The following is a 60,948-nucleotide window of genomic DNA, read 5'->3' as shown; positions in this document are numbered from 1 at the left end:
TCCCAGCACTGGGATTGAATTTACCATCACACAGATCCTCCCCACCCCCTATTTTAATGTGATTCTGAGGATCAAATTCAGACACTTACGCCTGTAAAGCAAACCCTTTACTAACTGAGGTATCTCTCCAGATCCTATTTTCTGTCATCAATCGCAGAGTGGCTGAATGTTCGGGGGATGGCCTTTTGCCTTCTGTTGAGCTCTTTGTGACTTCCAAAGGCTTCACCGGACAGCACCCCACCCTCTGTTGCGGTCCCGGCAGAGCTGCCCTTGAGTTTCCCTTGCTGAGGCTGGTGTGGCAAGCTGCCCCTCCTCAGTCCCATTCATGTCGTCCAGCTTCACTTGACCCTTCTACCCAGGGCATCACTTTCTTCTTCGTCTGACATCAAGACACTTTAGGTGTCAAGTCTACCACTGCATGAGGAATGACTGTAGAACTGAACTGTCACATAGCATCGGGACAGTCACGGCAAACATTTTGCTTTCTCCCTAGTGACTCTTCAGATTCCTCCAGAGAACATTTTTGGAATTGCTCAAGTCCTCAGAACCCATCAAAAATTCTGCTTGTGCAAACATGGCATATTTTAGAGCACATTAAGGCTTTTTAAATGTTCTAAAGGGATTTGATTTCCTGGACATTTCCCACTGTATGATCACATGGCAGGCAGGGTCCTTTGGCTTGCTGATTCTATGGGTAAAAATGTCTTGAATCTCAAGAGTAGTAGAATTGGGGTGGTTGGGCTAGTACTGGGAAACTTCAAGAAGTCTTGTGGGTCTGGGGGGGGGGCAAGTGGGAACAAACTGGAAATAAAGCATCAATAGGAAGAATTGAGGGTTTACAGAGTTGTTTTCATATGTAAATCTACAGGGCTATAATTCTTGTTTTTAAATTTTATTTAGTTTTATTTTATGAGTATAGGTATTTTGTCTTTTTGTTTGGACATTTCATGTGCACAGTGCCCATGGATTCGAGAAGAAGGGTAAGATCCCTTGAAACTGGAGTTACAGATGCTTGTTAGCTACCACATGCGTGCTGGGAATTGAACTCAGGTCCTTTAGAAGAGCAGCTAGTACTCTTAACTTCTGTGCTGTCTCTCCAGTCCCAGGACTGGATACATACTTCTTACATTTATGGATATTGCCTGCTAACAAGTAGAACAAAGTGGACGGAGAATGTGATATCTGATGCCCTGAAAAAGAACTAAGAGAAGGCAGAGGCAGTTTTTGTATTTTTTTAAGTTTCTGAAGTTGAGCTTGTGTGCTGGTGGCCTTCAGTCCAGTTTCAAAGGAAAACAAGAATAGTGAGAAGGGAATACTGCTGCCTGTGGTCAGTAGACCAAAAATTACCTTGGCATTTTATAAGCAGCAGCAATAATAGTAATGAGAAAATAGCATACATTGAATCTTGCCATGTTTTCTTAAGTGCTTTCTGTATATTTTCTGAAGTCATAGCAGAGACCATTCAGCCGGGTGGAAATATTCCCCTCTAACAGACACATAGATGCTGCTGAGCATGCCCAGAAGGCTTTCTTGGTTCTTCCAGGGTCGACACATTCAAGGAAACAGTCCTGCTCTCTACCAGGCCGAGATTACAAATTGACTTTGCATACTGGCTTTAAGGACCATTCTTTGATCCCCTTCCCCAGCCTCCCCCTCTGCCTATCTTGTCTGGTATCTTTTCTCGTCTTAGGAATATCCTCCCATTTTGGAGGCTCTTGCGTTTAAGCACTCAGCCTTTTGCTTCTCCTGTGAGCATTCCCTTTAGCTTTTCCATCCCTCATGGGGGAGATTTGGTTTAATTTCTCCATCAGTAGTGTTCAGACACTTGCATTTTAACAAGCTCCTGTGACTCCTGCACAGGTGATCCACAGCCTGCTCTGTCATGGGAAATATATAGACAGTGTCCTCCTGTGCTTGTTAGAACAGCTAAGGATACTTCTTTCAGAGGCACCTGCAGAAAAGTGAATTGAGACGTGAGACTTCTTATGTCATGATCACATGCAGTGGGTATTTCGAGTCAGGTCCTCACGCAACCCAGGTTGGCCTGAACTTGCTACCCACATTCCTGAACTGTAGGCATGCATCACTATGCCAAGTCTGATGTGGTGCTGAGAACTGAGTCCAGGGTTTCATGCATGCTGGACAAGCACTACCAACTGAGCTACATCCCCAGGTACAGTGGGTATTTTGAAAATCAAACAAAATGGTATTTCTCAACTTACTTGTCCTGTATGTTGACATACTGTTGAGTCAAACGTCTCGTAGACACGTCCCCAAACCTTATTCTCTGAATTGCAGTTCAGAGAATAAGTTGCCACCTCTGACGATCTGAAAGGGGTGGTTGCAGCACTAGTTAGAGTAACAGCTCTGTATTAGAAAAGTGTGCTTGATCTTTTAGGAGAAAGCTGTCCATGGGAATGGTGGGTGTGTTAGCAGCATGGGAGCATTGTTCATCACTCTACAGCAGCCCTGAACCCAGGAAACCCCAGACTAATCTGATGGTGCTCTTGTAGAGCTCTGTGGCAGAGCTGTTGGGCCAGATATCTTCATGTTCACTGCAAAGATTTAATAGCACACCAGGACTGTGGATTCTAGAGTGACACTAATACTGCCAAAGATTCTGAAACTTTAACATCCTCCAGGGACATGTGCAGTGTTGGGAAAGAGGGGAAGAGGGCTAGAAGAGGATCAGCACATGCAAGTGGAGGAAAAGCGGAGGCTGCCTTCAGGTCTTTGCCTTTCTAGCTCTTAGGAATCTGGGAAAGCAGAGGTTTGCCACAGTTGACTGAGTTTTCCTTATATAGTCCTTACGAATTACTGGGACTTTTCTTCAGATTTTAACCAGGTTTTTATGTTAGTTTAAGCTTGAGTTTTTCTGGATTTCCCTTAGTAAGGATGGAAAAGGAAAATAAATTTGTATACACACATATATACACTGCCCCCTAAAGCAATAGCTTCCTTTCAAGTTATCAAAAAAAATATTCTTTCCTGTGTTCAAAGCACAGAGGAGAGTAAGTTCACAACAGATTTAAACATTGGCCTTCTCTCCCTTCTCCTTCCATTTCCCATCAGGCTGTCTCCCATCTTCACAGTTCCATGTACTGAGCATTTGGACCCATCATATTTACATTTGACACCCAGGATGTAGGATCATACCTGGTGGCCTCTGCCCTTCCCACTCCTTTAGATAGGAGTCAAGTGGAGGGACATAGTCATTCCACAAAGATTAGGTAAGTATTTCTGATCTAAATCCAATCTGGAAAATGCAGGATACAATGAGAGGTCACTGTGGAGAGTCAGGAAGGCACCTCTAGGTAGCTGGGACCAGAGGATGAGGAAGAATCCTCTGGGTGGAGCTGGGTAGGGACAGAGCAACCCATAGGGATGTTCATGAGCAACAGGCACAAAAATTCTAGTGTAGGGAAAGACAGTGTAGCTGAGCAGCTACAAGAAGGCGGGAATGCAGCAGTATGAAGAAAAATGAGACTATGGGATTATACAGGATTCTATAAGTCAAGGCCAAGTTCGTGAACCCAATTTTGAAAGCATCAAGAATCCACTGAAGTGTTTATGTAGTTGCTGGTGGTCTTTACTGCCCATCCTAAAAGTTAAAATCAGTACAAGGGAGGTAGGAATTGGATCAGGAAAGCCATTCAGGAGGCTAGAAGAACAGTCTAGAACTGAGATCGTGGTGGTTTGAAGGGACAAGGGTGGTGAAGTTACAGAGTAACGATGGATGGAGAAGCATTGCGGAGGTGCGGGTGTGTCAGTAACATCACGTCGGGAAATGAGGCATACCGCCAATGCCGACGTTTCTGTGAGCCTCAGACGTGCTCTCTCCTGAGGTGCAGAGGCTGGACTGAAGGGAAGGGGGACAATGGCTGGCTTGGCTGTGTGCTTGTCAGGTTGAAGATGCCCCAGAGTCATCCAAGTCCAGCCATCAAGAAGGCAGGCTACTGGTGGGACTAGCTCTTAGAGGCCAGGACTACCCCCGAGAGAGATGGTTTTGGAATCTCACCATTTCCTAATACACATTTTTCTTAACTCTAAGCATCCCTGGTGTAACAAATGTTACCACCTCAGCTGCTATGCAGGTCTCTTGAGAGGGCCAGACCCACTAAGGGGGTGAATAACCGTGTCTGGAATCTGTTGGGGTACTAGTCTTCTCTCGTGTCTTCTGCTATTCACTTGTGATTCTTGGGTCCAGAGGTCTTGGGCCACAGGCAGTCATCACAGGTGCTGTGGAATAGGCTTGTCACAAGCTGGTGTGCAGATGGGAATAGCATATCCAAAGGTCAGTGTTGGAGAATGATCACAGGCTTCAGAACTCCCTGGAGATCAGGGAAGCCAGCCCCGAGGAAGGAGACCAAAGACGTCAGAGAACAGTGAAAAACGGAGTTGAATATTAAGTGAGACAGCTAAGAAAATCAACAGGAGCTAGCCAGGGAAGTGTTGAGGCTAGGCCGTAAACACATGGGGCACAGAGAAGATTAGCAGGGCAGGCCTTGTGGGCTCCCCAGGGAGGAGAAACTCCTAACGGTTGGGACACTAATGGTACAAAATGACAAGAAGGCACAGCAGAAACTGTCAGCTGCAGCTGACCTGTTTAGGAATAGTGTAACTGCATGGGCCTCCCACCTCACACAGGTACAGAGCGGAGGAGGAAATGAGGGCTTCCTTTGCACACTGGGAAGACCGGTGGGCTCCCCCACCCACGTCTTGTTTCTATTGTCCTCTTTCCTAGTCCAGTCCTCAGCTCTCAGTCACTCTTCTCCTGTGTCTCATGACTTGACATCCGGGAAGAATTAAGCCAACGTCAGATAAGACTGAGAAGTGTGTCACGGTGCAGAGGGAGATGTGCAGGTGAGACAGACGTGACAGTTTCCGGTTTGCTCCTTGGCTGACACTGGGCCAGGTTCTGCCACCTCTCCTTTCTTCAGAAACTTCTTGTTTACTGGAGAATGAGAGCATGTAAGACTCCAGGGGAGAGGAGCGTCTACAGAGCCATAAATAAGGGTGGAGGACAGTTCACATGACTCAGTACAGAAGTGCATTTAGTCTTTGTGTTTTTACATCATCAAATCACCAGTCCTGGTTAGAGTTGCAAATCTGCCTTTTGCTGGCCACCCTGTTAGGTGGATCACCCTGTCTTCTGATCCTCAGTCAGTGATGACCCTTGTTCCCCTTCACTATGACTTTAAAATGAGGTCAAGCAACAGATATAAACTCTTTGTAAAGAAATTAACCATTGCTATTATTCTTGACCCAAATCTGTTGTGCTTTGCAGCAAGGTGCACGCACACATGTCCCGGCCCTGGGATTCACACCTGTTGGGCAGCACCAGCCACTGAGCTCCACCCTGTCCCTGACTGGGACAGGAAGCACAGCAGGTGCATATTGGGACAACCCTAGGTCAAAGAACTGAACTCCCAGAAGACAGTGTGAGGGGATTAACTAATAGAAGAATCTGGTATTTCACTGGAACTATGAACTTTTTTACTAAATCAGAAACTACTACTGATACTGTTTCTTAATTTAAGCTAGGCTTAGAAAATATTTGGCAAAGTGAGCAAACACCAACAAGATATGATCCTCCTTGTTAGCCCAATGGGGAGAAAGTGCTATGTTGGTTCTTTAAAATAAGGACTCAGTTCAACACCTAGGCCCACTCTCCAAAAGCTATTCCATCAAGATCCAGGAAGAGCTGAGCAATGGTGGCACACACCTTTAATCCCAGCACTCAGGAGGCAGAGGCAGGCTCTGAGAGTTTGAGGCCAGCCTGATTTACGGAGCTAATTCCAGGCTACACAAACCTTGTCTCCAAAAACCAAAAATCACACCCCCCCCCCAAAAAAAAATAAATAAAAAGAAGCAGGAATAGTCTTTTCAGGGCCATTTCTTTTTACAGAATCCTGTTGTTTGGGCAACCAGCTGTCATTTCTGGGGTACTCTTGGGTCTAGATACTACAGCAGTTCAACTGAGGAATGAAAGAGGACTGTTGGTCCTAACATTTCAAACCTAGAATTTTTCTTTGAAAAACACCCCCTAATGGGCACTAAAAGGTATGAAGAAGACATGAACAAAAGGTTCCCAGTGACAGACTGTACAGCAAGGAATGCGTGTGAGACCCACAGTTCTGTCCATGGAAGAGCAGTCCATAAACTATGTACTCTGTCACATGGAATACTCCACAGCTATTAAAATCAAGGTAGACAGCATGGGTGCCTAAGCATGACCCGAACAAGGATGACACTGATAGACATGGTAATAATACAGAAGGTGGAAAGCTCTGGAAGCCTCAATCCTAAAGCTACAGGAATGCAGAGGGGGAGAAATAGTCTTCCTCAGGGAAGAGCACACCAACTGATTGTCCAATACCAAACGGTCAGTCCATATTTGTGTGTGTGTGTGCATGTGCATGCGTGTGTGTGTGTGTGTGTGTGTGTGTGTGTGTGTGTGTGTGTGTGTGTAACAACTAGAGAAATAGGCGTCATGAACTTGAAAGAGAGTAGGCAGAAGGAGGTACCTGGGAAGGTTTGAAGTTAGGAAAGGAAGGGAAAATGTAACATTATAATTCCTCAAAATTGAAAAAACCAAGGTAGAGACATGGGCTTCATTGGGAACCCATGTGTTTATCTTATGCTATTTAGCAATAAAAGCAAATTGTAAGACAGCATGTAGACAATGAATTTACCTTTAGAGAATATTTTGACATTAATATTTTATATTTTAATATGCAAATGGTTGGCAGAATATACATCAAATTAACTAGTTATCCTGTGACACAGATTTTGGGCCAGTGTTACAGCTGTTATTATATGTCTGTCAGAGTTGAACTTTATATTGCCTCATATTATGTGTGTTATCAAAAAGAGCAATAAATATACTAAGCAATGTGCAGGGAGGTAAGGAATATAATGCATAAGTATGGCCTCCGCCCTCATAAAGGTCAAAGTCTGATGGAGCAGAAAACTGTATCAGTCAATAATACTGCCGTGCAAGCCCTCAATAACAGAGCTGTGTACAAGGGGCACTGGTATTGTGGGGAGTAGTGACCGGAAGGTACTATAGAAGGGTGTTATAATTACTTTCCTGTTGCTGTGATAAACACTGACTAAATACACTTGGGGAGGAGAGGGTTTATTTGGCTAACATTTCCAGATCATAGTCTGTCACTGAGGGAAGTCAGGACAGGAACTCAATGCAGGATCTGAAGCATAGACCCCAAGGAATGTTGTTCTCAGGGTCATGTTCAGCTACCTTTCTTACATGTCCAGGCCCACCTGTCTAGGCCTGTCCAGTATGGTACTGTCCACAGGGGGCTGAGCTTCAATAGCAATCAAGAAAACGCCCCTACAGACATGTCTACAGGGTAGTCTATGGAGACGATCCTTCAGCTGAGGCTTCCTCTTCCCAGGTGTGTCTAGTTGACAAGATTAGCCATCGTGGAAGGGATCCTCATCTTGGTCTGGAAGGACAGTCACAGTGGCTTTGGCAAGGCAGCTAGGTTAAGAGGTGCCAAGGCGGCTGGGCGGTGGTGGCACACGCCTTTAATCCCAGCACTCGGGAGGCAGAGCCAGGCGAATCTCTGTGAGTTCGAGGCCAGCCTGGGCTACCAAGCGAGTCCCAGGAAAGGTGCAAAGCTACACAGAGAAACCCTGTCTCGAAAAACCAAAAAAAAAAAAAAAAAAAAAAAAAAGAGGTGCCAAGGCAAGATTCAGAACATTGTCATTGTAGCTCAGAAATCAGTTCAGTCGCGGGGTCATTCTGACTCACAAAATGTCACAGGAGGCCAGTCAATACAGGGGACATTGGAAGACAGATGATCTAAGGGAGGCACAGAAGGTCAGCGGAAGTCAAATGCTGTTGCTTATCCCTCCTCTTGAACTTGGTATTAAATCAAAGATGCTTCATGGTGATCCAAAGACCAGTTCCAGACGATTCTAATTAGCCCCCAAGCTTCCTGCTTCATAGGATTCTAAATCTTGACTTTATGATCCTGAGGCAAGACATTCATGTCGTCAGAGGAATTATTTATCAAGAGATGAAATCACTGAGATACTTTGATTGATAGCAGGGTGAAGGGACAGAGCTTCACTTTTCTTGTTGACAAGAAGAACTTTGTGTTTGTACAGTGCTCTGACCATTGTTCACACCAAGGAAGACTTCAGTGGACTCATGGTGACCTGTCTCCATCCTTTCTGATCCTCTAAGTTGGGTTCTGGGCTGCATCTCCCTGTATGCTTGCATTTAGACTGACTTCCTAATTTGGATAGGTAGTTAGGGAGCACAGCTTAAGGTAGAGAAAGTCCAGGGTGAGTCTTCTGACTCCAATTTCATTCTCATGCTGACCAGACAGAGAGGAGGGGAGGAAGGGGAGGGAGAATGACAGGGGATAAAGATGGAGAGGAGAGGACTGGAGAAGAGAAACTGATGGCAGCTCATTGGGAAAGATGAAAGGGCTAGGCAAGGGCTGGTTGCCTACAAGGAGCTGTACTTGCTCAGAGACTTCCATCCATCCATGTGGACTGGGAGGCAATTTCAAAGGATAGTTTTCACAGACAAGCTCCACTTATGGCCTCTGGGCTCTCCTTGAAACTGGAGAACTTACTTCTCCCCCTGTTTCCTACTCTGCAGGGCTCCTTTAAGGCCCTTTGGAGCAAAGGATACCGTTTTTACCCCAGGTGTGTTGCCCTTAACATACATGTAGAAAAGACACAAGTCCTAGCTGTATTGCTTGAGGACAGAGCACACTTGTCTACTTAGTGCCAGCATCAAGACACAGAATGAATGCTACCAGGGCCCCCGAAACCTGCCCTCACTTACCTACTATCCCACTTCTAATGCTACCCATAGTTCAGTTCTACTTGTTTTTAAATATTTATTTAAAAAATTAGGACCTTATTTTATGTATATGAGTGTTTTGCTTGTAAGTGTAAATGTGTACTGCACACATACTTGTTGACCAAAGAGGCCAGAAGAGGGGATCTGAATTCCTGGAGGTGGTGTTACAGGTGGCTGTGGACCAACCATGCAGGCCCTAGGACACCTGAACCCAGACCCTCTGCGATAGGAACAAGTAAGTGCTCTTGTTGATCCATTTCTCCAACCCAAGGAATTTATTTACTTTTATGTGTATGATTGTCTGCATATAAGTATATTGCCATATGCATGTTTGACACCCAGAGAACCCAGAAGAGGGATCAGATCTTCTGGAACTGGAGTTACAGGTAGTTTTGAGCCACCATGTATATGCTGGAAACAGAACCTGGGTCTTTACAAGAGCAGCAAGTGTTCTTAACTGCTGAGACACCTCTCTAGCCCTTAGGTGTAAAATACAGAAACATACCTTGTATATGTCTGACTTCTTTGCTTCAACATATTTATGAGATTAATTTGCAGGCTGAACATTTTTTTTGTCCTTACAATTTTATTTAGGACTACAAAGTTTAAATTTTATGATGGGAGCAGTAATAAATCACTAAATATTCTCATTATACCTAGTAAACGTTCTAAACTTCTACAACAAAGGAAATAACTGAGACACATTTGGTATTTTGTTTCTTTTGTGGGGAGGGTTTATTTCAGTTTACAGCCATCATCCAGGGATGTTGGGACAAGGACCTGAAGGAAGGAACTGATGCTCAGGCCTTGGAGGAGTCCTGTAAGAACATTCTTCTTACTACTGTCCAGCATTTTAATGAATATTCGTCCTACTGTTTATGAGCATTTTGATTATTCAGATTTTAGCATGTTACAAATAAGCCACTATGAGCATTTTTTTTGTGCAAGTACATTTGTGCATATACTCTGACCATACTTTCAGAAATGAGATTTCTGGGTTATAGTGGACAAATATTTCAATTTTAGCAGCACAGTGGGGTGGATTTCAATGTGGTTGTACTAATTTAGAGTCCATCCATGGCAGTGTTGAAAGCATCTCTGTTCTAAGTCCTCACAGGTGTTTGAAATGGCCACCTTCATCTTCTCCATGCTGGCAGAGGCTCTGTGGTTCCTGTTTGTGGCATCGTGGTAATCTGGTATTTCCCTGATGACACACGAAGTCGTACCCCTTGTGGAGTAGCCAGTGGGGACCCTCTTCAAGCCCTGATCCAGTCACCTGCCGTGCTTTGATTGTGTCAATTGTCTTTGTTTATTGACTACAGGTTCTTTGTATATTTTGGATGAGTCAATTGTTTTTTGTTTTCTTTTGAAAAAAATCTTTAAATCTTTTCATGAATAATTTTTGAAACAATTTAATGTAGTTCAATTTATCAAATTTTTCCTTTGTGGCTAGTGCACTTTGTGGACATTTGTGAAACTTCTGTGTACACTTAAAACATTCTCCTAGGTCCTCCTGCATTCAGACCTTCAGTCTGTCTAAAACGGATGTTTGGGATTAGTATGTGGTCAAGGTCAAGACTGTTGCTTTCTCCTCATAGAGCTGCAATTGAATTGTCACTGTACTGAGAAGCCCATCCCTTCCCCACAGTACTGCATGTACAGTCTGCTTACCTGTAACACAATTGCCTCTTCCTGGGCTGACATTTCTGGATTATCTCCCACGTCATTGTTTAATCATTTTATAACCCTGCAGACTTCAAAGTTGTCTTTGTTATTTTAACTATTAAGAGAGGTGTGTTGGCATCTTGAACGTGAGTTCTACTTCCATCAGTTGTGCCTTTGATCTGTTAGTTTGCTTTATATATTCTGAAGCTTTGCATGCTGGGTCCATAACATTGAGGTGGCATCTGCTCAGTAGGCGCTTCGGTGTGTAAAGCGGCCTGCCACCTGTCCTCGGCTCCGTGTTTGTGTCCTTGTCTCCTCAAGCTGCCATTGTTGCATCTTATATTGAACTTGCTCTTTCACTGGCTTGCCAATCTGAGTTTTAATGCAAGTATCAACATGATCAAGTGTAAAACCATCTCAGTATTTTCCAGGAGCCTCATCTATCCCTCCCTTTCTTGTGGATTTGTTTTTAGCATTCTACTTATTCACTTTGTTAACTTATTAGCCAAAGATCTTTGTTTCAGTTAATATTTTTAGTGTTTTTCTTTTAGATTTACAAATTTATGTAGAAACTCACAAAGCATATTTCCTTTTCTCTTTGTCTACTATGATCATTCCTTTTACTTCTAAATGTTGCAGACACATTGTGTTTTTGTACTGTTAAAAAGTGAGATGTTGCTCTTCTCTTTCCTCTGCCGCTGTGCGCTGTACACCTGACTTGGCTCCTCGCCGTGTCTTCTCATGACTTGGAGAAGCAAGCAATTCCTGGCCAAGAAACAAAAGCAAAATCTTCCAATTCCTCAATGGACTTGAATGAAAACTGGTAATAAAATCAGCACAACTCTAAGAGAAGACCCTGGAGGAGAATGAAGCTGGGCTTGTAAGGATTCACATAATGGCAAGACCGAGAGTTAAGTCTGAAACATGGTCATCGATTAGTCCTGCCAGATGGAGTTCAACATTTTCAGCCTGGAAACTGAAAAAAAAAAAAAAAAGAAAAGAAAAGAAAAAAAAAGAAATATCTTTAAAATACCTCTTAAAAGGAAATTATTTTATATTTGTATAGATATTATTTTACAGTTTTTAAAATGTCATGTTTACCTGCTTTGAGGAAAGCAGAGTGCTTTCTGTAATGTAGGTGGGGTCTATTTCTGCAGCTCTTCAGTCCTTTGAGTTAATGCTAAATTCTCATGTCAACATTGGTTTCCTAATTTCTTGGGAATAGCTTGTGGGAGCCCACTTTTTCCCTTCAGGGTACTCTTGAGGAAGGAGAAGTGAGAAATATTTAGATAGAAGGACAGAGGGAAGAGAAACAGAAACACAGGATAGCCTCGGGAGGGCCTGGAACATTATCCACTGGCCCCTTCTAGCACATCTAAAGGGCTATTTATAGGAATGCCAAGGGGTGGAGCAAAGACCACCCCCTAGCTCAGCCAAGTGTAGACCCTTCCAATCACCTAGTAACCATACACATGGTCAAGCAATCCTCTAATGCAGCTCTGCTGGGTAAAGCAAGGTCAGATCTTGCTAGGAAACCTTTGTGGGCCTCCACAATAGCTCACACACCTGGAGTCCACCTCATATGCTCCTCTTTGTCAAGACTTTCTATAACTTTTCTTGAACTGTTGATGAAATCATGCAGGTTATATTTTTCCTCTACAGCCATTATTTTGCCTTTATTTTCTGGCCCCTGCCCCCTCAGTGGAGGGGCTAGCACCCAGACATGGGCACATGTTAAGTAAGTGCTCGGCCACTGAGCAATTCCTAGCCCTTTGCCTTCATTTTTCAATAGAGTGTGAGTCCAGCTCAGCAGGTATTTATTTATTCACTAATCTCACTCTTGAGTGTCATTTTGCTTTTATTGCTTTTGACCTTGTAATCATTTCACCTCGTTTATCTGTAGGTCCCGTCTCCCCCAGACCCACCGTCTTCAGTACATTCTTATAACTGCCTTTCGACAATTTTATTGTACATCACTATGAAGTTTTCTTCATGGTCATATTACTTGGGATTTATCAAGCTTGTGAGATCTGTAGGTTTATAGTTTATTTTTAAATCAAATTCAGAAAAAATTTTGGCTATTATTCTTCAAAGATGTTTTCTGCTTTATCCCTGTTCCTTCTTTCTGAGGTTCTAGTTACACAAATGGCAGACTGCTGCTGGCTTTTCTGCCACTGGTCACAGGGACTCCGGTACCTTTAAACATTCCATTTTTTTCTTCCCTTTATGTGTTTCTGTTTAGGGAGGTTTTTTTTTATCATTGAATCTTTCAGTACTTTGATCCTTTCCAAGTGATATCAAACATATGATTAAAAGATGGTGGTTAATTTGATGTGTCAGTCTGGCTGGGATATGCTATCCAGACATTTGGCCAAACATCATTCTATTGGACTGTTTATTCATTCCTCTGTTTTGTGAGTGGGGTGAACAGTTCAGTTTCAAGTTGGTGGGCTTGGAGGAAGGCAGGTTGCCTTCTGCTATAGGCAGGCCTTATATAATTAATCGAAAGGGTTAGAGAAGAAGGGCTGACCCCTACTTCCCCCAAGCCGGAGTTCCTGAGAACGATTTCTGCAAGTGGCTTCTGTTGGACTTGACTTCAACATGAGTGCCTTGGACACCCACTCTGATGCCCTATCCTGCATGTTTTTTACTTGTCAGCATCATAATTGTGTGAACCAATTCCCTAAAACGTATTTCTTCTGTGTTTTAATGCTTTCCTACTGGGTCGTCTGCCCCCCACCCATGACCCCAATAAACACAACTGTATTCAGAAAAAAATTTATTTTGATATATTTTTGATGGCTAAAATTCCATTTTTGTTCTTTCATTCTTGTCTTTATAAAAAATAAAAAACATATTTAGTGGGGCTGGAGAGATGGCTCAGTGGTTATGAGCACTTGCTGCTCTTGTAAAGGACCTAGGGTCAGTTTCCAGCACCTACATGGTGTCTCACAGCCACCTACAACTCCAGTTCTAGGGGATCTGATGCCCTTTTCTAGTCTGTTTGTGCGCAAGACATGCTGTAGTGCAAATATATGCATGCAGGCAAACGCTCAAATATTGAGGAATATTATTTTAAGATGTGTTACTTTTGTTTATGTTGCATTTGTTTAACTGTGAAGCTGTGTTACTGTGCCTGTCTAAAACACCTGATGCTTATTTTCCTTGGGAGTGGTCTGACTCCTCCATCCTTTTTAGCACCACCACAAAGTCTCAACCCAGGATGAAGGGTAGACTCCTTTGGAATGTTGTAGTTAGACAAAGTATGGCCATCTTCTGGGCTTGCTATTGGTTGGGAGGAATCCCTTCCTCATGCTGAAGCTTGGCCTTTGCACTCTACAGCATCCAGGGATTCAGCCCCAAGCTGGGTGGTCTTCCTCGCAGGATCCTTATGAAAATGTGCATCTGGGCAGCAGGTCCCCTGAAGATGGGGATAGAAAAGCTCTCTCTGTCTTTTTGGTTACAGGATGTATTCAGCTTTTTAGAGCCTCTGGGCCTTCAGAGTTTTCCCCGCTAGTGCCAGCTTGGTGTTTGGCAACAGGTGAAGGGATCCCTGTGGGTTTTCTGAAGTTCTCCCTCTGCCTCACAGAGTCCAGCTGCCTTCACTGCTCACATTTATATCTGTGTATCCTCAGCCCAGCAACTGAGGAACCCTGCTTGGACGTCTCTTCCCTTTCTCAGTTCTCACAGTCCTACAGTGGCTGCTCTTCAGACATCTCCATCATTGGTATAATTTCCCATCTTCTAGCTGTTGATGGCAGCAGCCATGACCAGTCTCTCTCTCCAGCCAGGCACATGTCATTACCTGTTGAAGGTTCCTCTGTGAGCACATTCTGCCTCTGCTTTGTTTTTCTTACTTTGCTTCGGTGAGGTTCCCCTCTCCATCAAAAGCTATTTAGAGCACTGTTTGAAAGAGTTGCTTGCTATCTCTTATAAGAATGTACATTTTGACTGAAAAACAAGGCTAGGAATGAAGTGTGGCCCAGGGACTTGGTCTAGATCTTTATGAGGGGACTGGCTCCAGGAAGATGAGATCTGGGGCCCTGAGCTATGGGGATCAGGTGGTATCATCCCACACAACTGTTATTCCCTCTTTCAAATTATGTCCCAACTTTTCATTTTCTCAAATAACTTTTCCTCGGTAGGTGAGAAGCCAGCATCTGAATACAGATGAGGAAGTCACGGCCGTCGGAGGCCAGCCTTGTTTAGCATGGGACCTGGCTTGTTCAGCATTATGCTGCTTTCTCAGTTTGTCCTTGCTCACTGCAGGGCAGGGGGCACTCGGCCTTGGCTCCACTACTGCCTTCGGTCGTAACCATGACGCCTCCTCCTCACCCCCAGTGCCCATGCATGCTAGGTGCTCTTTAACTGGTTACAGGGTGGTTTCCTTTTATATAATCAGGCATTGAATGATATGATGGGGATGTCCCAGCCGGAGGAGAGCTACAGGGGACTCTGGAGCCCTCCCTTACCTCTCCATGCTCATAGTCTAGAAAACAAAACAAATTTAGTATCACACTCATAGTTTTAAAATTGACTTGTGGCTGTGACTGAACTCGGGGAGGCTTATCTTTATCTGGAAGTTCTCAGACAAGTTGCGTGGGCCATTGTGAACCCCTTACAGAATCCATCTAGTCAGCGATTCAGCCTTTCTCTCCAGTCTGCCACCAGCTGGGGGCCTGGTTGGGCTGTGTCATGCCCATGGGAACAAGCACAGATTATCCTGGGTTTCCATTATACGTAGTTGGGTGCCAGACCTTCACAAAAGACTACTTTGCTCTGGTCTCAACAGAATGGCCAGGCTAGTAATCTTATTAATAAAATCCACTTAGAGTCAGAAAAGTGTTCAAGTAAAAAGCGCCATGTCTACAGTAGTGTGATAAACACGAAGGGAGGACCTGCCGGGGCTCCTTTGGGTTGTGAAGGTCAATGCTATAGCACAAATTCTTGCTGCACAGTGTGCACCGTGTAGCTTGTATACTTTGTGGCAGTCTTGAACTGTAGCTTGAGTTTTCTTGTCTGGCCCACAGTCAGGACAAATCTCTGTCACCCGCCAGTCCCACAGCCACTCAGACCTGACCAAGTAAACACAGAGACTTATAACCCTGAGTCACTTCACGGACACGGGCCCTTCATGTTGTTTGAGTTAAAAACTGGTCTTCATCAGACTCACATTTTCATTCCCTTCTCTCTCTTTTCTTGTTGAAAAGCTCCCATGTAAAGTGCAGTCTTGTGCAGGGCTCTGGCTGAACTCTTTGTGGACATTTCCTCATTTGACCTTCATGGACCTGGGAGCTGGGTGATGACGCCACTGTTTAGAGAGTGTGATCTCAGAGCTGTGCACCTGGAGAGAGACTGGCTGGGCTGAGGTGTGGTAGATGGGGCCCAGTTCTGCTTTCTGTCTCTCAGAGACATGCTGCTTCCTCCCTGAAGGCCAGCTCCACCCTCCTTGTCTACATCAGTCCCCCCTGGTCCTCCCAGATTCTAGTTCCCTTGGAAGATACTTGTCCTTTGTTTCATTGGCTCAGAAACCTGCTTGTCTGACTTGTCTACTTGACTCACTGATAGTAGCATGATGGGGGTGGTAGTGATAGTAGATTAAAATGACCCCTCTGAGGTGGGCAGAGCATCTCCCTGAGGAGAGAGAGCGTGCTTTTTTTTTGGAGGGCATGGATATTTGAAGAAATGGCGAATTCAGGTACCAAAGAGTATGCTGGAAGAAAGATGGGTAAATCGAGTCACTGCTCAGCTTCCTGCTCAGAGGCTATAGGCAGGCGTGTGGCTCAGTGGGAGCATGTATAATGCCATGGGTTTGGTCCCTAGCACTGGGGTATGTGTGTGAGGGGTGGGAATTCCATAAGAGCAAAGAAGGTCACTGAGCACACTGGGGTGTTCTGGATTCAGGTTACATCTCACCAGTGTGGTGACTGCCTGTTGGGTCATGTGTCTGCTGCTTGCTTCCTTCTTCTTTGAAAAGGAAGATGGCAGCCTGTCCCACATGAGGAGGTGTGTGGAATGTCACCCCGACATTCTTCACATGTCTTAGCTCCCGAGCATTGCATGTCCCCACTCTAGGGGGAGAAACACGTGTATGTGGCGATGGGTAGACAGTGGGTGGTCACGTGGTCTCACTTGCTTCTGTTCTGTACAAGAAAGTCAGACTTCAACTTATTGCTTTGTCCCTCCTCATCTGCTCATGTCTTTCCCATGCTGTTTGTCCTTCCTACTCCTCCACTTCCGCCCCTGAGGACGCCTGGTCTCCCAAGCCCAGCAGGCTCTCCTGATTCATCCCTCAAAGCCCAGTCCCTGCTCTGGTCCCAGTCTCTCCCTGGTCACTCACTGTTGTCCCAGCTCCAGTGTACTTGTTAGTCATTTCCTGTTTGCTCCTGCACACTGTCTGACACGGGGCAGGTATTTTATTGAATAACTGAGGAAATCAGGAGGGGGAAGATGGTTAATCATTGAATCTGGGAAATAAAACAATAGAAAAAGAGGTGACTGCAGAAATGTGTCTTTAGCCAGGGACAGTGGGGAGGACTGCATCAGAGGGAGGGCTCTGCAGTGGGAGGACTGCATCAGAGGGAGGGCTGTACAGTGGGAGGACTGTGTCCGAGGGAGGGCTCTGCAGTGGGAGGACTGTGTCCGAGGGAGGGCTCTGCAGTGGGAGGACTGCATCAGAGGGAGGGCTGTACAGTGGGAGGACTGTGTCTGAGGGAGGGCTCTGCAGTGGGGGACTGTGTCCAAGGGAGGGCTGTACAGTGGGAGGACTGTGTCCGAGGGAGGGCTCTGCAGTGGGGGGACTGTGTACGAGGGAGGGCTCTGCAGTGGGAGGACTGTGTCCGAGGGAGGGCTCTGCAGTGGAGGACTGTGTCCGAGGGAGGGCTCTGCAGTGGGAGGACTGTGTCTGAGAGAGGGCTCTGCAGTGGAGGACTGTGTCCGAGGGAGGGCTCTGCAGTGGGAGGACTGTGTCCGAGGGAGGGCTCTGCAGTGGGGGGACTGTGTCCGAGGGAGGGCTCTGAAGTGGGAGGACTGTGTCCGAGGGAGGGCTCTGCAGTGGAGGACTGTGTCCGAGGGAGGGCTCTGCAGTGGAGGACTGTGTCCGAGGGAGGGCTCTGCAGTGGGAGGACTGTGTCCGAGGGAGGGCTCTGCAGTGGAGGACTGTGTCCGAGGGAGGGCTCTGAAGTGGGAGGACTGTGTCCGAGGGAGGGCTCTGCAGTGGGAGGACTGTGTCTGAGAGAGGGCTCTGCAGTGGGAGGACTGTGTACGAGGGAGGGCTCTGCGGTGGGAGGACTGTGTCCGAGGGAGGGCTCTGCAGTGGGAGGACTGTGTCCGAGGGAGGGCTCTGCAGTGGGAGGACTGTGTCCGAGGGAGGGCTCTGCGGTGGGAGGACTGTGTCCGAGGGAGGGCTCTGCAGTGGGAGGACTGTGTCCGAGGGAGGGCTCTGCGGTGGGAGGACTGTGTCCGAGGGAGGGCTCTGCAGTGGGAGGACTGTGTCTGAGAGAGGGCTCTGCAGATGCAGCATTGCTTGAGGTGGCCACAGGTGCAGAGCAGCTCAGGCATCTGAAGGTCCAGCATCTACTTGAGGCGTGAGTGAGAGCTCGTTGGATCTTTTGTTCTTTCCTTTGATAGTTATTGACTTTATGCTCCAGATGCCCCTTTGAGGAGCCAGAAATGTGGCTGGAGAACAGAGGAAAACAAAACAATATCCATGCCTTCGGGAAGTTTACAATTCAGTCAGAGCATCTAGTAATAAATAAATAAAGAGGAGTTTTATTTATTACTAAATCACCGCGCTGGTAAGGTGCTTGCTGTGTAAGCACAAAGACCCGAGTTCAATTCCCAGCACCCATCCAACTGTTTACATGAGTGTGGTGGTGTGTGCCTGTTATCTTGGGGCTGGGGAGTCAGAGACAGGAGAACCCCTGGGGCTCTGGCTACCTGGTCCAGTTGAATTGCCAATCGCCAGGTTCAGTGAGAGAACTTGTCTTAAAAACAAAACCAAACCAAAAAAACCCTGAATGTAATCTAAATATATTGTATTCATGCATGAAATTGCCAAAGCATAAATGAAAATAAAAAAATAAGTGGAGCAATTGAAGAGAATCCCTGACACAAATCTCTGGCCTCATAGGCACACACAGAGAGGCACATTTGCACCTGTATACATATATATACACACACAAGCATGTACTCGTGTACACGCATGTGCGCACACACATGCCACTAATAGAGCCAATATCCCACACAGTGATGAGTACCATGAAGAGAAAATCTTAGCATTAGCAGAATGTGGAAGGGAGAATTATTTGAGCTGGAATGACCCCCAACCTTCTCTGAGGAGATTCATTTGAACCGAGGTCTGGATGAAGCAGAGATTCAGCCGTGCACATATTTGATGTAAAAACAAGACGGTAATTGGTGTAGGCAGAGGAAGAAGAAGTGCAAATGCCCTGGGACAGATAGCAATAACCACGTGAAGTCTCCTAATGCTGCGATGGCCACGGGACGTTCGCCTTGTGTTTTACCAGTTTACATTATAGCCCTTGCAAGATAAGCCAAATAATGTTATAAGTTCATCTCATTATATACAGTGGACATATTCCTGGAAATGTGAGCACATCTATACGAATTTAATTTGTGTAATCGAATTCCATTTAAAGGCACACAAGGAGCTTGTCATGTTAAGTGGCTCCATGGCGGTCCTTTTACTAAATGAAGCATCAGCTCAGGAGAAACCCTCAGGTTCCTCTCATCCTAAAACCACATGGTTTTATGTCTGTAGAGAGTCCAAATGTCTATGTATTGTCTAGAAGGTGGAGATAGCACAGATCCAGATGTATGTGTATATGTATGTATGTATGTATGTATATAGCCATCACCCGCAGGGGTCACTGGTGATCTTGGCACTCCATATGTATGGTGGTTTCTGAAGAAGAGTGAAGAAACCAGGGAGCTCTGCTTTTTCAGCTTCTTTTCTTTACTGGTGAACTGGCTAGAATGCTATTGCTGAAGATGGAGATACATACACACGTAATACATGACAGAGACGAAACATGTGACATGGCAGCCAGAAGTTAAGCAGATGAAATTTATTAGAAAAGGCTGATTTTCTGGTTCTAGGGTTGGTTGGGAGTGGTCGGCTGAGTTTATAGTCCCAGCTACTTTGGAGGCCAAGGTAGAAGGATTGTTTGAGCCCACAGTTCGAGTCCTACCTTGGTAAAATTGTAAAACCCTATGCTGTAAAGTGAGATGACCAATCACTGATTTTGCCTCCAGTCCATGTCTGTTATTCAAAGATGACAAATAAATGGAATTTTCCCTGGGGCTTGCCCTGAGAAAATTCCCCCCAGAGACCTGGGGAAGATGCTACTCTGGTGGGGGTTATCTGAGGGAAAAGAATCTACATACACCATGCTCCTTATCCGTTTACTTTATTCCTCTAAGACAAAATTCTATCTATACAGCTTCAGCTCCACCCTGGCTCTCAGTTCCTCTCTGTACCTACCTTTTCCTGTCCCCTCATAGCCCTAGTAATAACTAGGCCCTTACGCCTTTGACCTCATCTTCATCCTCTGTTCCTTCATCCTGCATCTTTCTTTCCTTGCTCCTTACTCCTGTGGGGTCCTGCCCCACCAGGAACGTAGATCTCCCGAGAAGGGACAACCTGGAACTGAGGAAAGGTAAGTGTGCTGCTCGCCCGTTCCCTCAGCCTCCCCTTTTCCTGGGAGTCAAGTTAGGCAAGGACTCATTTATTTAAAAACAACAAGCTTTTTTTAAAGCACATACACACACATACACACACACACACACACACACACACACACACACACAACAAACAACAAACAAAAAAACAAACAAATGAAGAACAAAAACATAAACAAGGCTCAGGGGGGTAAATATCCCATTGGGCCAAACAGCTTAAAGTTACCCAAACATGCATCTAATCTACAGTATTTACAGTGTTGTCCATCATCTTTCTTGACCTGAAGCTCCAAACATATCCTTGTGTAAATGACTTGAGTTCCACCCTCTACACTTTCCCTTGGGGCCATCTTTACTAACACCTGGCTCCATAGCCCCTTCCCTCCCCCACATACTCCTGGCTCTGAGAAAACTCTACAAGAGATCTGCCTGACCGTCTACAGAATCTCTGCTTTTTTCTCTTCTCTCTAGCCATGCGGCTTTGTCTACCATCCACAGAAAACTGCCTTGTATTGGTGAAATTATTAAGGCCACTCCACGTAGATAAAAGGAGATTTATTTAATGGCGTAACTTACAAATTAAGGGATAGGTAGGTCGCGGAGTCTGGGGAAGGTGTATCGCAGTCCAGCGGTGTTCTCTGGAGCTCTGCTCAGTCCACCTCTCCAGTCCAGGGTCCCGCAACAGAGAGAGAGCCTGCCGATCCAGATCTCAGGTCCCCAGGCGCCTCCTTTCGCCCCGCCTTGTAGGCGTGACAGTTGCCGAAGTCTCAATGGGGGTTGGAACTTCCAGATCAAAGCTGGAATGGCTACCCACTACAGCCTTGTTCTACCGCTCTTTGCCATGAGACTCTCTGTCTGCCTCTGGAATGCACGTGGTTATGCAAAAAGCCCTATTGTCCTCAGTCAATCACTCTGCAATGCCACTAGGCCTGAAGGCAAGGGATGGTCTGAGCTTCATTAGCACAAGAAACAAAGCTATGCATCTATAGCCCACCTGTCTCCTAGGCTAAGGGGGTGGGGGGTGGGGGGGGGGGGTGGGGGGGTGGGGGGGTGGGGGAGTGTTACCTAGTGGATCAGTGTTTGAGAAGCTTATACTGTTTGCCAATATGGTCTAGTAGTATATGGACCCACAAGAATTTCATAGCAGAAGACAGCTGAAATATTAAAAACTGAATAACACCAAATATTCCTTGATAAATGGCTTCCTCTAGAAAAATGCCTTGAAATTTCTAGGTTTAGCTTTAATATACAGCTGAATCTCTATAATATGTTCTTGCAGCCCGCAGGAACAAATCTTAGTATAAATAAAATAAAGCTGAAAAACCTGATGACAGGGAATTCAAGACTGTAAAGTAGCTCTTTCCTAAATCTCAGTTTCAAACAACAAGCCAACATTTTTTTCTTTCTTTTTTTTTTTTTTTTTTTTTGGTTTTTCGAGACAGGGTTTCTCTGTGCAGCTTTGCGCCTTTCCTGGAACTCGCTTTGGAGACCAGGCTGGCCTCGAACTCACAGAGATCCGCCTGCCTCTGCCTCCCGAGTGCTGGGATTAAAGGCGTGTGCCACCACCGCCCAGCTCAACATTTTTTTCTAAATAAAAGAAGCTTCTGGCCTTTCGACTTCCAGTGTGCACAGGCTGTGTAGAGACAGGAGCAGGTGGGATGGCCCGCTTCCTCATGCTATCTGGGTCATTTTAACCAAATGAGTTAAACAGCAATGAAGAACATGAATCATGCCAGTTTTGTGTGTGTATGTGAGATTTTACACATGAGAAAGTTTTCAGGTGTCCTCTTAGGCACAGTGAGTACATCCATGTATACAAGGATGTGGCTGGAAACATGGTTCATACTTAATGTATTTTTTGTGAACAGATTGGGAACTGTGATAGTTACTTTCAATTGTCAACTTGACATTTCTAGAATTTAGATCTAGACATCAGGAATCACCGAAGCAGAGAGTCTCATCCGGGGATTATATATATGAGGTTGGTTTGTGAGCATGTTCATGGGGGATGGTTTTGACTACATTAATTGATACAGAAAGACCCAGTCTAAAAGTGGACAGCATCATTTCCTACTTTTGGTACTGGACAGTCTAAGAGTAGAGAAAGAGAACTGAGCAGTAGGAATGTGAGCATCAGTAGGAATGTGATCATCAGTAGGAATGTGAGCCCCTGGCACTCCATTTGTATGGTGGCCCCTGCACAAATGAACAGATTGGGGTGGCTCTGCCTCTTCAGCTTCCTCTTATCACTAGTGAATCGACAGGGATGTTGTTGTCGACAGTCGTTTTCTATGCTGTGTATGTTTCCCAGTATTTTACAAAGTACATAGTTTGTCATGAGTTTGTTGTGCTTGCCCAGAGGCTAAGGCGAGTCTGTGCTTACTGGGGGTGACCAGAAGAGCCATTTGTTCCCTGTCTATAGAGTTCTGTCACCCTTCCTCAGCACAATCTCTCAGTACCGTGTTCCTCTTAGCTTTCAGTCATTCACCTGCAGACGAAGTAAGTCACTGGCCTTCCCATCCTCAAGCACCTTCTCAACCCTCTTCCCAGCCATGCGGTTCTCGTCTGGCCCATTTATGTTTTACTCTTTATATTCGAATTTGGAGTTAGTTTGTCTGTGTATGTGTGTAGTATTTTCCCCTAGCTGGTGAGCTCTTTAGAAATATCCTCACTCACTCCTTCACCCTGTTAGTAATTCCATAGCTATTCTGGGTTAGATACTCTCCTGGGTATATGGTCCCTGCTACACCTGTTAGCAATCTAGAGTCCACTGTCAAGTTTACAGATGGGAGATGCACCTGCCACCCCTGCTGAATGGTGTCTGATGTGTGATGTGTTAGTCCCAGTGCAGGAACATCAGACTTTCTGCATCTTTTTAAAAATTTTGTTTATTTATTTATTAGTTACTTTTGGTTATTTGAGACAGGGTTTCTCTGTGTAGCTTTGGAGCCTTTCCTGGAACTCACTCTGTAGCCCAGGCTGGCCTCAAACTCACAGAGATCCTCCTGCTTCTGCCTCCCAAGTGCTGGAATTAAAGGCGTGCACCATCACTGCCCGGCTAGACTTTCTGCATCTTCAGTCTAGTGGGCTTGTGATGTATAAGATGGCTGCCAAGAATAAAGAGTCCACTGCCATTTAATCCACTCCAACCGTTTTGTATTACATAGGTTCTCTGCAGGAGCAGAACAGATGGGGTGTACATATTGCAAAAGAGGATTTACTAGAATGGTTTATACAATAGGATATAATTAGTCCAAAATGGCTGCCCAGTGGAGAAGCTGAGGACCCGGTGGCTGCTCAGTCCAGGTTGCTGGATGTTTCAGCAGATTTAGTTTGATACTGAAGGGCTAGAAGCTTCCTGGAGAGGCTGCAGAAGTCAGATGTGATGTTGGTGAAGGATAGAGGCAGCCACAGCACCAGCAACAACAACAGCAACAGGGAGAGAGGTGCTCACCAGCAACAGCAGGAAGACAAACAACACTGCTTTTGAATAGGACTTCCTTGTATCTGGGCCCCCCACTCTGGGGGATGCTCTTCTCCCCTCATTGGAGGCTTCCTAGAAATGCCCTCACAGCCCCTTCCAGAGGAATGTCTCTTAGTTGATCTTAGGTCCTATTAAGTTGGCAATCGTGATTAACTATCACACATTTCATCTCACACCCTCAGGTTCTAAGTCAAGAGCAACTCTCTCTCTGCCTCTTTATTCTTTCCAGTTGGATGATTTGACAGAAATCTCTTCTGTTTTCAATTCTGATAAAGCAATTTTATATCAGAGTTATTTTAAAAGCAAATTAAATAGAACCCAATAAAGATTTTTAAGTGTTTGTTTTTTTCTGAGTATTTCTTGTTGAACTAAATAAATATCTTGGGGGAGATTAAAAGCAGAAAGAGTACACTGCTTTGCATGTACATGACCCCTTCTTGGAAGGTTGCACGTAAACCAGAAGTTTGCAACTCAAGTTCTATTTTAAAGTTGCCCTGAAAAGTTGTTTTTTAAAGCTTTCCTGTAAAGAGAATAATTATCCAAGTCCCACCCTGAATATTAAGGTTAGTGGGGACAACAAATTTGCTTGTGATGAAGGTGGGAACATGACTCTTATAGCCATCCTGTTTTTTTCCCTAGGCTTGTGGTGGCTGGGAACATGATTTTTTTCCCCTTTAAGAAAGTTTGGGGTTAGTGACAGGAGAGAAAGGAGACTGAAAACTTTGCAGAACCTGGGCAGTTCTGTAGTTTTCTCCATTTGGGGAAACAGATGTTCCCCCTGGGAAAGAATTCAGAGACATGACCTCAGTTCATTCTCAAATGGCTGAGAGGAGAGTGAAGATAAGCTGGCTTCTTGAAACCTACTGGCTGGGGTGTAACCTTCCAAGAGCCCAGTGGGCAGCATGACAGGGGAGGGGGCATTTCCATTCCTATGGGGAAGTTTCTAAGCATGTGTTTGTAATATTTTGTTTGGAAAAGAAGCAATACCAGTTACTTGAACATCTGAGTTGACCATAGGGACAACTTGTATCCACTGGCCTATCACTTCTATCTACTGGGGACATTTTGTGGATTGCTGTTTTGAGGAGGAACACAGAAAAATTTGGTTCCAAACTCAACATTCCACAAGGAATGGAATTTTCTCTGCTTCTTTTTTGACATAAAAAGGTCATCTTGTTGTTTGTCTGTAAAGGCAGGGGGGCTGGAGTCATGGTGTATTTTGCATTTGGAAATACTGGCCCAAATTCAAAAAGCCCAATGCTCTCTCCACTTGTTGTCCTGTTTTTATTTAAAGATGTTGGCCTCATGAATCATTGGGGAAAGCTTGACATACAGTTCTGCTTGAGAAGATGGTGGCTGTGGTCCAAAAGGAGGAACCCAAAGTCATGGGTGATATTAGGAATAGATACAGCACATCTCAAAAGAATATATGCCATAGGCAACATTTCACTAAACAGAGACAAACTGAGAGCATTTCCCCTAAAATGAGACAAGGGTGCTATCCCACCTTGCTTACTCAGTATAGTGATCGAAATTTTTGCCAGGACAATAAGATAATAGACAGACATAACACAAAATGGGAAATGAAGAACTCAAACTGTCCCCAATTACAGATGCCATGATTCTATACTTTATACCAGGAAACACTTATAACTGGTAAACACTTTCAGTAGAGTTTCAAGACACAAAACCGACATACAAAAGTCAGACGCTTTCATAGATACCAACCTGTTATAGAAAGACACATGGAAAAAAATCTTATTCATAAATGTAAATAATGTTATGCTAAAATGTAAATAAGTAAAATACCTAGGAATAAGCCTAACTGAAAAAGTCAAAGACCCTACAACAAAAACTCTAAGACATTAAAAAAGGAAGTCAAAGAAGACAATAGGTAATGAGAAGACCTGTGTTCCTGGGTTCTCAGAATTAATATCATAGAAATTTCAAATGTAACAAAGTAATCTGCAGATTCAATGTAATTCCCATCAAAATTCCAATATTTCACACGTAACTAGAAAAGGCAATCTAAGAATTCACGTGAAACCTCAGAAGAGCACGAGTAGGCAAAGCAACCCCTAAGGAGAAAGAACACAGCTGGAAATACCACACTATCTGACCCCAAATCATACTATAGAACCAGAGTGACAACGATGGTCTGGTACTGACATAAAAACAGACAGACACACAGAACAGAATAGACGGACCCAGAAATAAACTGACAAAGGTATGGCCACCTAACTTTTGACAAAGGTACCAAAAACATGCAGAGGAAAAAAGACATTGTATTCAACAAACAGTGCTTGTCAAACTTGTTATCCACTTGCAGAAGAGTGAAATTAGATCTGTATCTTTCTCCTTGTATAAAAATCAACCTCACATGGATCAGCAATCTGAACTTAAAATCTGAAACACTGAAACTCTTAAGGAGAAACTGAGTGACTGCTCTTTAAGATACAGGCTTAGGCAAGAACTTTCTGAACAGGACTCCAGTAGCTCAGTAACTAACCCCAGTAATTAACAGGTGGAACTACATAAAATTACAGCAGAAGAAACTATCAGCTGGGCTAACAGACAGTCCAGAGAACAGGAGGAAGTCTTTGCCAGTCGTACTCCAGAGTTGTCTTTCAGATCAGAGGCTGGTATACAGAATTTACAAAGAACTGCAACAATTAGACACAGACAGAGACACTAACAAGCATGCTAATGATCAAGATGAGGCCAATGAAACAAATGGACTCCGCTCAAAAGAAGAGAAAGCACTTTTTAAGGAGTTCAATATTCCTATCCTTTATAGATTAAAACTACTTTGAGAGACCACCACACTGCAGTCAGAACGGCTATCCTCAAGAAATCTGACAGCAAATGCTGCTGAGGTTGTGGGAAAGAAGAAATCTTACTCACTGTTGTGGGAGTACAAACTCGTGCAGCCATTGTGGAAAGCAGTATGGAAGTTTCTTGAAAAAATTAGAACAGACACAGTGGTACAACTCCTGGGCACATATCCAGAGGACTCCATATCTTACTACAGAGACACTTGCCTATCCACATTTATTTCTATACTATTATAGTATAGCAAGGAAGTAGAACCAGCCTAGATGCCCATCGATGCATGAGTGGATAATGAAACTGGTACATATACACAACTCAATTTTACTCAGCTGCAAAGAAAAATGAAATCACGAAATTTGAAGAAAAGTACATGTATTTTCAAAGTATAACATTAAGCCAGGTGATCCAAACCTAGTGACAAAATTGCACGTTCTCCCTCGTATATGGAGTCTAGCCTGCAAAATAGTGTGTGTGTGTGTGTGTGTGTGTGTGTGTGTGTGTGTGTGTGTGTGTGTGTGTGTGCATGTGTTCCTGGGCAGGGATAATGGTGGAGGAAGTATATTTTGATGGACATTACATGCCAGGGCACTTCAGACTGAAGATACAAAAGCTTACTAGGGATCTGAGGAAGACATTGAATTTGGCACAGGTTAGCCAGACTATATGTGGATACAACTTGTATCACTTGTAAGGTCTTTGTTTTGCCGTAGCAATAAAGAACTCCACAGTTTCACAGCTTTGAGGATGCCCATAAAATGCTTATTGCAATCTATTGGGGCCTCAGTGATGTCTCCTCTTTCTGAGATTCTTGGCAGGTAGATTAGCCGACCAAAGCCCTGCAGGTTTCCTAGCGGAGAAAAAGAACTTTGGAACATCTTGTGCAGAAAGGCACCACTCTGGCTATGCCATTTCTTCTCACAATTTGCCAACCAGGACTGGCAATATGGGTCTGGAGAATAAACAATCTGAGTACACTAAAGTAGCTTACCAACTGCAAAGTACTCTACATGTTAAAGTGATGTTTTGAGGTTTGTTATAAAGATACACCAGCTAGTGAATAATACATATACAACCTAAGAAACAGAGTCCAGACATTGGTCCTTTGGAAAGCTTGGACGTATTAATGATTGAGATGGCTCTATCGTTAAAAGTAAGAAATGTTCCTTAGCTGGGTGAATAATTTTGGACATTATACCTGAGATGAAAAATTTCTAATTGCAGGCATTTCTGGACTTGTGGTGGGCTCTATCTCGATACACTCAGCTGAAAATATTACAGGTGAAAAGCTCGTCAAATACATGTAGAGGATGTGGGCTTAGCAGCTCATGTGCACCAGACATGCTCTTTGTTCCCTGTCAGGATTGTGACTGGCCAGGAATTGTGGCTTCCTTCTGAGAAGACGGGATTTTACTACCTGTGGTTAGGAGGAGAAAAGGTCCAAACTCCAAAAGTAAGGACTCTAAGGAATGTGTATTGGAAAAAATATTGTATGGGGAAGTCTGCAGTCGGTTTTATTACAGACCCAGGTAACCCTCCTTTCTTCCTGGTTTCTATTCTGGGCATTTGCCTGGTTCCTGTGGTTTCCTTCCTCATAAATCTCCATGTCTTGTGACTGCAGGTGTTGGTACTTAGAGTGGCTGGGCAGGGGCTGGAGTTTGGATTTTCTAAGGACAAGATGTTCTCCATCTGTAATCACTTGTCACTTAGCTACTTTGTCTCCTTGTCCCAGTCTCCGATTCCCTGCTATGTTCTTACTTCCTGTAAATGCTCACATGAAACCTGAAGCCCTCACTTTTTAGGACTTGGGGGTACTAAAAATTAGTGAGAAACTGTGGTCTCTTCATGGGAGCTAGGTCAGTCACGTTATGATCATAGCATTTTCCAGTTGTGTTTCAGAAGTGGTAGAGCAATGGACCACGGGTGGGGGGACATAACCCCCATATTCTAGATACTCTAGAACCTGGAAAAGACATATAACTTGGAGCAAAAATTTGTTCATTTTTTCATCACCATGTTACAATACCAGGGTGTTAGCAATCCTTTCTCTTGGATCAGAGGTGCATGGGGTCAGAGCTCAGCTCTGTTACGGACAGTGTGTAGACTTGAACAAGGTACCGAGCAACTTGGTGCCTCATTTCCTTTCTCTGTAAAGTGGGGCAATTGCAGTACCTGCTGGGGTGTCTTGGACCAGAAGAGAATACTTACCATCGCTCTAGTCTATATGCTACTGATGTTGACAGTGCTGACATCTTTGTGGAGTTATTGTCACTGTCATCGTTATTATGATCATGATCATTATCCTTAGCATCCAAGTCTCAAGCACCCAGTGTCCTCTTAGCCAGGATAGGAGCAGGTATGTTGGGGAGCTGTTTATCTTTTGGCCTATGATTCCTCAGTTCAGTTTCCACGTAGGTTTCTCTTCATTTTCCCACTGCTCCCTTGTAAATGTCAGTCTCTGTTTTGAGGAGCATTTCGGTCTGCACAATTGTGATTTATTTACAGTTATCATATTGCTTAGGAGATTGCTAAGTGCCATTTGAAGAAACCTGCATCTTCTGAGCTCCCTAAGTGCAGAGCAGAGAAATTTCTGTCAGCAGAAAACTTTGTCCAATTTAATGATGTAGACCTCCAATGGGACTGCTGGCCAAAGGCTCATCATTCAGAGGTCCAGAGAGGTCGGAGAAGTAGGGAGCCTTCCTATATTTACTTATGTGCTGTTAACTAGTGACATTTATATTTAGTCTATCACATTTTATTTTATTTTATTTATACTAACTCTATCACATTTTGAAACACCAGGCTTACTGTGGCATAATTTATATAAAGCTAACTTTTTTTTAACATTTATAAGTTAAGGGGTTTGATAAATACACACAGTGGTGTGGTTACCACAACAACAGACATATTGAAAACATTCATTATTCTTTAAAGGTCCATGCTGTCCCTTTGAAGCCAGTCCCCATTCCATAAGCTCAGCCCCCAAACCATTGATCTGTTTTCTGTCCCTTGGGTTTTACATCTTGTGGACTGTAATATAAATGGATGGCATATTAGTTTGCTTTCCATTGCTGTGAAAAATGCCATGGCCAAAGCAATTTGGGGAGAAAAGAGTTTATTTCATCTTTCAGTTTATAGTCCATCATTGAGGGAATTTGGAACTTGAGGAACCAGATTCTGAGTGACAGAGTGACAAGTTTTGCAAGTTTTCTGTTGTGTGGAGAACTATAGAAAAGATACATTAAAGGGGGACTATGAGGGGAGAGAGGAACCAGAGGAGAGGGCAGGGGAGAGGGAGTGATCCGGGAGGTGAATATGGTGAAAACATGTTATCTGCATGTATGATGTCACAATTGACTCATTCTTGTATGTAATTAATATACTATTGGTGAAATTATTAAGGCCACTCCACGTAGTTAAAAGGGAGATTTATTTAGTGGCGTAACTTACAAGTGAAGGGATAGGTGGGTTGCAGGGTCTGGGAAAGGTGTGGCGCAGTCCGGTGGTGTTCTCTGGAGAACTCTGCTCGGTCTACCTCCAGCATCCAGGGTCCAGGCACCAAGAGAGCCCGTGCATCCGGATCTCGGGTCTTCAGGGTCCTCTCTTGGCCCTGCCTTGTAGGTGTGACAGTTACCGAAGTCTCAATGGGGGTTGGAACTTCCAGATCAAGGTTGGAATGGCTACCCACTACAATATACACTATAAAAAGGCATATATGAGTTTGATTCACTACTGTAGTTGCTTATGTATCAGTTGCTTAACCTTTTTTTTTTATTATTATAAATCACTTGGAGATAAAACACATACTTCGTTTTGTGTGTGGATGTATATATGGTGTGCTGTGCATAAATCATGTGCAAGTGTTAGAGCTCCAGAGGAAAAGGTATCCTGACTTGTGGGGAAGTCAGGCTATACCTGAAGCTGTGAAAGGAAGTATCCTGGATATCTACAGCTCTGGAAGGAAAGGTATCCTGACTTGTCAGGAAGTCAGACTATATCTGAAGCTGGGATCCGGTGGGGGATGTGGCAATCCTGCTCCTCTCTGAGAGAGAGGGTTACAGCTGAGCTCTGCTCCACTCCCAAGGGAGCCTTCCAGCAGAGGTATCCATTTCTTCTTAGCTCTGGCCCAAATTGTTACTTCTGCTTCACTCTGCTAAGCAGAAACCCTGCAGAAATGAAGCAGTCTGCTCTGCTCCTGCGAAGAAAAGTTGTTAACTCTGCTCCACTCCCCTAAGGGAGTTTCCCAATAGAGGGGCCAGTTGCTTCTTCTGCTCTGCTCCCCTAATGGAGCTTTCCAGCAGAGATTCTGCTCCATGCTGGCAAAAGGATATCTCCACCTAAAACTCTTGTTCAAGAGATTTATTTGGGAAGGAAGAATCCAGGAGAGTGGCTGCCTGTGCCAGGGTGGAGGAGGACATCTGCCAACTGAACAGGCAGAGGGGCTTATACAGGGCTTCTTAGGGGCCGAGTTTTTCCAGGGAGAAGATTTTCAGGGAGGGAATTGGTCGGATTTTGATCCCCTTGAGCTTGGACAAGCTCAGATTGGCTAGATATCCTGCTCAGAGATTGGTTGGTTTTTTGCTCAGGGATTGGTTGGTTTCATGTTCAGTTGGTCAGGGGCAGAGTTTGCTCTGGTTTCAGGGCCAAAGTGTGTTTCTTGCACTGACCCTTTTTAGCCTTTTGTCTCGAGTTTCAGGACCAGAGTATGTTTTTTTTTTTTTTTTTTTTTTTTTCCACTGGCTCTGGTTTCAGGGCCAGGGTGGGTTTCTTTGGCTGGCCATTTTATCCTCTATTATGTGTGATAGACTGTTTGTGGGTGCACCTGCGTGTGTGTATGCACACGGATGTAGAGGCTAAGAGTTTACATTTAGTATCTTCCTTGATTGCTCTTCACTTTGTTATTGAGACAGAGTTTCTCACTCACCGATTTGGGTAGTCTAGCTAGCCAGCTTGCTCTGGGGATCCCTTCTATTTGGGCCTCCCAGCACTTGCAGGTGGGCCACGATGGCTGCCTGGCATTTGTGTGGTGCTGGTCATTCACTCAGGTTCTCATGATTTTGTGGCAAGTACTTTAATGACTGAGCTAGGTCACCTCCACCCTTACTCTTCACTCTAGCTTAAAGCTATTTGGATTTTGCTAAATCTGAGTGAGCCTACTGTCACACTGGGCAGATACATGAAAACTTTAGCTAATGTTCACTTCCTGGTGCATTTACTCATCTGCCAACATGATGCTGTACTACTTTGAGAAGGGCTGGAAAATACTTGAGACATTGGAAGGCAATAGAATATGATGAAATGTGTGCCTGAGTCCTGAAAACACATACATACAAGTAACATTATACAAGAGTAATGAGCTCCTGCCACATGTGGAGCATATCTCTGGGAGTCAGAGATCTGGAAACAGCATTCTCTCTATTTCTGAGCCTTCCAGGGACCTCACCTATTCCTGGCTCTTTAAAAGAGGCTCCCTCATTTCGTCTTTTCCTCCCTCAATGAACCATCCTGGTCTTCCCTATGCACTAATGGCCCATTACTCATACTTGTCCCTCATTTCAGTGGTTCTAGAAAATTGCAAGTCTCATTTCGTGTTGGCTTGCACTGCTTGGGGCTCCTCATAAGGAAGGCCAGCCTGGTCTGGCTTGTGGGTGGCCCTTTGGTAGCTCTCTCCTTATTTGGCTCAGCTGGAAGTGCACATTAGCTGGGGGAGGTTGACTGCAGCTGCTGAGAAGTATCCAGTTTGAGAGAAGCAGTCCCTGCCCAGGATTATGACTCCTCACATAGATTCTGTTCGCTGAGGGAGTAGAGTGTGTGTGTAGGGGGTTAAAGTTACCAGTTGTCACAACTCTCCACAGCTGTTCTCACTATACAACCCCTCTATTCCTTTCCCCTTCCTTTTCCTTCCAGGTCCCCATGCTCCTGGCGATCCCATTCTATGTACTAGTGGATGACATAATAACGTCCCACAGGCATTTGATGGCACCTTAGAGAACAGAACTTATCCTCTCCTAGTTCTGAGCACGGGAATCCAGCAACAAGGTGTCAGTGGGGCTGGCTTGCTCCAGGCTTCTCCTCCTGACATGGACACCTCTTACTGTGCTCATCAGGCACTTTGGATTTGCAATCCATCCTTATCAACGGAACCTCCATGACCTGCATTATCTCCAAATACAGTCACATTGGGAGTTAGGGTTTCTGTGTACTAATCTGGGGAAGGACACCCAATTTAGTTCATAGTAATTCGGACACACAATTAAGTTCCTAGTAACACACACACACACACACACACACACACACACACACACACACACACACACAATTTCAAGTGAGGCAAAGGTTTACAGAATTCAGGAAAATTGTATCAGCCCCATCCATGTAGGTATTATGAGCACACTATATTAGAAACAGACACGTGTGTCTTTCTACAATGTCAGAATAACAATAAATTCACAAGTTACATTGATTTGGTTAGCTATTGAGTTCACTTGTTAGTCATGACCATTGACAAGAACAGATTCTTCTACTCCAAGCTTAATTGCTTAACTCTCAGATTACATACTAACTTAGACAGTGGTAGGTTATAGATGCCAGGAAAGGGTTGTAGAGGCTGGAGGGAGGGAGGGAGGGAGGAAGGGAGGGGGGGGAGAGAGAGAGAGAGAGAGAGAGAGAGAGAGAGAGAGAGAGAGAGAGAGAGAGAGAATCTTTCATGAGCCACAAATGCAGAGGTGAGGAGGGCAAGAGGCTGGCAAATGCTCATGTAGATGGCAGCCTGTTTGAAGTGGGCTGTGTGACATGGGCAGGAACACTTCATGTGAGCTGTGTAGAGCCTGAGGATGGAGACAGAGGACTTCCCCTGTGGCAGTTTTTCCAGATGGGGATCATAACAAGATAATGCTCCTCACTTGTTTCGGGGGTGCTCCTTCCTTTATAGCCCAGGCACAGGGTCCAGCTGTGTGGCCGTGAAATTCCTGTGTTTGGTGTTTCTGAGAGGGCCCGATATAGTCACAGGTGTGGTTATTCATTGGCACAAATGAAATACCAGTCTGTTTCCTGTCCTGCTGGCAGGTGCTGGTTATTTACTTCTACAAACAAGATGGAGAGTCATTTTTTCTTGGCACTTGTACTCAAAATGGAGTAACTTGGGTCAAAACTGTTGCTTTAAAAACTGAGTAATTCAAAGTTTGGCACAACTTGAAAATGCTGTTTAAATAACACAGAGTAACCGGAATAGGCCCTGCTTATTCTCTTCAATAGGCTAGGAAAGCAGTCACGTCTAAGAAAGTCAGTGGTTGGGCAGGAGGCCCCAGGAAGGCAGACTAAACTCCTGCCCTAGGGCCTTTCTTTGTGCTCCTCATGGTCTCGGTCCACAGGCATCATTATACAACAGCATCACCAAGGCTGGCAGTTGATGTAAAACTTCACTCAGGGCTCCGTGAATCCAGTCCTTCATCACTGAGTACAAAGGCCTTAACTAAGGTCTCTTGCTGTCCACTCTGCCACCCTGTTTGGTTGGTTGTTGGTAGAGGAGACCCTGGCCTCTATCCTCTGAAATCTAGCTTGCCTCAGATTGCCAGCTTCTTATCAGTTCTTAATTCATCTAAAATCCTATTGATTTTTCATTAAAAAATACGTCACCCATCACTTGCCTTGGATTAAGAGTTGGAGTTCCACCTTTGTTTCCTCTCAGATTCTTCTTTACGGGGTGCGGGGGTGGCATATCATGTGATAGACACATGTATCACACACTTACCCTCTTTCATGGACTTCTCTACTGCAACAATCTCTTGTTATCCCCCTGAGGTTCTGGGTGGAAGAGACATGGAGGAGGGGGTAGAGAGATGAGGGAGGTAAGCCTTGATGTGCTTAGTATCCATTGTAGAAAGAAGAGTGAAGGGCTCTTATAACACGGTGAACTCAAGCAATGCACCAATGCATTGGCATGAACAACGAGCGTTCTATGAAGAGAACTCCCTAACTTGTCGATGGTCCAGGAAACCACCATGGTTCATGCATCTTAACGATTTCTCTTTAGTTCATGCCAAGATCACAGAACTTCTGTCTTACTCTAGGAAAATGATATTTATAGATGAACAGAGTATGCATCTCTAGGAGGCCCTGGAACATCACAAATAAAATGTTTTTCAATCATACACACAGAAAAATACTGTGTAAATTAAAAGGACATATTGTTAGCTCCATGGCTGCGCAGGTGAGGAGGTAGTGGCGCTGCTGGTGGCCTGTCTTTGCTCACACTGGTGTCTGTGTAATATGGTGGCCAGGGCTCAGGGGTGACAACAAGCTGGCTGCTTAGGAGATTCGGGATTACTGTACCACTTGCTTTTCTCATTGCTGTGATCAAATACCCGACAAGAAACAACTTGAGGGAGGGAGAGGGGCTTTCTCTTACCTTATAGTTCAGAGAGATACTGTCTATCATGGTCGCAAAAGCATGGCACAGGAGCTGGGGGTGGTGGTGGAGGAAGTGGGAGGTGTAGGGTCGAGGCAGCTGGTCACATTGTAAGTGCAGTCAGGAAGCAAGTGAAATGAATACTGAGCTCGGCTCACTTTCTCCTTTTTATTTAGTCCAGAAACAAGCCCATGAAGTGGGTTTTCCTACCTCAATTAACCCAGTCTACAGATTCCCTCTTAAAAATGCCCAGAGATTTGACTTTTAGGTTATTTTTATTTAAAAAAAATTTTTTTTTTTTTTTTTTGGTTTTTTGAGACAGGGTTTCTCTGTGTAGCTTTGCGCCTTTCCTGAATCTCGCTCTGTAGACCAGGCTGGCCTCAAACTCACAAAGATCCACCTGCCTCTGCCTCCTGAGTGCTGGGATTAAAGGCGTGGGCCACTACAGCCCGGCTTAGGTTATTTTTAGAACTTGTCAACTTTCAGTCAGTATTAAGCTCCCCAGGTACCTTGCCTTGATTTACATACCAACATGGCTTCCTAGATACCCAGAGAGCAAAGGAGAGTACAAAGGCTTGTCCTGGTCATCCAGTTTTCTTGCTAATGGTAGAGTCCACCTTTCTTCCTATCCCCTTTTGTAGTTATTCTGGGAAGAAATTTCCAGGCAGAAAAGGGTAATCACAGCCCAAAGGCAGACCAACAACACACTTACAGGGTCAACAGGACAACCCAGCAAGAAAATTGCTTTACTACCTACATTTATTCACACAGATTAGGTATATGTCTACAGATATATATCTAGTAGACACATATTTTATAAAGAGGTAGATATAATATACAGATGATCTATATATATAGATCTTAAATATATATGGATGTTTATATTATATCTCTTCCCATACACATGCATCTAATCATGTGAATAAAGGCAGTAGTTGGTGTTTCAGGATTTTTAAGATTTACCTTTTCTTTTATTTATTTACATGTATAAGATGTGTGTCTGTATGACATGTGCATGTGGGTGCCTTCAGAGGCCAGAAGAGGGAGTTGGAGCCTCTGAAATTGGAGTTTCAGGTGGTTATGAGCCCCTCAGCGTTTGCTGGGAACTGAACTGGCATCCTTTGGAAGAGCAGCAAATGCCTTCAACTCATGAGCTGTCTTTCCAGGCCCAGACTTGAATCAGTCCTAAGGGATCTGGTTGGGAAGCCCAGGTCCTGGGAGTCGCAGTGTACTAGGCCGCTTTCATCATCCCCTTGGGGTTTCTGATTAGGGGAAAGCATTTTGGGAATGTTTGGAATCTATACACACTCAAGTTTTTGAGTAGTTTGCAAGCACCACAGGACAGCCCGTGTCTGCAGTTTTTACTATGACATTGGCCTATTAAATACCCTGAATTTGGGTCCACCTGTTACAAGGACAGTGATCAGTAGGATGTTTGGAAGCACTCTGTGGGATTTGATGATTTTTGCCTTTCTAGCCATTTTGTTGATTTCTAACAATTCTGTAAAGGAATATACCTTTGGACCTTCAGAAAATGTGCAGGATGTGGGTGATGGCTTAAATTGTGAGTCCTGCACCAATTAATGGTGTGACCTTGACTATCATTTCTTTATGGGTATTTTTCTTGTCTGTAAAATGTGGCACAAAATGACCAATTTCATTGAGTTGGTAGTAGGACAACCCGGAAAGGCCCCATCCTCTCCTCCCACCTCTTCCCTCCTTTCTCTCTGAGCTCTTTCCTCTTTCCTCCCTTGCCCTCTCCATCTTCACTCAGGTTTCCACCGAACCCAATCTTGGTATATATATATATATATATATATATATATATATATATATATATATATATATATATATATATATATATACCAAGGATACACTGGAGGAGGGGAGCAGACAGTTCATGACTGGGACTTCCTGGAGGGATGCTCTGTGCACAGGGGGCCCACAGACAGGGCTATCTGAGTAGGAATCATCAGTGCAGGAGGATCTGGGCCCCTGCAGTCTGGTCATGCACCCCACTTCTTGCTAATGAGAAATGGCCTCCTGGAAGATACTAAACATTTTACAAGGGTCCCCATCAAGTTCCTGGACCTGCCAGTGACTGCCATTAGTGCAGCCTAGCAGAGTGAGTGAGGGATGTGGACTCATTAGTAGCATCCAGCAGGATCATGTTTAGGTTAGGTCTTCTCCCAGGGCATATGGGAACAGGACTTTTTTTTTTTTAACCTGGGTGGAATTCTGCTCCTTTTTATTAAGATTTTTATCTTTAAAAATGCATATAAGGCCGGGCGGTGGTGGCGCACGCCTTTAATCCCAGCACTTGGGAGGCAGAGCCAGGCGGATCTCTGTGAGTTCAAGGCCAGCCTGGGCTACCAAGTGAGTCCCAGGAAAGGCGCAAAGCTACACAGAGAAACCCTGTCTCGAAAAACCAAAAAAAAAAAAAAAAAAAAAAAAAAAAATGCATATAAGCCAGACAGTGGTGGTCCAGGTCTTTAATCCCAGCACTCTAGAGGCAGAGGCAGGCGAATCTCTGAGGCAGAGGCCAGCCTGGTCTATAGAGCTAGTTCCAGGATATCCAGGGCTACACAGAGAAACCCTGTCTCGAAAAACCAAAACAATCCATCCAACCAACCAACCAACCAACCAAACAAACAAACAAAACAAAGTAAAAATCCAAAAACTAAAAAGAAGTATGTGTGTGTGTGTGTGTGTGTGTGTGTGTGTGTGTGTGTGTGTGTGTAAGTGAAGGTCATGTATGTGTATGTGTGTGTGTATGTAAGTGAAGGTTGTATGTGTGTGTAAGTGAAAGTTGTATGTGTGTGCAAGTGAAGGTTCTATGTGTGGGTGTAAGTGAAGGTCATATGTGTGTGTAAGTGAAGGTCATGTGCATGTGATGTTTGAAGAGGCCAGAAGAGAATGTTGGATCCCTGGATCTGGAGTTACACATGGTTCTGAGCCACCAGATATGTGTGCTTAGAACAGAGCTCAGGTCCTCTGAAAGAGCAGCAGTGACCCTTAACCTCTAAGACATTTCTCTAGCCTCCTCATTAAAACATTTTAATAGACATAGTAATTAATATATATGAATATTAATATATTATTTATATATAATATTTATTTATAATACATAATTACATATATAACTTACAATAATCAGATCAGGTTAATTAGCATACCTATTACCGCAAACAAATTTCATTTCTTTGGATTGGGAACGTTTAACATCCTCTTTTGTGGCTGTTTTGGAATATATATTAACGCCTGTCAATAGTGGTCATCCTTTTTTAAATTGGACTGTTAGGTATTTTGATGTCTAGTTTCTTGAGTTCTTTATATATTCTGGAGATCAGGCTTCTGTCAGGTGTGGGGTTGGTGAAGATCTTTTCCCATTCTGTAGGCTGTTGTTTTGTCTTATTGACCATGTCCTTTGCCATACAAAAGCTTCTCAGTTTCAGGAGGTCCCATTTATTAATTATTGCTCTCAGTGTCTGTTCTACTGGTGTTATATTTAGGAAGTGATCTCTGGTGCCAATGCGTTCAAGACTATTTCCTACTTTCTCTTCTATCAGGTTCAGAGTGACTGGATTTATGTTGAGGTCTTTGATCCACTTGGACTTAAGTTTTGAGCATGGTGACAGATTTGAATCCATTTGCAGCCTTCTACATGTTGACATCCAGTTATGCCAGCACCATTTGTTGAAGATGCTTTCTTTTTTCCATTATACAGTTTTTGTTTCTTGTCAAAAATTATATGTTCATACGTGTGTGGATTAATGTCCGGGTCCTCAGTTTGATTCCATTGGTCCACATGTCAGTTTTTATGCCAGTACCAAGCTGTTTTTATTATTGTAGCTCTATAGTAGAGCTTGAAGTCAGGGCTGGTGATGCCTCCAGAGGTTGCTTTATTGTACAAGATTCTTTTAGCTATCCTGGGTTTTTTGTTTTTCCATATGAAGTTGAATATTGTTCTTTCCAGGTCTGTGAAGAATTGTATTGGTATTTTGATGGGGATTGCATTGAATCTGTAGATTGCTTTTGGTAAGATTGCCAATTTTACTATGTTAATCCTACCTATCCATGAGCATGGGAGATCTTTCCATTTTCTGATATCTTCTTCAATAGCCAGAACCTGGAAAGAACCTAGATGCCCCTCAACTGAAGAACGGATAAAAAAATGTGGTACATATACACAATGGAGTACTACTCAGCAGAGAAAAAAATGACATCATGAGTTTTGCAGGCAAATGGATGGAACTAGAAAGTATCATCCTGAGTGAGATAACTCAGACTCAGAAGGACAAACATGCTATGTACTCACTCTTAAGTGGATACTAGATATAAAGCAAAGGATAACCAGACTGCAACCCACAGCTCCAGGGAGGCTAGCTAGTAAGGAGGACCTAGGAAGAACGCATGGATTGTTCAGTGATGGAGAAATGGATGAGATCTACATGAGCAAACTGGGGGTAGTGGTGGGTAATGGAGGGCAAGGAACGGGGAATGAGAGCTTAGGGGAGCAGGAGGTTTGAGCTGGAACAGGAACAGAGTGGGAAAGCAAGGAAAGAGATACCATGATAAATGAAGACATCATGGGAATAGGTAGAAAGAGTGCTAGGGAGGTTCCCAGGAATCCACAAAGATGACCCCACCTTAGACTACTGGCAATAGTTGAGAGGGTGCCTGAGCTGGCCAACTCTGGTGATTGGAGGGCTGAATACCCTAACTGTTACCATAGAACCCTCATCCAGTGACTGATGGAAGCACATGCAGAGATCCATGGCCGGGTCCCAGGCGGAGCTCCAGGAGTCCAATTGATGAGAGAGAGAAGGTATTCTATGAGCAAGAGATATCGAGACCATGACTGGAAAAAATACAGAGACAACTAGCCAAACTAGTGGAAACACATGAACTGTGGACCAATAGCTGAGGAGCCCCCATGGTGCTGGACTGGGCCTTCTGGATAAGTGAGACAGTTGTTTAGTTTGAACTGTATAGGGGGCCCCCGGGCAGTGGGATCGGGACCTGTCCCTAGTGCATGAGCCGGCTTTTTGGAACCTAATGCCTATGGTGAGACACTTTGCTCAGCCTTGGTGCAGGGAGGAGGGCCTTGGACCTGCCTCAACTGAATGTACCATGCTCTGCTGACTCCCCATGGGAGATCTTGCCTTGGAGAGGGTGGGTTGGGGGAAGGCTGGGGGGTGGGAGGAAGGAGGACAGGGAATCTGTGGTTGGATTGTAAAATGAATAGAAAATCTCTTAATAAAAAAATTTATTTAAAAAAAATAGTAGTCATCCTATTGTGCTTGGGACTCCATAACTTAGTCCTGTCTACAGCTTTGTCCCAACCAATCAGGCTTCTCTGTCCCCTCTTTCTTATCCTGCCCAGCCTTTCGTAACAACCATTCCTCACTTAGACCTTCTAGAACACGTGGTTTGACTCCCGCACGTGTGGGAGGACCTTTCCCTGCCTCCTAAGCCTTCACTGCTGATGGCCTTCTGGAACTTCTCAGTCTTTCTCCAAATCTAAAAAAACAAGGGAATGCGGATGGCACGGGCCTTACTGAATGCCACTCTATTACTCTTTACTGGGGCTAATGTGGACATTTTTCTACAGTGAGCTTGAAGGAGAATGAACGTGTGGCTTTCTAAATTAATTTGCTGTGAAAAACTCACACATTCCCCAGATTCCTTAAAATGCTTGATATTTCCTCTTGTTTCCTGGCTGTGGTCCTGCATGACCCATCTATTTTCTGGGAAAATTTTCCTGGCTTAGCGTCCCAGCAGCTCTGTGCTGAATGAGGGAAATGGGAGGCTGTGCCTGGACCACTTGGGTACCAAAGGGAGGTCCCCTGGGCCTTTGAACACCAGGCACACACCAAGGTCCTCAGCAGAGACTAGGTTTCTTAATATCTCTCTCTCATAACATACATCCCAAAGGGGCTGTCACATTCTCCAAGAAAACTATGCATTAGATTTTCATTAAAATATCTTTTATTCATGTGACCTGTATGGTTTGAATGTAGTTTGATAGCTCTTGAAATAGTGTCATTTAGTATCAGCTATGCTTCGGGTTTCTTCTCAGCCCTCCCACCATCTTGTGAGCTGTCTGGACCCTGAATCAGGGTTGACATATAAGAGTTCACACTGAGAGGGCCACGCAGAAATCTGCAGTCTAGGCCGACACCTGCGGCCATGTTGATCTTAGAGGGACAAGCTGCCCTCAGGACCATGTAGACCTGGGTGGCCCATGCTGCCACCCAGGGCCATGGTGCCATCTGGATCCGAACTGTGACCATGGAGCATGTCTGGGTCTGTGTCAGAGCCTGTGTTGATGTCCATGACTCCTGTTACTATTAAAGGCTAAGCAGATGCCCAGGGTCTGGGCCCACGCCTGAGGCAATGTGTGGGTTTGAGGGCCATGCTGCCATTAGGTTCAGGCTGATCTAAGTGACCTGCACATCCAACAGGGGCATGGTGATATCCCAGCCCAGATTGCAACCTAGGACTATGTCTGGGTCCACAGTCTAACCACAGATGGGGTATGTATTGATGTGCATGGTCTGTAGGGACACTAAGGGCCACATGGATGTCAGGGACCTGGGCCACCACCTAGGACCAGGTCAGTGTCCTAGGGTTGATCCTCTGCTGGGGCCATGCAGATCTGAGTAGCCTGTACTGCCACCCGGGGCTATGGTGTTGTTCTGCTCTGGGCCGCTGTCAGGAGCCATGTCTTGGTCCGTGTCCCTGATGCAGCTGTGGTCTGTGTTGATATCTGTGGCTCCTGTTACCACTAAAAACAGTGAGGACAGGGCTGCACAGAGTTGGCCAAGCTCATCATTAGCTGCAGCACTAGGGAGAAATGGCCCTGCCCCTCACCAAGTGCAGCACTCTGGAGAGTGGGTCCTACACCTCCCCAGGGCAGGAGAGTTGTCCCTGCTGACTGGGGTGCAGATGAGCCAGTCCTGAACACTTGAGAATGGGAGAGGTGGCCTCATAGTTTGTCATGCAATGGCATGGGTGAGGAAGAGATACCCCCCTTGACCTTCACCCCTCATCACCACTGCAGGCAGGAAAAGCTGGTCCTGGGGTCACAAGAGTGGGAAAGCTGATCCTGCCCTTCACTGGCTGCAGCACTTGGGAGATCAGGCTCTGTACCTCATCTGGGCACCACAATAGAGCTGACCTTGTTGGTGGGGGGCACTGGTGAGCTGGCCCAGGGGACATGAGAGCAGGGGACTGACCCTGATCTCTCCCATCTGCCATGTGGCAGGAGTGAAGAAAAAAAAGCCCTTGCTCCTCTTGTCCCTTATCACCTGTGCCAGGTGAGAGAGCTGGCTGTGAGGCTATGAGAGTGGGAGAGTGGGCCCTGCCCTCACTAGCTGCAGCACACGGGAGAGCTGGCCCTGCCCTCACTAGCTGCAGCACACGGGAGAGCTGGCCCTGCCCTCACTAGCTGCAGCACACAGGAGAGCGGGCCCTGCACCTCACCTGGGCATCTGGAGGCATCTGGGGTCACAGGTGAGCCAGGCCCGGGGGCATGAAAGCAGGACAGCTGCCCGCCCTCCATATGCCGTGGGTTGGCAAGGGTAAGGGAAATATGCTCCCCACACATACCCCTTGCAACCTTCGACATGCAGGAGAGCCTGTCGTGGGGGCATAGAATGGAAAAGCAGGCCCTGCACCTTGCCTGGGCAGACAACAGAGCTGGCCCTGGAGGTGTGAGTACGGGTGAGCCAGACCTGAGGGTGTGAGAGCAGAACTGACCCAACACCTTGCTGTCTGCTACCTTGGGTGAGCTGGAGGGGGCAGTGCTGGAGGGCTCACCTGGGTGGTGACAACGAGGGAGAGCTGGCAGGCAACCAACCCAGCTGCCACCCAGGCCCAGAAACAGACTATGAGGTAGCCCACCACAACATTCTCATCTACGAACTGCTGGAGCATGTGAGTGGGGCCAGTCCTGCAGATCCAAAGCTGCAGGATCTCCATGACACAGGGCAACAATAGGATACCCAAGAGGAGTCCCAGTGGGGGCCCCGTGGTGACAGTGTAGCGGAAGCCAGAGGCCCTGGACTGTCATAGAATTATTTTAAGGTGTGTTATTGAGAGGAAATGACAGTTTTTACAAGTTTATTATTTACTAGCTTTTTAACCAAACAAGAGCTGTGATCTAGGAAGCTGCAGGCTTTAGGGTGCCATCTGTCTCTTGTGACCCCAGCACCCGAGACTATGAACCTTGTCTTCTTGGCTCCATGATACTTCAGCCACCTTCTCTCTAGCCTTATTTGCTTTGATTTTTATCCACTTAAAAGTAGAGGAAAAGCAGAAACAAAGCCATTACATTCCTTCAGATGGGTTCTGTCCAGTTTCTGTGAGAAGAACCCACCCCTTGAAGGGCAGAAGAGGAGGTGTGAGAGCCTGATGAACGTCAGGAACAGGGAGAGTGAGATGCCGGGGAATCACTCACTCACTCTGAGGAAGCATAGCACACAGACAGGCAGCTGTCAGAAATAGCACAGTGTCCCTTGCTGCTGTTGCGTTTGGGATGGAGGAGGGGCTGGTGCGTCCATCTTGGCTTATTTCAGCAGCCTCAACATGTGACACATGGCACATGTGTTGTGGGGTGTCATTAGCTCCAGGAACCTTAGGCTCAGAGAACAGGTGAGTCCTAGAACATAGGGAACTCCCGCTGCTCTGGGCTGGTTAGTGGTGGGGTCCAGCTGGGATGCAGGTGATCTAGACAGAGGTGACATGCTCATCCTTCAGGAATGCCAGCAGCTCCCTGAAGGAGTGAAGTGGTGTCTCACTGGCTATGCCGGTGCTGGTGGCTGGAATGAGATGAGTTGGATAGATGCTGCAATAAAACCCTGACTATTCCTAACATGGGTGAGAGCCATTCTGGGGTCCAGTGTGCTAAGTGCTGCATGCCCAGAAGCTGCTGTAGCAGTCAGCACTATTGTTACTGTTGTTGCTTCCCAACTTGGGTACCATGCTTCCATGGCAGCCATGACACAGGCTGCTGTCCCGAATAACCCAGGGTGGCTCACTTGCAGATCTTCTGAGGGCTCTGAAGTCAACATTCAACCATGGTCCCCTCATCTGGAAGTCTGTGCCCTGTTCATGGGCTCAGAGAGATCCCTTTGTTGCTGGGCCTCTGTTGACCTGTCCTGCCTTATCAGTAGCATGCTCCTTATCCTTGATGTTCTTTCCATGGCGGAATACACACAGACACCATGATCCCTCGTGTCTTCACCCACATGGCTCCTTTTGTTCCAGAGAAGACTGCTTCCTCCTGCAGTGCTCTGGCCCCACAACTCTGGTGATCTCATTGTGACCCCACTTTGTGTGTCTCCCTAAGGTAGCTCAAGATGCTTCTCTTCCAAGCCAAACAGGGCACACACCTTCCCAGAAACCCTTTTTGCTTCTAATGTGGTTTGTGCATCAGTCCAGGGACCAGACTTTGTTCATACAGCTCCTTCACCTGGCTCCCAGCATGAACTGAATCTGTATCAGACTGTTTGTTGAGTGACTGAAGGATGGTGAGGGCACCTGAGCACAAGGAGCAGGAGATATAGAGCAGGTTTGGTAGCAACAGTAGTGTGCGCATGGGGAGAAGTCAGCAGCCTTGGCCCACATGGCCACACCTGTGTGAGATTGTGTTTCCAAAGTATGTGGGAAAGTATAGATAAGAGGTCAAGGTTCTCTGGAGAGCTGTCTGCATTTCAAGGTAGGCCTGTGGTGGATACGGGGAGTAGCTTGGGATGTTTTTAATCATGAATGGAAACACAAAGGTTGGCCTCATTCCAAACATGAGGCCCTTAAAGCCAGTAATTTAGCTTAATCATTTACATAAATTGAATCCATGGTTCCAGAAAGGAGACATAAAGCCTGGATTTTGGTCCCACCTCTTCCTTGCCAGCTACATGGCTTGGCAAAACTCCTCTCCAATTCTCAGTTAGCTCAAAATACAATATCCATCACTATCAACTAACTGTCCTTGTGAGATGCAGCTGCCCAGCCTACCTGGCGGGATGTGGTGAGGCTCCAAGTGCTGATGTGGGAGAAGATGTGAGAGTAAGGAGAAGCTGTGAGGGTGAGGAGAAGCTGTGAGGATGAGGAGAAGCTGTGAGGGTGAGGAGAAGCGGTGAGGGTGAGGAGGAGTTGTGAGGGTGAAGAGAAGCTGTGAGGGTGAGGAGAAGCTGTGAGGGTGAGGAGAAGCTGTGAGAAGCTTGACTGCTTGTCTTCAGCAGCAGGAGGCGCTGGGAGTAGCTGTGCTTGTTGTCCCCAGAGCTACCACTTGAGCTTCAGCAAGTGCAGGCCATGAGGGTGCACAGCTGTGTTCTTCTCCTGCGATTCACCTTCCTCACAGAGAAGTGACCACTGGCTTGTCTCGGGCCTTGTCAAGGCCATGAGGGACACTCCACCTCAGTGAGGCCTGTGTAGACAGCTGGTGCCCAGCCTCTGTCTTAAGAGTGGCTTGTGTGTGTTGTCCTTGTAGTTTTGTTCAGTTCTTCATAGAAGGTCATCTAATCCTTGTTTATCAATATTAAAGAGATCCAAAGAACCAGAATGCTTCTAGAAGGAAAACTGAGGGACTGCTCCTCAGGATGCAGAAGAGGGAGCCCCGAGGGCAACCTGGGCTTCCCTGGAGGACCTCAACTCCTCAGCTGAGGATATGAGGTGGCTCTGGCCAGAGAGGCCAGGGATTTGCTCAAGGTCACATGGCTAGTCAGCAGTATGGCTGTATTTGGAACTTAGCTTGACTGATCAAAGATCAGTGCCCTTTCTCTAGCATCTCATCATCAGCCAGAACCTTCTAAAAATGCAGCTTTGCTCAGATTGTTTTGTGAGGAGAAACCTCACAGAACACAGACCCACTGGGCTGTGAAGTCCCATGTAGGCCAGGTTGCAGGGACCTACAGGGCTGTGAGGGACCCAGAGACAAGCAAGTGGAGACAGCTTTCAATTTCTAGGCTGAAGGAGTCAAGAGAGATGAGCAGCAATAGTTGCTGGAGCCCAGTGGGAGCTGTGTGGAAGGAGTGGCTGGCCTGCTGCGGCTGCAGTGTACAGGAAGCAGATGTCAGCAGCCCAGTGCCTGTGTTGGTTAGTGGGAAGAGCCAACAGAAAAGAGGGAACCTCAATCAAGAAAAGGACTCCATTAGGTTGGCCCGTGGGCAAGTCTTTTCTTTTTTTTTTTTTTAATTAATTAATTTATTTTACATCTTGGCCACAGTTTCCCTTCCCTCCTCTCCTCCCAGTCTCTTTCCCCACCCCTTCTGTTCCCACACCTCAATTTATTTCCTCTCCATTTATGTTTAGTAAAGGGCAGGCCTCCCATGAGTATCAACAAAACATGGCATATCCAAGTTGCAGTAAGACTAAGTACCTCCCCATGTATTAAGGCTGAGCAAGGCACCTCAGTATGGACAGTAGGGTCCCAAAAGTCAGTAAAAGAGTCAGAGACAGCCCCTGTTCCCACTGTTAGGAGTCCCACAGGAGGACCAAGCTACACAACTGTAACATACATGCAGAGTGCCTAGATCAGTCCCATGCAGGCTACCTGGTTGTTGGTTCAGTCTGTGTGAGCCCCCATGAGCCCAGGTTAGTTGATTCTGTGAGTTTTCTTGTGGTGTCCTTGACCCTTTTGGCTGCTACCATCCTTTCTGCCCCTCTTCTGTGGGATTCCCCAAACTCTGCCTAATGTTTGACTGTGGGTCTGCATCTGTTTCCACCAGTTACTGGATAAAGCCTCTATGATGACAATTGGGCTAGGCACCAATATAGTCACAGGAGATGGCTAGTTCTGGCTATGTATCCACTGTTGCTAGGATTTTTAGCTGGGGTCATCCTTACAGATTCCCGGGAGCAAGGGACATACCAAAATATAATAAAAGCAATATACAGCAAGCTGCTTGCCAACATCAAATTAAATGGAGAGAAACTCAAAGCAATTCCATTATAACAGGAACAAGACAAGACTGTCCACTCTCTTCATACCTATTTAATATAGTACTTGAAATTTTAACTAGAGCAATAAGACAACTGAAGGAAATTAAGGGGATACAAATCAGAAAGGAAGAAGTCAAAGTATCATTATTTGCAGATGATATGATAGTATACATAAGCCACCCCAAAAACTCTTCCAAGGAACTCCTACAGCTGATAAACACCTTTAGTCAAGTGGCTGGATACAAGATTAACTAAAAAAAATTCAGTAGCCCTCCTATATACAAACAATAAATGGACTGAGAAAGATATCAGAGAATCAACACCCTTAACAATAGTCTCAAATAATAAAATATCTTGGTGTAACTCTAACCAAGCAAGTAAAAGATGTTCATGACAAGAACTTCAAGTCTTTAAAGAAAGAAATTGAAGAAACTATCAGGAGATGGAAAGATCTCTCATGCTCATGGATCGGTAGATTAACATAGTAAAAATGGTCATCCTACCAAAAGCAATTTACAGATTCAATGCAATCCTCTTTATAATCCCAACATAATTCTTTACAGACCTTGAAAGAACAATACTCAACTTCATATAGAAAAACAAAACACCCAGGTTAGCTAAAACAGTCTTGTACAATAAAAGGACCCCCAGGGGTATTTTCTTAATAAATGACTAATGTAGGAGGACCCAGCTCACTGTGGGTGGTGCCACCCTGGGCAGGTGGTCCTGGGAGGTAAAAGAAGAGCGGCTGAACATGAGCCCGAGAACAAGCCAGTAACAGTGTTCCTCCATGGCCTATGTTTCAGTTCCTGCTCCCAGGTTTCTGCCTTGAGCAAGACAGACTTCATATTGGATGAGTCTTTTGAGGACAGGCAGTCTGGAGCTGCAGTTCCTGTGGGCACCTCTTGGGGTAGAGAAGGGCAGAGTATGGCAATTAGTAAATACAACTTCATAACGCAGTCATGCCTCACCCTCATGTAAAGCAAAGGGCTGGGACCTCAGTGCCTGGCAAGACAGACTTCCTGTCCCCTGTGAGAATGTGTGGTGAATTTCCTACTGGAGAATATGGGAAATCTGGTTGTGAGAAGAACAGCTTCTTTGAAACCCTCCAAAAGAGAAAATTCTCATGTAGTAGGTGGGAGAATGACTGACAGGCTAGAGATTCCCTGGACAATATGAAAAACATGTGTTTCACAGAGCAGGCACGAATGATTCACTACTGTGCCCTTGGTATCTGGGACAAATGTTAAAATTGAGCTTTGCTGGCAAATTCTTGTTCCTTCATAGGCAGGGCACCCCAAATCCTAAATTTTCAGGTTAGAATTTGCATGCTCTTCTAATGCATTTCCTATAGCCTCCTCTATTCATCTTGGTTTTGCACGTCTGAAAGAAGAGAGCTCTCATCTGCAGGCATATTCTTGTGGGGTTTGAAATGCAGTCTCTCCTCTCGTGAAGTCCTGTCTCTTCAGAGATGAGCCTCTCCTTGGCAGCCTTTCTTCAGGGAATGCCCAAGGGACCAAGCAACACTCAAGCTATTTTTAAGTCAAACATATTCACACTGACTTGAGGACGGTGTCAGCTCATGTTGACTGAGTTAAGCACACCATACAGAAGCAATGATTGAATGATGGCCTGCCCCCCAAGGTGCCGGGGGAAATTTCTTGTCCTTACCCATGACAAAAGTGAAACACAGGCAAAAGAGGATTCTATTTCCCGTGTCATGCCTGGAGTACATGTCACCACAGCCTGATGGCAACGTGCCTCTCCACACCAATCTTGGATGGCTTCTCCTGACAATGTTTTCTCTTCCAGTTGCATAAGGATTGTTGTGCCTGGCAACACTGTCACAAGATCTTTGGGTGTAGTGCCTGGCAACACTGTCACAAGATCTTTGGGTGTAGTGCCTGGAAACACTGTCACAAGATCTTTGGGTGTAGTGCCTGGCAACACTGTCACAAGATCTTTGGGTGTTGTGCCTGGCAACACTGTCACAAGATCTTTGGGTGTTGTGCCTGGCAACACTGTCACTTTAGGATCTTTGGGTGTGGTGCCTGGCAACACTGTCACTTTAGGATCTTTGGGTGTGGTGCCTGGCAACACTGTCACTTTAGGATCTTTGGGTGTAGGGCCTGGCAACACTGTCACTTTAGGATCTTTGGGTGTAGGGCCTGGCAACACTGTCACTTTAGGATCTTTGGGTGTAGGGCCTGGCAACACTGTCACTTTAGGATCTTTGGGTGTAGTGAGGGAAAATTGGCAGCTTCTGAGCAGCTCGTCTTGGAATCATGGGGAAATCCTTGTCCCTTCTGCTCTGCATTCCTCCTGGCCTTTAGCAAGCAAGGCTTTAACTTCTAAGCATATTCAATTTATATGGATTGCATGAATAGTCAGCCTAGAAGAACGGGTTTTGGAATCTTCCTTATGCTTGTTAGTAGATCTGGCAGACAAGCTAAGTCATGAGTTGTGGTAATATTGTGTTCCCCGAAATATTGTGCACGCTAATAAACTTATCTGGGGTCAGAGAACAGAACAGCCACAATATCAAACATAGAGGATAGGCAGTGGTAGCACATGCCTTTAATCCTAGCATTCCAGAGGCAGAGATCTAACTGGATCTCTGTGTGTTCAAGGATACAGCCAAGCATGGTGACATACACCTTTAATCCCAAGAAGTGAGCCTTTAATTCCAAAAAGTGATGGCAGAAAGCAGAAAGATATATAAGGTGTGAAGACCAGAAGCTAGAAGCTTTTGGCTGGTTAAGCTTTTAGGTTTTGAGCAGCACAGTTCAGCTGAGATTCATTCTGGGTGAGAACTCAGAGGCTTCCAGTCTGAGGAAACAGGATCAGCTGAGGAATTGTCGAGGTGAGGAAGCTGTGGCCTGTTCTGTCTCTCTGATCTTCCAGCATTCACCCCAATACCTAGTCCAGGTTTGTTTTTATTAATGAGAATCTTTAAGATTCATGCTACAATGAGTGTCAAGCTTTCATAAGTGTGTGGACAAGGCATGTGTATCTCTACACTTCAGCATTTGGCACAGGTCAGTGCCAAAATTCTTTCTATTACTATTTCATTTAACAAATATTTATTTAGGGACCATCATGTACAAGGCAGTGTTAGGCATTGAGGATGTTTTTATAAAGGAAAATAAATTATTATGTAAATAGTTTTAACTTAAATTTAGTGAAGATTTTTGATCCATCTATCCTTCTACTCATTCACCAATCTTCCACCTATCATACATCCATATGTCTGCATAATATTGTTTTGCCTTGTCATATAACTACACATAGCTGGAAAGAATAGTGAGAAACACTAAGTACTGCCATTACTATGCTTTAGCCAACAGATGTGGCCTGTCTGCCAGCCTGTGTCACAGAGCTGTGGGGATACCCAGGATCCTGCTCATAGTGACTGAGGAATAAGAATTTAAGATTTCCACATAGTGGGAAGGAAGCAGAACATCATTTCAAAGAGCATGTCTGTGTGGCCCAAGACTCTAGTATCTCTTGATATTTACATTTATAATCTTTTATTCATTGATACATGAATTTATTCAATGTTCCCTGATTAAACACCTGCTATGGACTAGATACTCTGGATACAGAGATGAGTACCATGTCATCTGTGATTTCAAAGGGCCACAGGCTGGTGGATCACACTGATCCATGGGAGATCTTGAGTTGGAAGTCACCATCTATCCTTGAAGCTTCCTAATCTCAGCTCATCTGATAGCTGGATGGTGGTGCTATTTTGTCTTTGTGACTTTTTCCAGAAAGTTGAGTCAGGCTTTGAACATGTTCCCATAGTGGTGACTACGGCAGAGGATTCCAGCAGTTGCACACTTGATACTTCTTAGTGGTATGGTGTCTGACAATGAGATGATCATGTAGACTTGAGTAGGGTGTAGAAGCCCAAAGTGAAAGTAGCATAGAGTTCTTGTGTTCTGTAGCCTATCACCCCTGGGCAGAGGCCCAGCTCTTTTGCCTGTGAGTTGGAGGATCCCAAGTAAAATTGCTGACTTCTTCACCCCCCACCCCCACCCCCGGAGCTGAGGACCAAACCCAGGGATTTGTGCTTGCTAGGCAAGTGCTCTACCACTGAGCTCAATCCCAAACACCCCTGTATTTTGTTGGGTTTTTTTTTTTTGAGACAAAGTAGGGAGAAAAAAGGATAAACATCAAATCATAAATCACTAACTGGCAATAATTTAATATTACAGAGGCTAGGTGATACTTCTTCCAAGAATAAGAAAATGACTATATGGAAGAAAACAGTGGTCTTCCCACCTCTAGGACTAGGTTGGGGTGGGGTGGGGGGATTGAAACAGTTGCTGCCTTCTTATTCCTCTTTCTCCCTATAAAAACTTGGGTACAGTAACAGTCTTTGAATCATAGATAGTGGAGTAGAGTAACAGTCTTTGAATGGTAGATGGATCTGTTCTTTAAGTAATTGTGGTAGTAGGTCCAAGCCTGCATATTTCCCAAAGCCTGTAAAACTAAGAATCAAAATAACATGTTATTTCATATAAATGAAAAAAATCAGTGTGTGTGTGTGCGCGCGCGCGCGCGCGCGCGCGCGCGCGCACGCATGTATGCATGCACAGGAAAGTGCTGGATTGCAGATTAGGGAAGATAAATCTAACTGTATATGAAACAATTATAGAAATTCACTGGGAGAATTGGGGAAGCAAGGTGCTACAGTAGACTTAGGAAAAAGTGCACACTTTTTGTAGGTAGAAAAAAGGGCTAAAGAATGGCTCATGAAAGCAGTGCTTGGGTAGGCATACTTGCTTCCACAGGTGTGGGTTAGCAACCTTGAAAATGGCTAAATTGATTCTACTCATGGTGACTGATTTTCAGTCAGGAGTTTCTTCTACCTGGAACATTCCTTGTCTTTGGGCACAGCCTTTTCTCTACCACCTACTTTTTCATTCGTGCTTGCTCTTTCTATTTCTCACTTGTTTCTCCCTCTGTAGCTTCCTGAGTAAGCTCTTTAGACTGAACATCAAGTCACCAGTATCTTCTTTGGATGGGTCTGACTAAAATTTATGTTTCTTTTTTCTCTCATTTTATTGATTATTATTTTGTTTCATAAAATTCAGTTTGAATAGTTCTAAAATAGTTTTATGGATTATCTTTTTCTTTTGTATTTGTTTGATAGAGATTTTATACTAACAGTTATAAACATTGTGCTTGATATGACTCAACTTTTTATTTTTAGATATGTTTAGGCTTCTCAAAGAGCTCCAGAAATACTATAGAAAAGGTATGGAAACTCTTCCATCAGCCTCCTTTCATGTTTACTTACATTTTACATAATCCTATAATAATACTGAATCACTAACTAAACCATAGACTTCACTCAAACTTCACCAGTTTTTCTACTAATGTCACTTTATTTAAATCTAGGATCCAATCTTACTCCCCACACAGCATTGAATTCCTTTTTTTCATCTGTGACATTTTCTGTCCCTTGTCTTTAGTGACCTCAACCCTTTTGAAGAGCTCTGGCCAGTTACTTTGTGTAGTAGGACAGGCCCATAGGGTCAAGGAAATTGGCTCAAACCAGTTGCCAAGGCATGCACATAATGTACTTCCTTATGAGCCAACCTGGAGTCTGCCTGAGGACCTAGCAACAGACACTGTCAGAGTTCCTGGTTGCTGTCAGAGTTCCTGATCATGCCCAGTCAGTAAGGATTGACCACACAATGCCACCAGATTGGGACACAGCTTGGGTGCTGGGAGGAGGGTGTATAAGGCCTTCCCTGTTATTGAATAAAGAGAGTTTGCTGTTTGCCTTCAACTGACTCCTAGTGTCTGTGTAATTGATGCCACACCTTCTCACCCTCTCCCCTGAGGGAGCCATTAGGATCCAGCAACAACTTTGTAGATTTGCCCTCAGTTTGAGTTTATCTTTGATTTTTTCACAATTAAACTGAGGGATGTTTTCAAGATGGTGTGCTTTCCTCGGTACATAATATTGTGATATGAATGAAAATTGTGATATGGGGACTAGAGAGATGGCTCGGCTGTTAAGAGCACTTGTTGCTCTTGAGGAGGATTTGGGTTTGGTTTCCAGCACCCTCATGGCTTACAACCATCTAAAACTCCAGCTCCAGGGGATCTAACACCCTCTTCTGACCTCTGCTCTGTCTTCTGCCCATTGACACATTTGTCTGCCTTTCTGCCAGTGCCCTACTCACTGTCTAGTTTATTTATTTATTTATTTATTTTTTTGCATCAAGCTTTTAAATTGGGTGTTCTTATGCCTCCAATTTTGTTCTTTTGGCAAGTCTGCTTCCTAGTCTTTCCACATCAATTTTAGAATTCACTTCTTGAAATCTTTGTAAGCCTGCTGGGATTCCAATGGAAGCTGCATTGGTAGTACAGATTAAAATATGGCAAACTGATACCTGAGCAACAGTGAATCTCCTAATCCGGGAATGTGTCACCCTTCTCCATTCATTGAGTTGCCTTTAGTATTTGATACCAGTGGTTCATAGCCTTGAGCTCAGGAACCAATGCAGAGTTATTAGATCTTTACCTATGCACTCTTGATACCATCACAAGTGATATTATTTAACAATTTCAAGTTCTGAGTGCTCACTGCTATTTACAGAAACACATCTGGACTTCATGCAGGTTTTGTAATGTGCAACCTTGTTAAACATCTATTAGTTTTAGGCACAAGTTTTAAGATACTGTTCAGATTTTCCTTGTAGACAATCATGTTGTCTAGGCCCAAAGACAGCTTTATTTATCCCTTGTGATCATATGGTTTCAGTTCCTCTCTTCTTGTGCTGGATAGCACTACATGGGGGTGAGGAGAGGACATCTTTGTATTGTCACCAGGCATAAATGTCCCCAGGAAAAAAAGAAATCTTTTACTGCAATGTTAGTATAGAACTTATATTCCATCTACTGATCATTTTATCTCTTTTCCACTTGTAACCACTCTAGCTAAAGAATTGTCAACATTGTTATCTTTTCAAATGAATCTTGTGGTGAAATAATTTATTTTATTTTTTTCTTTTGTTTTCAAGTTGGTTGCTTCTCTTTTTTTCCCTTCAATTTAAATTTTGTTTGGTTTATTTTTTTTCTTTGTTAATAAGAAAGATTAGGTGATTTGAGGATTTCTTATTTTTCTTGAAACATTGTTTTAACTATGTACTTATTTTGGTTATATTTTATTTTCCTTCAGTTCAAAATATTTTATACTACTTTAATATTTCTTTTTTAAAATTTATTTGAAAATTTTTCATGCAGTATATTTTGATCCTTTGATCATATTCTTTCCCCATGTCATCCCTGATCCTCTCCATTCCCCCCACCCAACTTCATGTTCTCTGTCTTGTTCTCTCATATGAAACCCAGGAAGAATGCCACCAACAAAAGCAAAAATAACACAAACAAAAAAATACCAAAACAAAACAAAAATCTCTCTCTCTCTCTCTCTCTCTCTCTCTCTCTCTCTCTCTCTCTCTCTCTCTCACACACACACACACACACACACACACACACACACACACACACACAACCATGGAGTCTGTTGTGTTGGCCAACTTCTCTTGGACATGAGGGCTGCCCTAGAGAGTGACTGATAAACCCAGTGACACTCTATAGGAGAAAACTGATTTTTCCCTTTTGAAGCAGGAACAAATTTCAAATAGTTTCTTGGTTAGTGGCAGAGATTTGTGTTCATTTCCCCTTCTCAATGCTGGGTTTTTGTTTGGTTTGAACCTGAACAGATCTAGTGCATGTTGTCCTAGTCTCCATGAGTTTATACGTATAACAATCCTCTGTGTCGGGAAGACACTATTTCCTTGGAGTCATTCACCATCTCTGGTTCTTTCAGCTTCCTCTTCCACATAGCTCTCTGAATTCTGAGCTGGCGGGGGGGGGGGGGGGGGGATGGGGGGCGGAGAGGTTTGATAAAGACATTTCATTTAGGACTGAGTGCTCCAAAGTCTCTCACTCTGCACATTGTCCAGTTGTGGGCCTCTTAGTTAATTCCCATCTGTTGCAAGAAGAAGCTTCTCTGATGAGCATTGAGCTCTGCTCTATGGGTATAGCAATATGTCTTTAGGAGTCATTGTTTTGCCATGTTCCTTTAGCAGAATAATGGTACTTCCTTTCTTATAGATAGCTAATTTAGAAGTATGATTTGGAAAAATTCCTGATATCAATTAGTTACTGATTTCTATTTTCTTTTGTGTCTGGAACACACACTTTCTATTGTCTGTTCTTTGAGGTTTGTGTATGGGCCAGAATATGAGATATCTGGGTAAATATTCTGCACTGGATGGTGTGTTCTATAAATACGTATCAGGTATAATTGATCACTAGTGCCGAGGTCTTCTTCATTGTTATTGGTTTCTTTCTGGTGTCTGATTACTGAGGGAGAGAGATTGAATTCTCCAGGTAAAACTGTCATTTGCTCCCCTTCCTTTTCAGTTCTATCAGCTTTTGTGCTGTGATTCTTACTCTGTGTATCGTACACATCCCAATGTGGCATTGTTTAACGGTATAGAACTGCCTGTTGTCTGGGGAGCTGGCTTGTGTATCATACACATTCCAATGTGGCATTGTTTAATGGTATAGAACTGCCTGTTGTCTGGGGAGCTGGCCTGTGTATTATACACATCCCAATGTGGCATTGTTTAACGATATAGAACTGCCTGTTGTCTGGAGAGTTGGCCTGTGTATCATATACATCCCAATGTGGCATTGTTTAATGGTATAGAACTGCCTGTTGTCTGGAGAGCTGGCCTGTGTATTATACACATCCCAATGTGGCATTGTTTAATGGTATAGAACTGCCTGCTGTCTGGAGAGTTGGCCTGTTGGATTTTGCAGTGTCCTTCTTTGCTCTTGGCAATACTTTTTGTTTTAAAATTTCGCCTCATCAGATAGTGACACAAACATGCTGGCATTTTGTTCAGTGTCTGTATAGTATGTGTTTCTTCTTACTTTTACTTTTCACTTTGTTATGTCTTTCTATGTAAAGTAGATTTGTAACAGATGACACACAATGGTGAGGAGAGTCTTTTTGTTGCTGTTGTTTGCTAAACTTGTTTGATTGTCTTTTACCTAGAATGTTGGGTCTATTTGTCTTTTTCAGTTTCAAATTTTATTCTTTGAAAATTTTATTCTTGTATACAATATATCTTGATCATATCCACCTCTCATTCCCTCTGTCCAGCTCTCTATGGAGCTCTAAAGATATTGTCCTCCCAACTTCCTGTCTTACTAAAAAACAACCAAACAACCAAACATGAACATTTAGAAAAACAAATACATCAATAGGTTCTTCACTTGGGACTGTGATTTCCTTGACCATGGATTTCTACCGTGTTTATAGTACCAGACACAAATTCTCTCCTGTGGACCAAGCCTTAAAACCAGAGAACAGTTGGTTACCCCTACAAACTGTTGCTACTATTACACCAGTTGGTCCATCTTGCCTTGCAAGTTGGTATTATGACACATAGAATACAGCCCTAGGAAGAACCATTGATATCTTTTCTCTCTCAGTTGCCTACACATCACCTTCTAGTACTATGAAAGCTAACAAGCAGGGAGAGTTTCCTGGTCATTTTAAGACTGATTTCTCTGTGTCCTGTAACCAAAATCTGTGGTGTCTTTAACAATAAAGTCTTACTCTTTAGTTATGGTGGGCAACCAAGAGCAATGACAGGATCTTCAGGCCTCCCTAACCAATGGCCTGTAGGGAGGTAACCAATGCCCAGCACAGAGATATCCATATTTAAGTGTATTTATTGGTATATCAAAGTCTATCATCTTGAGTTGTTTGCTCTTTGTTCTATTTTTGTTTGTTCCCCCATGCCTTAACTTTCATGTCTCTTTTTGGATAGTTAAGCATTTTTATGATTCTATTTTATGTCTGCTGCTGAATTATCTTATCATCAGTTTTTTAGGGCTTGCTATCAAGTGTGCAGTGTGCGCACTTTCAAAATTAACTGATGTCTTCCCGCAAACGCTATTGTATCCCCTCATGCATATTACAGTGATGTTCCATATACACCATTTCTAATTTCACTCCTTAATATTTTGCACTATTATTGTCATATATTTTCTTTTTATATGTGCTATGAACCAATGGTATAGTGTTATTCATTTTGCTTTAATTTGAAAATGAGGAAACAAATGCATTGTATTCTGCCTTTGCTCTTTCCTTCTCCACCACTCCTGGTTTCGTGTGTGAACTCAAGTTTCAGTTTGCTGTCATTTCATTCTGCATGAAGAACTTTCCTCCACGTGAGCCCAATTCTGAGGCTCTTGGACACGGTCCCTTCTGCTCGTTGTAGCTAAGAATCTCTTCTGTTCCTGGTATTAGAGGGTTCTCTCCCACCCCCTGTATGTATAATCAATGTGTTTAAATCTGTTGTTGGTTGTATGTCTAGAGTGTGTATCTATGTGTGCCTTCTTGAATTAACTCAGTCTTTTATATTGATCAGAAGTCAATTGGTTTAAATTATTCACTTGCGTCAAGTAACCAATGATTGAATCTAATTAACTAATTAATTTAAAAATCAGTCAAGTTAATTTTTAATTGGGTTCAAAAGTGCATTCCCACAGAACTTGGCTTTGGGCTTGCTGGGATACAAGATTCTTAACTTAACTATGTCCCTTCTCCTCAGATGCTCACTGTCCTCTCTTTGCTGTGATTTGCTGTGATGAACTCAGTGACTGAGTGACTCATTCCAGGGTACCAGCTAGATAAATATAGAACAAAAACTCTTCATCCTATGTTCTGTCTCAAGCTAAGAGGGTTTATTTGAGAGTCATCACCTCCATCAGGTGTCTGGAGCCATCCTCCTTGCCCCACGGTGAACTGGGATACAAAAGTCCTTTCTAACTCTGTAACTCTCACTCCCTTGCTTTTTCCTTATTATGGTCCTTTGAGGCTCAAGAAGGTAATAGCCTATGGACGAAGTGTGTGATATGTGACTGGACAGTGTTCAGTGCCGTTTGAATGATTCTCCTTCCCATGTAGCCTCTTGTGCAGGGTTGCCCTTTCAACCAGTCAGTGTAACTCCATTAGTTTCAGGGTTTGGGATGCTAGGCAGAAGTGAGGAGCTTTCTTAAGTATAATGTGAAGAATCTAGTAGAGACAAAGACGATGGAGACAGAGGATGGCTTAGGAGTAAAGTGACAGCACACAGGAGGAGAAAGGAAACCTTAAGAGGAAACCCACTGTGTGGAAGGAAGGATGGAGAGCTGAAGAGGAAACCCACTGTGTGGAGGGAAGGATGGAGAGCTGAAGAGGAAACCCACTGTGTGGAGGGAAGGATGGAGAGCTGAAGAGGAAACCCACTGTGTGGAGGGAAGGACGGAGAGCTGAAGAGGAAACCCACTGTGTGGAGGGAAGGATGGAGAGCTGAAGAGGAAACCCACTGTGTGGAGGGAAGGCTGGAGAGCTGAAGAGGAAACCCACTGTGTGGAGGGAAGGATGGAGAGCTGAAGAGGAAACACACTGTGTGGAGGGAAGGATGGAGAGCTGAAGAGGAAACCCACTGTGTGGAGGGAAGGATGGAGAGCTGAAGAGGAAACCCACTGTGTGGAGGGAAGGATGGAGAGCTGAAGAGGAAACACACTGTGTGGAGGGAAGGATGGAGAGCTGAAGAGGAAACCCACTGTGTGGAGGGAAGGCTGGAGAGCTGAAGAGGAAACCCACTGTGTGGAGGGAAGGATGGAGAGCTGAAGAGGAAACCCACTGTGTGGAGGGAAGGATGGAGAGCTGAAGAGGAAACCCACTGTGTGGAAGGAAGGCTGGAGAGCTGAAGAGGAAACCCACTGTGTGGAGGGAAGGATGGAGAGCTGAAGAGGAAACCCACTGTGTGGAGGGAAGGATGGAGAGCTGAAGAGGAATCCCACTGTGTGGAGGGAAGGCTGGAGAGCTGAAGAGGAAACCCACTGTGTGGAGGGAAGGCTGGAGAGCTGAAGAGGAAACCCACTGTGTGGAGGGAAGGATGGAGAGCTGAAGAGGAAACCCACTGTGTGGAGGGAAGGATGGAGAGCTGAAGAGGAAACCCACTGTGTGGAGGGAAGGCTGGAGAGCTGAAGAGGAAACCCACTGTGTGGAGGGAAGGATGGAGAGCTGAAGAGGAAACCCACTGTGTGGAGGGAAGGCTGGAGAGCTGAAGAGGAAACCCACTGTGTGGAGGGAAGGATGGAGAGCTGAAGAGGAAACCCACTGTGTGGAGGGAAGGCTGGAGAGCTGAAGAGGAAACCCACTGTGTGGAGGGAAGGATGGAGAGCTGAAGAGGAAACCCACTGTGTGGAGGGAAGGATGGAGAGCTGAAGAGGAAACCCACTGTGTGGAGGGAAGGCTGGAGAGCTGAAGAGGAAACCCACTGTGTGGAGGGAAGGCTGGAGAGCAGCCCAAGGCTCCCAGGTTCCTTTTCAGTTTGTTTCATCCCCATATGGTCAGCAGAAAATTCTTCATTTATCGGATTAGGCTGACATTAAGAAATTTGGGCTGCAAGGGCCATGTCCTTTTGATTTGATTAATTACAAAGAGAATCCATTCTGAAAAGAGATGCTCAGAAATGATAATTTTTTACTTTTCCCTAACAGAATAAATAAGGTTTTTTTTTCTTGTACTGTGTCCTATGAATAGAAAGTAATAGAAATAAACAAAGTTTTTTAAAATGGAAGAGACAGCTGGAAAGATTTCTCTTTGTTGACAAGCTGCCCATGTAGCCAAGGCTTCCTGATAGCTGGGCTCCCATTGGCCTGAAATGTGTGTATTTTACAAAATTTTACTTTTGTTGTTGTCACGGCGAAACCCCAGGGTAAAGTGACTCTGACACTCCTGAAAATAGAAGGTACCGTCCTTATTTTAGCAGGAAAGGAGAGATGAAAAATACGCTGCTTATAAATCATTAGAAAGCTAAGAATATGCACCATAGACAACTCTCAGGAACTGAGGAGTGTAAGGATCATAGAAGACTGGGGTGTGGTCCATCTGTCTGTGGCCGGAAGCGGGCAAGTGAGAAACTAGCAGTGGTCCTGAAGTCACCGGAAATCTCATGTCTACCAACTTCCGAGTCCACCGGTCACTGTCAGAAGAAAACACCCCTTTTCACTTTCCACTGTGCTCAGCTTGTCCAATAAGAGAACCTCCCTGATGTCATGATTTAACTCTGTTGCTGTTTGTCTTAGCCCCTGTGTTCCTACTAAACTCACAGCCACTGTTATAGTCGGGTCTTGAGTGTCCCCCAAAGGCTTGTGTTTTAAAGACTTGGTCCTCAGATCGGAGCTTTGGGGAGATGACACACACCTTTACTGGGGGTCATGGGGGTATCTTTGGCCACCCTGAGAGAAACCCTCCAGCCCTTCCTCTTCCACTCTCCCTTGCTTCTTGGCTGCTATGAAATGAGTGTCAGTTTTCACCGTGGTCTTCTGCTTGGGAGGCTGACATTAGGAGTTCATCACTTTCCATGTTTTCCATCAAGGCAGGGTCTCACTCAGAGCTTGCTGATATGCTGAGTTTAGCTAGTCAGCTTCCTCTGAGGATCTTTTGTCTTTACCTTCTGAGCAGTGGGATTGTGGAATGCCAGGCCCACCTGACATTTGTGGGGGTTCTGGGAATCTCAATTCCTGTCCTCACGCTTGCATAGCAAAGCCTTTACCCTCTAAGCTAGCTCTGTAATGCAATGATTAATCCTGATTGGCAAATTGATTGGCTGTAGGAAGACCTGATAGATTACTAAAGCACACTTTGAGGACATTTCCATTGCGGCTAAGTAAGGGCACAAGGCCTGCCCTGAGCATGGACAGCGCCATCTCTGGAAAGCCTGTGTATTACAGACAACCTTCACTGTGTTTCCTGGCTGCCATGGGTGGGTAGCTTTGTTCCATTACACTTCCACTGTGACAAACTTCCCATGATTCAGAAATAAGAAGCCATTCTACTAGAGACTGCCCCTCTGAAACCAGGAGCTGAGGTAATCATTTTCTCCTTTACATTACTCTCTTGGGTATTGGTCATAGTGACTTTTTTGTCACTATGACCAATACCCAAGAGAGTAATGTAAAAAAGTT

At 44.6% G+C, this 60,948-nt stretch overlaps 1 protein-coding gene across 1 annotated transcript; it reads right to left on the bottom strand.

Moving 5' to 3' along the window:
* Positions 1-17,024: 17,024 nt before the first annotated feature.
* Positions 17,025-18,032, bottom strand: LOC128094857 (uncharacterized). The gene has a single exon (XM_052713445.1). The coding sequence runs from the start codon at positions 18,030-18,032 to the stop codon at positions 17,025-17,027; it is 1,008 nt and encodes a 335-aa protein (XP_052569405.1).
* Positions 18,033-60,948: the final 42,916 nt, after the last annotated feature.

This window comes from Peromyscus californicus, unplaced genomic scaffold, assembly GCF_007827085.1.
Source record: "Peromyscus californicus insignis strain IS unplaced genomic scaffold, ASM782708v3 Scaffold_4__1_contigs__length_199733344, whole genome shotgun sequence".
Lineage (NCBI taxonomy): Eukaryota > Metazoa > Chordata > Mammalia > Rodentia > Cricetidae > Peromyscus > Peromyscus californicus.
Note: the sequence above shows the minus strand (reverse complement) of the source record. Positions and strands in the feature narration are given on the sequence as shown.

Excerpts from the sequence above, each read along its gene's own strand:
- LOC128094857 (XM_052713445.1), bottom strand. The coding sequence starts at position 18,032 with ATGCTGCATCTGCAGAGCCCTCTCTCAGACACAGTCCTCCCACTGCAG.